The 72,089-nt window shown below is 38.9% G+C and overlaps 1 long non-coding RNA gene across 4 annotated transcripts; it reads left to right on the forward strand.

Annotated features, from left to right (window-relative positions):
• The first annotated feature begins 6,089 nt into the window (after window positions 1-6,089).
• On the forward strand, window positions 6,090-51,968 carry LOC107402612 (uncharacterized). 4 transcript variants are annotated; one of them, XR_013044569.1, is made up of 6 exons: window positions 6,090-6,186; window positions 29,372-29,479; window positions 43,698-43,773; window positions 48,987-49,035; window positions 50,694-50,766; window positions 51,775-51,968. It is a non-coding gene; the product is annotated as an uncharacterized LOC107402612 (long non-coding RNA). The 4 variants fall into 4 exon arrangements; XR_013044570.1 differs by lacking the exon at window positions 43,698-43,773; XR_006063700.2 differs by lacking the exons at window positions 43,698-43,773; window positions 48,987-49,035 and adding an exon at window positions 14,322-14,429 and having other exon boundaries at window positions 6,111-6,186.
• The last annotated feature ends 20,121 nt before the right edge of the window (window positions 51,969-72,089 follow it).

The raw sequence follows: 72,089 nt of genomic DNA on the forward strand, positions 1-72,089 counted from the left end.
TGACCTAGAATCTGTCCTATTGGTGAAATTATTATGGCCACTCCACGTAGTTAAAAGGAAGATTTATTTAGTGGGTAACTTACAAAAAAGGGAAAGGTAGGTTGCAGGGCCTGGGGAAGGTGTATTGCAGTCCAGTGGTGTTCTCTGGAGCTCTGCTAGGTCCACCTCCACTGTTCAGGGTCCTGGAACAGAGAGAGTGCTTGCCCATCCAGGTCTCGGGTCTCTAGGTGCCTCCCCTGGCCCCACCTCGTAGGCGTGGCAGTTGCCAGAGTCTCAATGGGGGTTGGAACTTCCAGATCCAAGCTGGAATGGCTACCCACTACACTTTCCTGTCTGCAAGATGTGCTGGAACACTGTGGGGCAGAACTTGTGGGAGTGAGCAACCAATTTGTGATATATCTTGAGACCCACTCTATGAGAGGGAGCCCATACCCTACACTGCCTGGATGTTCAGGAATCAGAGACTGGAAGACCTAGGGTAAGACATGACTGGCCAAAAAAAAAAAAAAAAAAAAAAAAAAAAAAGACAAAGAAAAGAAAAAGAAAAAAATCAATGAAATGATTCCTAATGATATTCTGCTATACTGATAGATCAGTTAGTGCCTTGTCTAGTTGTCATCAGAGAAGCTTCCTCAAGCAGCAGATGGGAATGTAGCTAGAGTTTTCCTGCCTTGCCCACAGTCAGGACAAATCTCTGTCACCCGCCAGTCCCACAGCCGCTCAGACCCAACCAAGTACACACAGAGACTTATTTTGCTTACAAACTGTATGGCCGTGGCAGGCTTCTTGCTAACTGTTCTTATAGCTTAAATTATTCCATTTCCATAAATCTATACCTTGCCACGTGGCTGGTAGCTTACCGGTGTCTTCACATGCTGCTGGTCATGGTGGCAGCTGGCAGTGTCTCTCTGCCTCAGCCTTCTGCTTCCCAGAATTCTCCTCTCTCCTTGTCCCACCTACTTCCTGCCTGGCCACTGGCCAATCAGTGTTTTATTTTTGACCAATCAGAGCAATTTGACATACAGACCATCCCACAGCATGGGAACAGATATAAAGACCCGTGGCCAGCCATTAGGTGGAAAGAGGATCTCAATTGGAGCTATCCATTGGGTTCCTCCCCTCAGAGCTTGAGGAACCCTTCAGGAGAAGGGGAGGAAAGATTGTAGGAGTCATAGGGGATGGAGAACACTAGGAGAATATGGTCCACTGAATCAAATAAGCTGGGCACATATGGGCTCACAGAGACTGAAGCAGAAAGCATGGGTCCTCCAAGTGTCTGCACTAGGTCCTCTGTTGGCTTGATGTTTTGTGGAACTCTAACAGTGGGAGCAGTTGTGTCTCTGACTCTTTTGCCTGCTCTTAAGACTCTTCCTCTTATTGGATTGCTTTGTCTAGCCTCTGTATGAGGTATTTTGCCTTGTCTTATTGTATCTTGTTTTGTCTTGTTGTTTATTGTCTCTTGGAGGCCTATTCTTTTCTGAAGAGAGATGGAGGGTGAGTGAATATGGGGGAGAGGGGAAGTGGTGGGAGCTGGGAGGAGTGGAGGGAGGGGAAACTGTGGTTGGGTTGTATTGTATGAGAGAAGAATCTACTTTCAATAAAAATGACAAATAAATATAAAGATATAGTGGGTTTCTGTATGTGTTGTTTGTGTGCATGTGTGGTATCTCTATCTCTATCTATCTATCTATCTATCTATCATCTATCTATCTATCTATCTATCTTCTTTCTATCATCTATCTATCTATCTATCTATCTATCTATCTATCTATCTATCTATCTATCATCTATCTATCTATCATCTATCTATCTATCATCTATCTATCATCTATCTATCTATCTATCTATCTATCTATCTATCTATCTATCTATCTATCTATCATCATTGTGTGCATGTGTGATATCTCTATATCTATCTATCTATCTATCTATCTATCTATCTATCTATCTATCTATCTATCTATCTATCTATCATCTATCTATCTATCATCTATCTATCTATCTATCATCTATCTATCTGTCTATCATCTATCTATCTATCTATCTATCTATCTATCTATCTATCTATCTATCGTGTGTGTGTGTGTGTGTGTGTGTGTACATGTGCAGGTTCAGATGCATATGTTTGATGTCAGCTGTCTTCCTTCATTGCTTTCTACCTTATGTTTTAGACAATGTCTCTCACTGAACCTGGAGATCATTGATTTAGCTAGGCTGGCTGGCCATTGACTTTCAGTGACTCACCTATCTCTGCATCTCCACTGCTACAGTTACAGAAATTTATCACCATCCTAGGATTTTACTTAAGAGCCAGGGATCCAGACTTAGGATCTTACACTTGTGCAGCAGGCACTTTTCTGATTGAGCCCCTATCCCAGCCCCAATAATGAGTTTCATTGTGGTATTTTCACACATGCATATAATCTACTTTGATCATGTACATTTTCTCATTGATCTCTTTTATTCCCTTTACTCATGTCCCCTTCCTCTTTATAATACAGAGTTTGGGGTATAGTGCTAATAATAAAGAGCAGAAATGAAAAAACAGTTCTCAATTGGTTGGCATATTGATTTCTTCAAAATGAGCAGTAGCATAAGAGTTTTAGTAGGTAAAAGACATAAACTACTTACTGTTCTATAATTATTGTTATAATTATATATCTTAGCAGAGCTAGATCTGATCTTTTTTTCTATAAGACTCCCCCTGCAATTTTTTATGATTTATTTACATTAAATATGTTGGGGAAAGATGACATATAAAACAAGAGATGAACTAACTTTGTACGAACATAACTAGATGAATACTGTTGAGTCTGTTTGGTTGAGAAAATTGAAATAGTGAACACATGCCTTCTGAGTTATGCAATGATTTTCTGGAGGGTCTTCAGTTATGGAAGAAGTAAAACAGATAGTATGGTGCAGGAAGAAAGACATAACCCATTTGCTTCTTTGGTAACTGCATAGGAAATAAGAACTTTGCTTTTGATGCTGTCCTTCAGGGATAGAAGTTCACGGATCACGTAGACTCAGTTCATCTGTGCGGGAGCGAGGCTTGATTTAGCTTAGCTAAGTAAATCATGATTTTTTTGTAATACCTTGGATGTGTCCCTGAAGAAGACATCAAAACAAGACACTCTTCATTACAAAGAGTTTCTACCTCATACAAAGCCAAACAAAGGACACAATAACAAGTAGAAGGCAACATGTTATCCACACTATAGCTGATAGGTAAAGTAGAGTTCTGAGGGTAGGATGCTCACTTCCTCTTTGGGGTGGCAAGTAAAGAAGGCTTTGTAGAAGAAATGTCATGTTGGAGGAAAAGAAGGCAAAAACAACAACAACAAAAGTGTAACAGGTAGGTAAGTGATTAAACAAGATAATAGGAAATGTGAATCAGTCCTGAGAAAGCATGCCAGGTGGGGTGGAGCATTAAGTAGTAGGAGAAAAGCCAGGTGTGGTGGTGCCTTCAATCCCAGCGCTCCGGAGGCAAAGGCAAACTCTGTGAGTTTGAGGCTAGCCTGGTCTACAAAGTGAGTTCCAGGACAGCCAGGGCTGTTACAGAGAGAAACCCTGTGTTAAATCCCCCCCCCCCAAAAAAGCCAGGCAGCAGTGGTGCATGCCTTTAATCCCAGTACTCGTGAGGCAGAGCCAGGCAGATCTCTGTGAGTTTGAGGCCAGCCTGGTCTACAGAGCGAGATCCAGGACAGGCACCAAAACTACATGGAAAAACCCTGTCTCGAAAAAACCAACTAACCAACCAACCAAACAAACAAACAAAAACAAAAAAGGAGGAGAAGGAGGAAGAGGAGGGAGGAGGGAGGAGGAAGGGGGGAGGAGGGAGGAGGGAGAAGGAGAAGGAGAAGAGATGCCGTGTTCAATAAGTCTCCTGAAGGCCAGTGAGTGTGTACTTATTTTCCTAAGCAGTGAGAGGCGATTAAAACACATGGAATTAAAGAATGGCAAACAGTTTGGGGTACAAACATGTAGAAAGCACGGCTCAGAGGAAGCAGCAGACTTCAGTAGTTAATACAATTATGTTTCAGTGTGAGTGCATAATATAATGAAAGGTTTCCTGGCATTTAGAAGACAAGTGTCTGGGAGATGAAATCCCTTTTCTTATTGGTATAAACACACCGTCTAAGGTAATGGTAGCTACAGGTATATATGTCTTAAAGCAGAAGATAGGATGGCTGGGGGATTTGGATGATAGTTCACACAAAACAGAAGCTCAGCTTGAGAAAGAGGCTGAAGAAAAATCTACTTGGTAGACAGTGGAAGAAGATTCTGTATATGACTTCAATGATGGGTGACAGAAAATGACCAAAAAGAAAAGACAGGACATTCAAGGAAAATCTTTGGAGTGGGAGAAAGGAAGGACTGCAGAGGGCAGAGAAATCAGTTCCATATTGAACATCTGTTAACTATGTTGGCTGAACATCAGGGTCGACATGTCAAGCATGAGGATGAAGTACTGGTCGGGAGGGTGGGGCAGAAATGAGCTAGAGTTATACACATAAATATGACAATTGAGTCTCAAGGAGTCCATGAGACAGCAAGAAAGCCTGCAGACAGGCGAGCAGAACACAGCGAGTATAAGAAGCAATGCCCATTTCTGCCACATTTTGCTCTTTAGCTGCCAAAGACTTAAGAACAAATCTTGCAAAAGTAGCCTGCATTTTTAGCAATTCGAGTGCGGTACAGCTTGGTTCTTTTCCAGTTCTGCCAACCATCAAATGTAGTCAGAGAGCCAGCTTTTATAAGTAAACATACCATGTTTTCATTATGAGATTAGATAGGAGTGCTGACAAGAGAGACATTCTGACTGAAAGTAGGATCACTTACGACTAGCAGTGTTTGAATGGGGGAGTGGAGACACAGAAACCAATTATAAAGGAGAGTGGGGCAAAACCCAGCTGAGAGCATTCTTACTGGACCCTCTCGTGAATTGCTGGTGGCTCCTGTTTCGTTTGCAGTGCTTTTCTTAATCTGATACTAAAATTAATTTATAGTTTCTAAGTCCATGAAATCAATGATAAGGAAAAACAGACGAACGTTGTATTGGGTGGCAGAAGGCAGTGCAGAGATAAACACATTCGCCCAGTGTGGAGAATGAGGCTTGTTCTCATATCAGTCTTGAGAGTCTCTCCTCCTATTTTAGGGCCCATAGAGGCATTTATTAGTGATACTGATGTCAGATTTATCTTGTTATGACCGCCTCAGCAGTTAAGAGGGTGTGTGTTCCATAGTTACATAGAAATTGATCATTAAAGAAACTTTATCCCTAATTTACGCACTGTTCTTACATTTTATGATTTTTTTTTTACTTTAATATTATAGAGTTTTGGAACTTATTTTCTCGTGATAAATTGCCAGAGCCCAAAGAGTAACAAACATTTTCATCAGGATAACTTTCTACAGAGACTGTTGCATCAAATGTGTCAGTGTGGCAGACATTCTGACTCAGGATGGCATTGGTGCCGAATAAAGCATCTGCAGAAGCAGGAAGAAAAAGGCTCCGTAGCTTTGGTGGTGCATTCTTGTACTTAGAGTTCAAGTTCCTCTCATTGTAGATCTATTTTCTAATAGATATGTTTAGAAACTATACTTATTTTGTGATCTATGGCAAATTCAGCATAGTTTCTGAAAATAAGTAAGTTGAAATTAAGTCCTGAAAAACAGAGCTGGGAATTTGATTTACAGTTAAAAACATAATGAGTCCCTGGCCTGCTCTACCTGAAGAGGACTTAATAAAGCCATAAGAGCATTAGCATTTTATATGCTGATTTAAAAATGAAAACATAAAAATAAGATTGACTAGAATGTGTAAGTGAGCTCATTTTTCCAAGGAAGAAGATATCAAGCACTGGCCATTGAATACCAGCTCTGTCTTCTGAAGCTGAGTAAGGTAGTCACTAGACTTTTCTGAGACAAAAACAATGTCTCTGTGCTGTCACCTGTTTCTGTGGTGAGGTTGAATAAGAACAGATCTATAAAAGCACCCAGCATACTACTCAAGAAATAATGACAGTATCTAAAGTAGCTGAAAGAAAATGTTCCTGGATGTGTGTTACATCAGTGGCTAAAAATAAATCTACAATACAAACGAGCCAGGGCAATTTCTAGCACACAAAGCACAGGAGCTGATCTAAGCTGACAGACATAAAATCATGTACCAAGCATCTCCAGGTTAGTAGAGATTTGTTTGAAATTTAGCATTTCAATCACTTTATCTAAACATGGTATGTCTGTTACTGGCATTCAGTAACACTTGCTGAATGAACTAGACTGACTTAAAAAGAAGTTGTAAGCTATATTTAAATGTTATTAGCATATTACTGATTAAACATTAGCACATTTAGTTAACATTTTACAAATAGAAATCTATAGCTTATAAATGAATATTTAATGTAAATTAATATGTGTAAGAGAATCAAAGAGAAAAAATTGGAACCTTGGAAATATCATTTGAGACATAACAATCATGGGTTGGGTTGTTGTTTTAAATATATAATTTTAGAGATCAAATCTATCTGAAAAAAAACTGTTCTTATTATGATGGGCTGGTTCTTCAGATATTTAAATTTGAACAACCTCTTCTTTATGCATTTCTAATTTTTCTAAATTATTATCCCACATTTTCTGTTTACTGATTGAGAGACATAAAATTATATTACAGAAACAGAAATACATTTAACACATAGCTCTATAAATTATAGAAAAATGTTCATTTGATTTTCTTCTTTAACACAATGATTTTTCACCTAGAGAAACTAAACCAAAAGCCCCCATACCAATGTGCATCTAAACCCATCAGCAAGACTCCTTAATTAAAGATTGCTCCGGAGCTCTCATTGTCAGGAAGCAAAGTGGAGTGTTCATTAATACACTTTACTCAACATTCTGTCATAATACTGAAAAAAAAAAAAAACAACAGTCATAGTGGACAAGAACAGGATTCCTTAAGAATGCAAATTCAGAAGGGGAAATTGATGGTGGCTGAAAGTTATGATGGACTCACCAGCTAAAAGGAAAATATATGTAGTTCCTAGTATAAAAGTTTAATCCAATTTTCATTTACATACATTTTGAAAACAAACATTTGCAGACTTCACTATCTTTGTTTGAAAAATGCTTAGGGACTCCTAGTGCAGAAAGTGTGGAGGCTGGAATACTGTAACTTTAGGAGAAGTCTTCTTCAGCCTTCTCTGAGGATTCACTTGGCTCTGACAGCATGATTTTGGTGATTCTTCCCATACTGAATAAAATGTAAAACAGCCAAATATCTGAATGAAACAACCTACTTCCATAGAACTGTATACCTTATGATGTAGTGAATGCTTGTAAAAATGCCTCAAAAACATGATTTGAAGTTTCCCAAGACCATAGAAGGAATAAATATTATTATTTTCTCTGGCTGGTGACTTGAACATTTTTATCCATAACACTTTTACTTTTAGCAAAAGCTGCATAACTAATCAGGAAAATGAAATTGATGTATATCTACTGTGAACTGAACTGTGCCCTTCCCAAATTCTCATGTTGAAATCCTAACCCTTACACTTCCAAATGTGACTATATTAGGTAAAGGAAGAGGTAGAGAAAGCAAAACAAGGTTGCTATGGCAGGTCTCTAATCTAATCTGACTGCTGTCCTTATAGGACATAGAGACACAGGTGAGGACATGGGAGGGCAGCCACCCGTGAGTGACAGACTGACACCCAGGATAAATCAGAGTGGGCTGCATTTGTTCTTGGACCCCAGCCTTTGGACTATGAGAAAAATACAAGCATGCTGTTTGGTTATGGCAGTCCTAGAAAACTGTGATAACAATATATGCAGGTCTTTAAGAGTACAGATCCATAATTTCATAAAAGTAACTGTGTACATGTTCTGTACAAATGGGGATCTGCTTATTCTCCCCAGTTCCCTCTTAGATTTTATTCCCCATTCACATGCAGGACTCTCAAGCTTCTCTGACCACTTCTTTTATTCTCCTTGGATCTCTAGCTGTACCTCTATCCAACCCTTGGTGTGTCTTGCAGGAAAACATGACAGAATCATTGACTTTAAACTGTTAGCTCTGCTTTGATAAAGAAAATGTGCATAAAACCACATAACATAACATTTTTGACATTTTATCATGTGAACTGTCAGTGTAAACATAACTCACTTGTTTTCTTTGCCCTGCAAAACTGAAATTCTGCTCATTCAACAATGACCCATCTTTTACTCTTTCCCATAAGTTCTTGGCAGACACATAGATAAATCATGCATTAGCAGTGTGCTAGTCACTTTTGTTGTAATCAAACACCCTGACCAAGGCAACTTATAGAAGGAAGAGTTTGTTTGGGGCTTATGGCTTGAAAGTGGTAAAAGTGCATCACAATAGGCAGACATGCTGATTGGAACCGCACAGCAAACTGAGAGTGCTTATCTTAAAGTACAAGCAGGGGTTGGCACTAGGCTTTGAAACCTCAAAGCCCGCCCCCCATTTATGCACTTCCTCCAGCAAGGACACACCTCCTTAGCCTCCCCAACGACTCCACCTTCAAATGTTGGAGACCACAGGGACATCCTCATTCAAACCACCACACACAGAATCTCTTTTTCTATAACTGGCTTATTTCACCTCACATAGTGCCTCAAGGTGGATCTGTGCTGAAATGGGAAAGGATTTTCTTTTTTTTCAGGCTCAGTGATGTTGCATAATACATACGAACCACATTTTATTTAACCTTTCACCTGCTGATGAACTTTTTGCTTTTTCCCCACCTCCTGGCTTGTGAATGACTCTTTCTGTTCAGAATGTGGATGTGCAAATATCTCTACACAATTCTGCTATTTGGGCCAGTGAGATGACTAAGTAGCTGAAGGTGCTTGTTTGCACCTGTTGACCTAAGTTGGATCCCTGGAACCCACGATGGAATGATAAAACAGACTCCTAAAAGTTTTTCTTTGGCTTCCACATATGTTTTGTGGCACAGGCATGCCCATACTCATACTCCCCTCCCTCCCCTCCCCTCCCTTCCCCTCCCCTCTCCTCCTCTCTCCTGTCTCTCTCCCCCCTCTCTCTTTCTCTCTCTCTCTCTCTCTCTCTCTCTCTCTCTCTCTCTCTCTCTCTCTCTCTCTCTCTCACACACACACACACACACACCAATAATAATAAAAATGATGAGTATCCTATTTATAATGCAGCTAAAAGAAAATAAGATTCTGCTTTTAATTACCTTGGATATAGAACTGGAAATGAAATTGCTCCATCTTACAGTAATTCTATTCTTCAGCTCTTGAGGAACCACTGTTGTGATTTTCATAGAGACTGCTCCTTTCTATGTTCTCTCCCATGTTCATGAGGCTTCCAGTTTCTCCGCATCCTCCTAGTTGTTACTCTTTCTCTGTGACAGTCATTTTGATAGGTGGTGGTGATGTCTCACTATTGTGAGTTTCACATCTTTTAAATTGACTGTCATCTTTGGGGAAGCATCTAAGTCTTTTTCCTAATTTCTCTCAGGTCGTTTGTTGTTATATTTTTGTTGGTGTTAATTGTTTTCATATATTCTGAGTTTTAACCCCTTACTGAATGGTGACCTTCACTTCCTTTTGTGTTTATGTCCTTTGATCCATGGACTTGTTCAATACAGTCTCAAATCTCTAAATTTTTACTTCTGTTTCTTATGTATTTGTGTCAGATCCTATAAAATCCAATGTCATGAAGCTTTTTGGCTAGGTTTTGTCCAGAAATTTTATAATTTCAACCCTTGGTGAGGGCTTTTGCTGTGGGATGGTCTGTATGTCAAATTGCTCTGATTGGTCAATAAATAAAACACTGATTGGCCAGTGGCCAGGCAGGAAGTAGGTGGGACAAGGAGAGAGAAGAATTCTGGGAAGAGGAAGGCTGAGGCAGGGAGACACTACCAGCTGCTGCCATGACCAGCAGCATGTGAAGACACCGGTAAGCTACCAGCCACGTGGCAAGGTATAGATTTATGGAAATGGATTAATTTAAGATATAAGAACAGTTAGCAAGAAGCCTGCCACAGCCATACAGTTTGTAAGCAATATAAGTCTCTGTGTTTACTTGGTTGGGTCTGAGCGGCTGTGGGACTGGCGGGTGACAAAGATTTGTCCTGACTGTGGGCAAGGCAGGAGAACTCTAGCTACAGGCTTTAATCCATTTTGTGGTAAGTTTTATATATGGTGCAATGAAATGTAACGTTATTCCATCACACATGTCTTTCCCTTTCCCTGAGACCATTTGTTGAGTAGTCATGCTTTCCACATTTCATGATTTTGGAATCCTTACAGAAGATTATCTGAGCTAGCTCTAGGATTAATTTGTGTGGTCTGTTCAGTTTTTCTGTGCGTACATACTTATGCCAGCACCACACTGTTTAGATTACTGTTCTGAACTATTTGAAATTAGGAAGTGTGAGACATTTGTTTATTCTCAATACCAATTTATGTTATTGGGGTCTTTTGTGGTTCCTTATGAATTTTAGAATTGCTTTTTGCTGTTTCTGTAAGAATAGCTTTGTGATTTTGACAGGTTTTACATTTAATTTGTATATTTCTTCAGAAGTATGTAAATAATAAACTAATACTCGTTCCAACAGGCTTTGTTGCTGTTTCTTCTGTTTCTTCCATGTCTGTGGTTTTCTGAGTGCATATCTGTTACCTCCTTAAGTTCATTCCTAAGTACCTGACAGTAGCACTGCCTTTCTTAATTTCCTGTTTAGTTTGCTTACTCTAGTCAGTCACACAGTTAGAATATTTTGTTTTGTTTTTTCTTTCAATTCTGATAATTTCTTTTGTTAGTTTCCACAGAGTTTTTCTTTTTCATGTGTATAAAATGTTTAGGATTTTCTAAACCTAATTTCATGTAATGTCATTCACACACAGTGCTAATTTTACTTCTTCCTTTATTTGGACCCCCCTCCCCCGCCCCTACCTCTCCCCTTTTTTTCTTGCCTAATATTCTGGCTTGGGATTACATGCTAGTCAAGTAAAAGTAGGGAGACCAGGTTTTCCTGTTCTGTCCTTGCTCTTACATGAAAACACATGAGCCTTTTTCCATTGACTGTGGTCTTGGCTTTGGTTCCCCATTTCCATAAATAGTCTTTATTATGCTGATGTAGTATCCTATCCTATTTTTAGTTTGTTGAGTGTTTTCATTATGACTAGATGTTGAATTTGGTAAAAAAAAAAAAAACTGCATCAATTTAGATTATAATGTGGTTTCCTGGTCCTTCATTTCATTAATATTACACTCATTAATATTTATGTGTTGAACCATATTTGAACTATGGGAATAAATTACATTTTGTCATGATACACCCCTTTTATGTGCTGCTCAGTTAAGTTGGTATTTTGTTGACTATTTCTGCTTTATATTCACCAGGGATAAAGGTTTATAGTTTTGTTTTCTTGCAATGTGTTTGCCAGTCATGTGTATCAGGATAATACTGGTCTCATAAAACAAGTTTGGAAGTTCTTTTAGCTTATTTTGTGTTACGGTAACAGGATACTGGTCAGATGCTGTGTGTTAGAAGAGATTTATTTTTGATAAATAATAGTTTTGGAATCTGAACTCCCAAAGTTAGGTAGTCAAATTTACTGAGTATTCCATGGCTATGATATAACATAGCAGAAGAGATCATACAACAAGGGAGGAAGTCAAGGAGCTAGGAGGGGCCCTTTCATACACCCCCCTCATCTACTCTCTAATACCCAGCTCACTCTGTGAAACCAGCATTAATGCTTTCAAAGTGTGGTCATGACCCAGTCACTTCTCACTTGGCTTTGTTTCTTATAGATCTGGCCACTGCCAAATATCCCCACAAGCTTTTAGTACACAATCCTTTAGGAGGCACTACCAAATCCATTGCAGAAGTGTTCCCTCATTTTCAATTTTTGGAAGACTTAGAAGAATTGGTTTTAATTGTTCTTTAAACATTTTGTAGAATTCTCGGGTGAAGTCATTTGGTTCTAGGCTTTTCTTTGTTGAGACTTTTAATTTTATTTTTATGTTACAATCTTCCCTGTACTTATAGGACTACAGGGCTGCTTAGACTTTCTGTCTGGGTCAACTGTGGTAGGTAGAAATTTAGGCATTTCTTTTAGCTTATCTAACTCAATAAAAAGTATTTTCGAACCATTTTGCTACAGCTCTTTTAATTCTGTGGCATCAGTTACACTGTTCCCTCTCATTTCTGATTTTAATTTATTCTGTGTTACTGTCAATATGAGTACATATCTATTCATTTTGTTAATAGCTAATAGTAGAAAGGACACTCTTGGAGTGTTTGTCCTGTCTGTAAAATGGGCCCAGTGTGTTCTGTGCAGCCTGATGAGCCCCAGACATCATGCTGCTTTATCTTAACAGTCTTGTACTTGGTACTTAATAAATACTGTCAAGGCAGGAAAATTCTCTTATAGATCACTCACTCATTTTTCATCCATTGCCAAAAAAATAAAACTTTTAATCCTCACGTTACTCACATCCACTTCTCAGGAAGTGTGAATCTTGATGCTCTCTGTTATTATTTTTGTGCCATTTCCTTTTGCTTATACAGCTCTTTGTTGTGCTTGTTTAATTATAAAGACAAACTACTTGGGGTTGGAGAGATGGCTCATCCCTTAAAATACTTGCTGCTCTGCCAGAGGATCTAGGGCTTGATTCACAGCACCCACATGGTGCCTCACATCTACAACTCCAGTTTCAGGGGATCTGATGCCCTCTGAAGGCACTAGCACATAAGAGGTGCACAGACATACATTCAGGCAAAACACCCAATACACATAAAAATAAAATACAAAATTAAAAGAAAAAGACAAACTACTTCACAAGCCTTCCATTATTAACTTAATTTTTACAAATTTTAAAGTATTTAAAACATATCCTTTCTTTTATGTGTATGGTGTTTTGCCTGCACATATACAATGTGTAGGCAGTGTCTGCAGAGGCCAGAAGAGGGCACCAGATCCCCTGGAACTAGCGTTACAGTTGTGAGGGGCGCATGAGTGACAGGAACTAAATCCCAGATCTGCAAGGGCAGTGAGTGTGAGTGCTCTTAACTGCCAAGTCCTTTCTCTAGCCCCCAGTAACTCCTGTACTATACTAGGGTTGGTTACTTGGTAGAAGATTTTTTTCTAAACAGAATTTTTAAAAACTGTCCCTTTCTTTTACTAGAATAATTACAATCTTTCCACTTAACCATGAACCTGCTTTTATATAACTGTCTTTATAAATTTAAAAACCTTCAATAAAGTGAGAGTTGATTCATTAACTGTGTACCTGCCTTTGCTAGATGTGGTTTCAAATGTTAAGAGGAAGGGGATACCTTTCTTTTTTTCCTTTGATTTCTTATGTGTGTTGGCTGGGAAGGCTTTCATTTGAATTACAGCTTGATTAGACATAGCTGACTTTTAATTTTGACCCAATTAAGGACTCTGAGAACAATTATAGGCACATATAATGAATTTTTTATATTAAATTATAACCCAAAAGCAGCATTCGGCTTCATGAACAAAGGAAAAATTCGTTGATTCCCTTGATGGAAACTTATATACAGTACATTGTTGGCTATTATTATTCTGATCATTGAAAGCAATCATTGTTGGACAAAGAAGAATGGGATCTGAGTGTGCAGAAGATTAAGCATTATTGCACCTTTTGAAAATTATTCAAGTAAATTGCAAAATGAGCAGAAAATTCAGCATCTTCTATGTTGGATCTTATTATTATGTGAGAGAAATACTAAAGCCACTTGATTTAAAATTGTTCCATCCATCCTTTATTATGCCAACAAAAAAAAAATCTTTGAATCTCAGCAATTGATTCTAGCTTTGTTGGTCTATTTGGGCTCCAGGTACTTCTAATTCATGGGCTTTGGCTGATTAGCACCCACCATGTGGGGCCTACTCTTCTCATGGTGAAGAAAGGTCTTGAGGATCATGAATAAGCCACAGATTCACATCATGTCCCTTTGGTCAAAGCAGGTCTCCAGGCCAAGCCCAAATTAATGGCACAGGGATGTTAACTCTGCTTCTAGGAAAGCCAGGCAAGGATTGGCAGATTTCAGTAATCGTTCACAGTGATTCAGTCTCTAATGAGAAAGTGCCATGGGAGTACTGCCAAGTCTTTCTGTGCAATCCTGTAACATGTACAACACTTCAAACTATAAATGTCAGACTTCTAGTCAAAGAGTCTTATAAACACAAGATAATTTTGAGTCATAGATTCCCTTATTGAAAATGATGCTGTAAGTTAAATCTGGAAAGTAGAAGGATTATGGGATGCTGATCTCTTCTGCTCTTTTTAGTTTCTCTGAACTCTTTCCTGGGCCTTCCTGGAAATCCCTGAGAGGATTCTGCAAAGTGTATCTTGAAAATCACCAGTGTTTTGCTTCTCCGAGCAGGCTCCACAGATGGTGAGAGGTGTTGGGTTACAAAATGTGTAAAATGTTTGGATGGGTTGGGAAATGTTAAGCAGAGCTTCAGGAATTCTCAGAAGCACTAGAGTGTTGGTGTGCCTTCAGAACTTCTGCAAAGGGAATGCAGGACTCAGAATTCCCAAATCTTTTCTGAAGTAACTCAGTGTTTTAGACCATATGTTAGGAACGACTATACTAAACAGTTCTTTCTGGTAAAAGCATATATTTTTGTAAAAATATATATCAGGGCAGGAACTCATGACAGGATTACTGGGGTGTTTTTCCTCATCTGGTGAGTTACATTAAGAGTCTCCCTGGTCATGGGTTGTTGGGCTTCTTCCTATGACCTGGCATACTTGGGCAATGATGTAAATGCTTCTACGGGTACTTTAACCTTTGAGAACAATAAGCCCCATCAATGCCTTTGTTAGGAACCAATGTGAAAGACATTGAGTGACTGTGAGTGACTGGTTTCACAAAATGAATGAGGGACTGTGTGAGCTGACCTGAAGCAACAGTGGTCATCACCCACAGAATTAGCAAGTACTCAGGGATTCCCCTCTGATGTATTTGAAGTTCCATTCATGAAGAAAATAATGGATGTTGAAAACTGTAATTTCCCATAATACACCAAGATACACAAATTACTCATTTTTCCCCCTTTGGTTCACAAGCAAATGACTGTTGTTAATCTGTGTAATTTGTGTCCTAGGTTACTGTTTGCAAAGCTCACTGGACAGGCCAATATACCATTAGAAGGTAGATTTGAGCCCAGTTCTTGCCCAGAGCTTCATAGAGAGAGTACATTTTCAAAAACCAGATGGCATAAGTAATAAAAATTCAAGTTCCTGTTTTAGAAATGTGTGTATGTTAGAAGTACATATGGGTGAAAGTATATGCATGGAGAAACAGACTCTGGAAGCTTCTCTTCCCTCTTTTTCTTTAAGTTGCTAATGTTTTTGTGAAATATTAACTAACTGCTGTCATATGAGGAGAATCACAATTAAGAATCCAGCAGTGGTGTGTCATATTTCATTAAAAAAAACTTTTTAAAAGAGAGCTTTAGTTGTTTATATTAGCCATTGTGCAATAATGCCTCTAGTAATATATCTGTGTAATTATTACATATTGAACATGTACTTATGCAATATGTAAATATATATAATGAAGTTTTAATTTGTACTTAAAATATTAAAAAATAATTGCTAATATTTCTCTATTACTTCTTCTTGGAATACTTTAATGCAATTTCCTCAGAAAGGTCATTTTTTAAATCTTCTAACTTAAGGTTTTTAATACTTTCTCTCTTCCATTATAGTACTTTCAATGATGTGTAAGGAAATACTTAGATTTATTATTTAATGTCAAGTTTACTCAGGAAACTCAAGGCCATAGTCTACAGACTGTGTTTGTGTGAGGTAGGCCAGTTAAAGGCCTAGAGAGGTTAAGGGAGCCTAGAGAGGCAGGGCAACTAACTGCCCTTGGAAAAATGTGTCTGCTGTCCAGGATGGGCCACCTCCACCTCCTCCCTGTGAGTTGGTAATCTAGGGTCAGGCACTTCCTGGTAGAAGGAGAGATAAACAAGGACTACTTAGAAAAGAATTGGGTGCGAGAGGAGTGAAGGTGAATTTGTCCTCATAGACCTGCCAGGGGAAATCCCTATTTACTATCTCAAGTACATTCATGATGGGGATGTGCATATGCTTAAAATTATGAGATGTATTGACAGATGGTTCAAAGTTATATACCAACTGTCTGTCAATCAAGGTAAGAATCCTAGACAGTCATAAGGACCCCTGCTTGGAAACATCATCTAAATAACAGAATAATAATATGTAACCTGAAGCAAACCCACTGGTATTACTACACCTGGAAAGGGAACAAAAGCACATTCTAAGAACAAATCCATGTTCTGGAGGAACAGAGGCTACAAGACTCTTCTTCTGTGGGATAATGCTCTTGTACACTGTAAAGATTTATCACTCGAATTGGTTTAATAAAATGCTGATTTGCCAATAGTCAGGCATGAAGTATAGGCGGGATGAGTAGACTAGAAAAATGCTGGGAAGAGGAAGGATGGAGTAAGGAGTCACCAGCCAGACACAGAGGAAACAAGATGGAAATGCTGAACTGAGAAAAGGCACCAAGCCACGTGGCTAAATATAAATAAAAATTATGGGTTAATTTAAGTGTAAGAGCTAGTCAGTAATAACCTTGAACTAATGGCCAAGCAGTTATAATTAATATAAGCTTCTGTGTGTTAATTTGGGAAGCAGCCGCTGGGTATTTGAGAGTTGCTAATGGAATAGAAACTCCATCTACACTCTTACCTGTTTACTTGTTTGTTTTTTTTTAAACAAGCTCTCAAAAATTCTCCTCATATAGTTTCATTCATAGACCATCATCTTCTTTGAAAACTAGAAATCAAGGAAGGTGAAACTTGTAGTAGGCAGAGTTTTCTCGTCTTGGGAGCTGCTTTCAAATTACCACACAGAGACTTATATTAATTTTAAATGCTTGGCCAGTAGCTCAAGATTATTACTAGCTAGCTCTTACATTTTAAGTTAACATATATTCCTTATTTACACCCTGCTACATGGCTGTACCTTCATGAGCATGGCACATTCATCTCCCACTCCCTTTCCCTCTGTGTCTGGCTGGCGACTCCTGTACTCTGCCCTTCTTCCAGGGCAGGAAGTTTGGCTTTCCCACCTAACTTCCTGTCTGGCTACTGGCCTGTCAGCTTTTTACTAGCCAATGAGAGTAATACATATTCACAGTGTACAGAAGGATTATTCCACAGCAGTCTATTCCATTCTAATGTACTCTCAAGCCCCAGATCCACGAACACATACAGCTCTGGATCAGAGGCTGTGTGCTGAGTACTGGCGCCTCTATGGATGGACTTCTCTAGCTCACACTTCCCTGTAACCTCTGTCCAAGTTAGTTTTTTATTGCTGCAATAAAGATCATGATACACTTTCAGGTGACAGTTCATCACTGGGGGAGGCCAAGGCAGGAACTTGGAGGTAGGAACTGAAGCAGAAGCTATGAAGAAATGCTGCTTTCTGGCTTTCTACCTATGGCTTGCTCCTTTTGCTTTTATATATACCCCAGAACTACTTGCCTAGGGTCCACAGTGAGCTGTGCCAAACCACATCAAGCATTAATCAAAAAGAAAAAAAAATACCCTACAGACTTGCTTACAGGCAATCTGATAGAGGCATTTTCTCAACTGAGGTTTTCCTTTCCAGATAACTCTAGCTTGTGTCAAGTTGAAAACAAAAACAAACCAGCATAACTTCTCAGCCTGAACTTCCACCTTGTCACCATTGGTCTTGTTAGGAATGTGCTTGACTTGTGTGATTGCTTCCCAAATGGTGGTAATCTCATTCCTAGGTGTGGTTGCTTACAAGTTTATGTGCCACACTTCCCTGGGCTGCTGTACTAATCAAGATGTCTGTATTTGCATTTGGGTCTCCTCCTCCTCTAAGCAATTCTAGCTCTGCTGTGGTGCTGTTATGTCTACCTTTGGGCAGCATAGAAGTAAACGGGTGATTTTCAGGGACACAGCAGGGTTAGGCTTAAGGTTACTGCACCCCATTTATAATCTTTCCTAATAGGAAATAACACCATACCTGTCTATACTTAAATACATAGAGCTGATGGCTTTGATGCAAAGGATTAATCTTCCCAGTGGAGAGCTCTTCTTTTTCCTCTTCTGATTGATTCTAGTTTGTCTGTCTGTCAGATATTAGGGCAGCAACAACTGCTTGTTTCCTAGCTCCATTTGCCTAGAATGCTTTTTCCATCCTTTAACTCTCAGGTGCTGCCTGTCCCTGAAGGTAAGATGAGCTGTCCTTGTAGACAACAGAAAGATGCATTTTGTTTCTTAATCTTTTCAACTAACCTGTATTTTTTCACTGGGTCACTGAGGTCATTAATATTTAAAGTTATTATGAGAGGTGTGTGTTGATTGGTTTGTGTTCTTAGTCCTATGTTGTGTTTCAGCGACTGCATCTTCATTTGTTTTCTTTCTGTACCTTCTTGGATATGCTCATTCAGAATGCAAGAAACTCAAAAAGTCCCAAGGCAAAATGGAGATGAAGAGGAAAGAGGTTAATTTAAGTTATAAGAGCTTTCGGGACAAGCATAAGATAAGGCTGAACATTCATAACTAATAATAAGTCTCTGTGTTTTGATGTGGGAGCTGGCTGGTGACCCAAGAGAAAGCCTGCTACAGATATAGCTTTAAGGTTATGTTTTTGGCAGTATGGATTGGAGCATCTTTTACTTGAAATGCTTGAAAAATCACCACTTTGAGTATTGATTCATTCATAAAGTTAACACAGCACATGCCCATCAGTGACGTTCCCTTTCATCACATCTTGCAGACCTTGAAAGACCTGCTTTGTGTGCTAAAGAAAGCTCACCATCATAGCTCTGAATGCCCATCTCCAAGTTCAGAGTTGGCCAGTCCATGATTATGGTCTTGCCTCTTGGGCATCTCAAAACTTGTTTCAGCTGTTGAAACCCAGGATTCCTAGTCTGTTTCCTCTCCTGCCTTCTAGGTAAGCCCCAATATACTGTAAGAATCCTTTTTCTCCTCCTCCTCCTCCTCCTCCTCCTCCTCCTCCTCCTCCTCCTCCTCCTCCTCCTCCTCCTCTTCTTCTTCTTCTTCTCCTTCTCCTTTTTTTTTTTTGGTTTTTCGATACAGGGTTTCTCTGTGTAGCTTTGCACCTTTCCTGGATCTCGCTCTGTTGACCAGGCTGGCCTCGAACTTACAAAAATCTGCTTGGCTCTGCCTCCCAAGTGCTGGGATTAAAGGCATGTGCCACCACTGCCCAGCCTTTCTCCTCACTTCTTATCCCTCTTTCAGAATTGAATTACTGCAATCTTTAAAAATTTTTATTATTTTATGAACATGCGTGAGTCTGGCTGTGTGAGTGCCATTCCCTCCTGTCAGCTTATGGGAATCAAGGCTTGAACTAAGGTCTCCATACAGGTGCCTCTATCCACCTAGCCATCTGGCCAGCCTTGAGTTACCATGTTTATCTTTATGAACAAAGTTTACAGTGATCCCGAGATTCTGCACTTCTAACACACTCGAAGATACTTCTGATGCTGTTGAACCATGAACCAAAGCTGAGTAGTAAGGCTTTAGAATAACCTAACTGTTTTTCATAGAAAATACATATTTGGAGTCCTAGAGAGATGGCTCAGTGATTAATAGCACTTGCTGCTCTTGTAGCGGACCCAGGTTTGGTTCCCAATACCCATCTATAACTCCAGTTCCAGGGGGAACTGATGCCCTCTTCTGATCTCTGTGGGCTGGACACCAGGCATACACATGGTGCAATATGTACATGCAAATAAAACACCCATATGCATTCAGTAGAATAAATAAATCTAAAAAGAAAAAATACATGATTTACAAGGATATTTTACATAAAAACAAAGGATGAAAGAAAATAACTTCTACTTCACCCTGAGTGCTAGGATGCAGATGAGCAAAGCTACATGTTGTGGAGAAGCAGCCTTTTCTGTGCATGCCAGGCAAGCCGTGGAGCAACATTCCTAGGTCACAACCAGCCAGTTAAGTGTGTACTTTCCAGGATTCAATTAAAATGACAAGCATTCAAAACAAAGCAATTAGCTCCAAAGCTCCAGAGAATATGATTTTGAATTTGTGTGGAGAGAAGCTGTCACAGCATACACTCTATTAATAGTGGTTGTGACTTCAGCAGAGGAGTATTTGAGTAGTTCATGTTGTTGAGGGCTCATAAAGCCCTTCAAGGAAGGGACCCCTCAGCCAGGGCCTTCTCTCAATGCCAGTGTTTGCCTTCTACACATTTTCCAGTTGAGCTCTGCAGACCTTGAGTTTGTTATCTTTGTAGGTGTACAGTGATCCTGTTCATGAGTCCCAGGTTTTATTCAGATTTTTTTTAATATTCAATGATAATATGTATGTATTTAGAGAGTTACATATTTTGATATGTATTTAATAAATTACATCTGTTCATTACTTCAAAATGAGTTTCCATATATATTGTCATTCTATCTTCAAAATGATTCTGTGCACTTAGCTTACTTTTAATTTTATTAATGAAGAAATGAAGGCTTGAAAATGCTGGGAAACTCATCCAGTGTCAGATAGATAATAAACAGCAACATTAGCACCTAAAGCTAGATCTTTGATTGAAAAAACAAAAATATAAAAACTTTTTAGTTTTTTTCTACTAGGTCATATTTCTCTTAAAAACTTTAAAAAATATGTTTATATTTATTTTTAAATTTGTGTGTGTATATATGTATATGTGTGTTTGTGTCAGTATATACACACATGTATCTAGGAGAGGGGTTTGGCTTGTCCTCTAGTATTCTCACCTTATTCTTTTAAGGGAGAAGGGTTTCTCCTTGTGTTTGGGGCTCTTGTTTCATGTGATAGGCTGAAAACTATCAGACTCCAGATCTTCCTGTCTCTGTCCCCTAGGAGCTGGGTTATAGACTTGGGCAGGTTGGTTGGCTTGTTATGTAGGTACTCATATCTGAACTCAGGTCTTCATGACTAATTACACAGTAAGTATTCTAACTAATGAACCATTTACCCAGACCCTTACAAGTTTTTATTATATGGGGTATGTATGAAGTTGATGCTATTGCAAGCCCAGAGGATTATTTCTAACATAGCTAACAGGAAGATACAGAAAGAGAACAATGGCCATCTCCCTGCATATTGTGACCAAATGAAATCTAGAATCTAGGTGTATGGTGAAAAATGATATGTTAGCTTTGATTAAACCACAGGCTTTGGCATGAAACAAATGACAGGTATCTGTAAACATCTCAGCGCTTCTAAGTGCACACACAGGAAATAAATGATAGCGCTTGTGGAATACCAGTAATCCAGGATTTTCTTCAAAGTTCATACTTTTCTAAGAATTGAAGAATAAAAAAGAAGAAGCAGTTTTGTCATACAGTTATTTAGAATGAGCTATGTTGGCTGAACCATGTGGCTGTTATTATCTGTGATGGACTTTACATCATTTTAAAAACTGAAGCTTGTGTGTGTGTGTGTGTGTGTGTGTGTGTGTGTGTGTGTTTCACAGTTTAATACATATTTATGATATAACTTAGAAATGCTATAAATTTCTATAATCAGATTTTCTTGAATTTTCTGCTATTGAGGAAGTCTTGGGAATTGTTTGTCTTCACTTTCTTGTGAACATTCCTGTCCCTTTGTGGATTACTTGACATCACTTAGGTGGGCACATTAGGTCATGATTAAATACTAGTATATAGTATTTAAATGCTATGGAAGTACGATTGGAGTTGTGTTGGAGATCTGAATTAATGCGTTGAATTGTGCTAAGTTCAATTGAGGAGTCAGTCAAAATTTAGAAGGAATCAATTCTGTCCCTTGAGGTCTTTCACAAGCACTTCTACAGTTGGTGTGTTTGTTGTGTGATGGGCTGTTGCTTTGCAGACAAGACTGATGTTGAACTTGTTATTCTGTTGTAGCTCCTCAAGTGCTGGAATTACAGTTGGTGCTGCTCTACCCAGTTGAGTCTTTTGTTTGTTTGGTTTTTCGAGACAAGGTTTCTCTGTATAGCCCTGACTGTCTTGAGACTCCATTTGTGGAGCAGGTTGGCCTTCAACTCACAAAGACCTGCCTGCCTCTGCCTCCTGAGTGCTGGGATTAAAGTCATACGCCACCATGCCCAGTTGAGATTCTGCACTCTTAATGGCTGTTTTGATTGGGTCTATCTTGATGAGTATAAAGATGCTCCAAAATTAAGGGAAAGGAAAAAAAAAAAACGCTAGGAGTAAATATCTTGAACAGAATCATTGATCATTGGGTGTGGCCACTATGAGGTCAGTGACTTTCTGAAAAGCCAGCTGGGACTCTTGTCTTGGGGAGTCAGCTCCTGAGTCATATTTTAATTGTTAGAGGTGTAATGAATTAGAAGCCAAGCCCTTTCTATCACCAACTTAATAATTATTAGTTAAAATATTGATTTGTATGTTCTGTTTCATCTTCACTACTATAGCACAAGTAATTTTGAAGTTTTTGTCTGTTCATAATTTGAGATTGTTGTAAAAGTGCTGAGAATAATCCTTCTAGCAGCAGTATGCATGGTATCAGCATATTGTATATATGAATGATAGGTCCAATTTTGGATATCTTAGTTTTAGGAAAATTAAACAATTTCAAAGTGAATTACAAAAGAAAATTCTGCAAAGAAGATGATTGAGATTGTTTTGATTGAAGAAGAAGAGTTAAAACAGACTGGGGGCTGGGGTAACAACTCAGTGGGTACAGTGATTGATGTACAAGCATGGCCACCTGACTTCAGACCCTCAGCATGCACATTCAGACACATGCCTGGCTGTAATCCCAGCAACGTGGAGCAAGGACAGAAGGATCCTGGGGGTCCTACTGGCCAGTCAGTCTAGTTGAAACAGCAAGCTCCAGAGTCATAGAAATCCTGTATCATAGTTTTGTTTCTTGTTAAGGTAATAAAATTCTGTGATAAAGTAACTGGGGTAGATGGGGTTTATTTGCCTCACAGTTTTATTTCACCACTGTAGGGAAGTAGCAACAACAGAAGCTTGAGGGGGCTAGTGATATTACATCCAAATTCAGGATAAGAGAGAAAGAATGCATGTGTGCTTACATTCACCTCCCCTTATTCACTATCATGCAGTCCAGACTCCTGCCTAGGTGGTCACTGTAGGTGTGCCACCCACTGTGGATGGGTCTTACCATCTTAGTTAACATAATCAAGGTCTTCTCCAAAGACATGCCCATGGGCCAACCTGATCTAGACAATCTCTCATTGAGATTCTCTCCTTGGGGAATTCCACAATATTTCCTAAATTCATTTTCTTAAAATCCAATTATATTGTTTGGAGCATGTATTCACAGGTGGATATGTGTCTTCACAATATTTTCAAAGTATAACTGTAGTTAAGAATAAACTTAGGGAGTTTGAATTTTTTTATAGCCACTCTACCAGCAAACTGATTACAAGTAAAATAAGTACAAAACTTTGTGTAGGGTCTAGATTTAACACTAAGTCACAGTTTTACTATTTTGAGCTTTCTTTTCTTTCTTTTTCTTTTTAATTTTGATTTTGCCTTTGTCTACTTTGGTATTGTTTGTTTGTGGTCCAAAAACCAAAAATTATTAAAGTGGGATCTTGTCCTTTTCCAAAATCTTGTGCAAACTCAATGCCATAAAATAATAGAAGATGAAGTCATCATGCTACTTAGGTGGGAATTGCTGGCTGTTTCATTTAGCCTGTTCCCTACCGGGAAGTTAAAGAGCTTCTCTTGTGTGTCTGAAACTGAACACAACCTCCAAGAGCTGAGTGAGCTTATGGACTTGTCCAGTTCTTCCTTCACGACCTCAGATAAAAACAAAGCATGTAAAACAACACAACAGCTAAGAAACCACCCCACAGCAAAAGCACGGGCCAGCTGCTGGTGCAGCTCATAAATACTTCCATTTACATGCAGTTTCCAAATGAGAGTCTTGCATTTAAACTCTGAGCATCTATATACCTGGGGCTTCAGAGGCTTTTCTTACACATAGTTGACAAGTGTGGAGATGGTAGCCTCAGTTTATTATAATTATAATATGATGTTCTTTTGGAATTGTGCTACAGTGTAGCAGGCTGTGTTCAATTGCACAGACCCCCTTTTCAATGGAGTGAGAAGGCCTCTGCATTCTTCTATGGACAAATATTTGGGGGAAAGGGAACTGCAGGCAATGGGTATAGCAAGAAAAAAATGAATGAGTTCTTCAAAACTAAAGGTCAATATGATTTCACCTGCAAAACATTGAAAGTTCAAAATGCTTATTTTTTGAAAAGTGTAAAAATCTTGGTACTAAAGAAGTAAAAACAGACAATGTAAGATTCTATTAATTAATTTGTGTGTGTGTGTGTGTGTGTGTGTGTGTGTGTGTGTGTGTGTGTGCACATATGACATTTTGTGTGTGTTTTGGAGGTTGTCAGAAGAAACTTTCAGGGATTGGCTGGCTCCTTCCACCATGTGGGTTCAGGAGACTGAACTCAGTGTGAGACCAAAATGAGCCATCTTAGAAATAAGACCAAAATGCTTTCACCCTAAAACTAAGGCTTAAGATTTCTCCTTTTAGGAATAGGCCTTTAGTTACTGAAACCAGTCAGTCCAGATTCCAGAAACTAGGAAGTGTAAACGTACAGAGTCACAAGGTAGTCACGAGGTAATGACTGCCAGACTATGGAATGTCCTCTCCCTGGTTTCCAGGGTAACTGACCACAGAAATGTCCTCACCTGAGGGCAGCCAATGAGAAATGGTGGCGGGCAACCACCCCCTTAGAAGTAAAATTAAGCCATGATTTCTAGAAAGCCTCTAGAAGCGAGCCAATCAGAATTGTACCCATACTAGCACCCCTAAATGATGTAACCTTGTGGTTTTTTGCCTTTAAAAACTGAGCTTGCAAGAGGTGGGCACTTCCTCCAGCCTCCACTGCGTTGGATCTGTTGGATGAAGTCCCTGCTTAGGCTTGTATATCCTGAATTAAACCTTGCTTTTGCATTCTGGCATGCTCGTCTTTGGCGGTCTCTCTGGGGGTCGCGATCTGGGCACAGCACTCAGGACATTAGGCTTGCTGGCAAGCACCTTTAACCATGGAACCATCTCACCAACCCCTGACTTCCTAAGATTCTTATGGCAGTTATTTCCTTATTGTTTCATGCTTTAAACATCTCTATGTACTTTTTGCCCTTCTTTGTAGATCAACTTGATTTTTATTGTTATTTACTTTTAAAAAATGTTCACAGTATGTTAACGTGGAATGTAATTGCCTTCTTGCATTGTATTTAGATGCTTATTTAATTTAATCCTCAAAGTAGCTCTGTTAGAGAATCATTGGTGTTTTAGTATCATAACCAAGAAAGTAGAGGGTCAGAGATGTTGAGCATTGTCACTGCTGTCACACAGCTTAGAAACAGGGGAGCTTGGTCCACACTCTGGACTGGGGGAAGAATTACTGTAAACTGGATCCCTGGGAGTAGGCCTGAGGGAAATAAACACAAAGGAGACATTGGGAAAAATCACTTTATAGGATTTCTTTTGTGCTTGTAAGTAAATGATCAAAGTAAATTGAAAGCAGATACTGATGTTCAGAGGCTGCCCTTCTAATTATGTGTTCTGTTGGTCCCGATCAAACCTAAATTTGGAAACAAAATGAGGACTATACATTTATGTAAATGTTAATGATCCTTTCTGGAGAAGGCAGCAGTCATTTCAAGTAGTATTTCTATCCACTTCAGTCCTGTTCTGATGACTCTACCATTCATTCTCTCCTCTGGAAAGATGATTGCCATTTCCTTTCCACTAGAAGTTCACTTCAAATTAAGAGCTCTTTAAGATGGAAAGTTCAGAGAGTGTAAGAAGTTAATAATCAGAGAATATTCTTTTGCACTTCACCAAGGTTCTGTATTTAAAAAGATTAACGTTTAAGCTACCTGACTTTATTGTTTATTTCCCATCCTGTTCCACAGAACTGCTCTTATTCAGGGAGGAGAATATGCCCGCTTAGCAGTTGCCAGGCACTTACTGTCTCCTGAAGCGTGTCCAGTAATAGCAAGTACTTTACGTGTGTTTGAAGCCAAAGCAGAAGCTGGTCAAGCCAGCATGGATTAAGTTTCCTGGCAGCCCCATTCCAAGGAGCCAGAGAATGGACATATCTCCAGGATGTAGCTTAGGTGGATTCCTGCTGCCTGGAACATGGCACCTGATAAGATAAACTAGTTTGTTAAGTGTTTCCATTTTATTTTTGCAAACAAATGTCAGCCAGCTAAAGAAGGCTTGTAGTGCAAACACAGAAAATCCAGCTAATAATGAGTGTAAGATTCACTGTCCAGGAAGTGAGTGACTGCAGTTTGATGTCTAGGAGTTACCCAGAATGCTCATTCCTCAGCAGTAGTAAATGCTTGAGAATCTTAGATCAGATTGTATTTGATATGTTTGGTGTGGACTGGACATGTTTATCAAGAAATGGGACAGGTCCACGTTGCCTCTGAGTGCCCTTAAACCTCAAATAAACAGCTGTGATAAGTGGATAATTTGCTTGTTGAGCTTTGTAGTTAATAAAGAATAATGAAGCAACTCAATCTCTTTCATTTAGAAATTGTTAGTATTCTGCCTATTCCACTGTGGTAATCATCTGGAGTCTATTTCTCATCTTTGATGATTCCCATTTTTTTTTTTAGTTACCAATGAATAAACACTTAAGGTCAAGTTCTTTAAAAATTAAAATGAATTATTTTTAAATTGATAAAATTAGTTTAACATTAATATCAGATCTCAAACATATCTGCTTTGCTGTGTATTTACTGTTGGTAAGGAAATTCTCCAAATTAAATTATTAAACAAAAAAGAAATTATTATACAAATGAACTAACAATTTATTTGAAAAGGCTAACTTCCCACCTACCTTCATACCCACTTACATCAGGCCCTTTCTGTTTGAAATGCACATGGTTTGGCTGATTGTTTCTGGCATAGGCAATCACAAAAATTAAATGGTTGCCAATGAGTACAGCCAAATCTCTCCTAGCCTGTCATCCTTTTTTCAAGGACCTGCTTGGCTTTCTCAGGAATAAGGAGTCAAATCACACTTATAGAAGGTTCCCTCTTTGATCTTCCTGCCTCTTAACCCAGCTCAGGGAGGCTGGTATTTTACTGCAACTGCTAAAAAGTCTTTAGAAATAAATAATTATAATATTTATAGTTTATAAATAATAATAATGTATAATAAATAAATAATGGGTGGCTAATGAGTTTGGCTTTAGTATTTAGTGTGATATATTTAGTTGAGAAAAAGATCAAATACACTTTTTGAGAAAAAGAGGTAATATATTTGGGTATGCAAAATACACAGCTTTGCTCAAAATAGCTAAATGTTATTTAAGGCAGAGAACATCAGCTCCCTTGGGCTCCTACTCTACTATGCACATCTATATGCTCCATCATTGTCTAGTGAGAGCTTTTCATGACTTCTCATCAAAGCTATTGTCCCCAGATGTGAATCACAGAGTGCTTATGAGTAATTCTAATAAGGGTTTCATTAGGGAGGTTTGGGGCTTGTGAGTCCTGAAGGCTGTAATAGAGTGCAGTAGTTTCCAAATCCATTTGAACACAGAACTCTTCTACTGAGGTGAATCTACTGAAGCTATGGTCCCATGGGGTCACTTTGGAAAGCTCTGCAGTGTCAGTAAAATTTTTCATCTTTAGAAATTTTCTTTTGGTTATTGGGTAATAATAAGACCAAATAATAAGGCCCTCCTAAGTAACACAGGCTCAAACATTCTCAGCTTCTTTCTCTTTGCAAGTCGCTGTTTTGGTTCTTTGTAGTGAACCATATCTCACAAAGTTATGACTTGGAGACATGCACTCAAGGTCTCTCTGAGGAGATCTGTAGAGTGTGCCCTTACCTGCCACGAGTACTCTTCTAGAATGATCCCTCTGGTGTCATTCTTATGACCAAATGGTACAGGGGATTCACAGTGGGAACATGATCTTATGCTTTAGTACACTCTGATTCTACTTGACATATGTGCTATGCTCACCTTTAGCTACTTACATTCTTATCTTAGGATGGTTTCAAAGAAAAGAGGAAAAACCCTGGAAAGGATGACTGGTTTGGTTCACACAACATTCTCCTAAACTATTCTAGAGAAAAACAACAAAGCTCCAGGACTTGGAAGAACATATGTGTGGAAGTGCTGAGGTGTAGAATTTTAGTAAACACAGATGTACTAGTTTGCTAAGGCTTGCATAGCATAGTACCACACAGTTGTTTTTAACTCAGAAATCCCCCTGTCTCCATTATGGAAGCTAGAAGTAGGAAATCAAAGTATTTTCCAGGTCCATTTTTTTTTCTGAGAGTTTTCTTAGTTTTTTGATAATTGTCTTGTTACTGTGTCTTTTCATGATTATTCTTTCTGTGTGTATGTGTCCTAATCATCATGACAGAATCATATACGACTATGCCCCATTCAAATGATCTCATTTAATTTAATCACCTCTTTAAACTCTGTTTCCAAGTGCATCCTTATCTGAGGTGCTAAGGTTAGGACTTATCACCTAAATTTAAGATAACTGCTGTTCAGGTGTCTATATTTTTTTTGAGTCAAAAACGTGCTAGAGACATTTCAGAAACTAGGGACTATTGCAAAATTTCACACTCAGAGAGTATATTCAATGGCGTTTAATCCTTGCTTTACTTTTCCATAAATATATCTAGATTTTAACAAACTTGATGATCTGTACAAAGGTAAACTTTTGATTGTGTTATATTTAATACACAATCAATGAAAGAGAGTGTCTATATCCATTTCTTACAGTTCCTTTACTGTTTCCAATTCAGAGCATGTACAGGAGTTGATAATCTGTCCCTTCACACCAAGGCCAGGGCTAATGGTTGCATGGCTACTCTTAGTTTTGTCGAGGTGTGCGGAAATCAATGTCCCAACATTCCCACAACCTTTTCTTTGCCAACACTGACACTCTTGGTTACAGCACATGAATATAAGGCTAAAGATTTACTTGGCACCGAGGAACATTAGGGAATCAGACCTAGGTCACAGAGTCTTTACTTGAAAGGACCTTTGGTATAACAATATTTCAGTCATTTACCAACCTTGTAATGTGTGTGTGTGTGTGTGTGTGTGTGTGTGTGTGTGTGTTTTATCTTAACATTAAAATTCATTCTTAGTGTTGTTAATTATCTAGTGTATCTCTTTATACAGATCTACTTAAAAACTAGGTGTTAGTATGTATCCATACAAAATGATTTTGAGTTAGAATATGTTGGAAACATCTCTTGACTTCTAAAATCATATATATTATTTGACATCTGTTCTCTCCCATCACTCATCAGTGTGATATAGAGGCTCTGAAGGCCCTGGGGATGATGGAGTCAACAGAAGAAATCCAGATCTCTGAGTGACTCAAATGAATGTGACACATACAGGAAATAAACCTTGTGGTAAGCCACTGAGGCATTTATATTGTAAAAACTTATTTTCTTTATTTAGCCTCTAATAGTTTTTTCTTAAGTTAGTGCTTTCTATAAAGCCACTAGAATTATATTTTTAGCAGTCTACCCTATAAGTACTCAGTCTCTGAATTCTTTTACATTTAAAATAAATACCTTATGTAAACATTTACTGCTGTCTTTAGAAGTATATTACTTAGATGAAACAAAGGCAAGAGTAGTTACATGGGGTAGGCAATTGCAAGCTGCAATTACCCTTGCCTACTCTCTGTTTAGAAACCCTAGGTTCCTACTTTTGGGTGAATTCTTATCTCTAGTAACTCAGAATAAGTTCTTAGTGCATGATGCTCCATCAGAATGAAAAAGTAAAACTCGGTTGTATGATATATATCTGCGTAATGTAGAGGATCAGTGAACTTAAAAAAACAAAGTCCTTTCTCTTTTCCATTATTAGGATTTTAAAATAGCTTTAAATTTTTGTATTTTTTGCCTGGTTGTTGGAGAGGGCTTTTCTGAGGAGGGAAGGGATGTGATGAGGTGGGTGTGTTTGTTTCCAGCACCATTTGGAGGTGACTGACTAATATAGACATCCTGGGAATGGGGAAGCAATAATAAGTGTAAACCAATGTAGACAATTTGAGTTCAAGCAAATATGGTAGTGGAATATTCAGACTTAAATGCAATCAGTTTATTCAGTGATACTGTAAATCAAAATTGTAAACAGAAGTGCTCCTGGGACTCACAGATTATGTGTGTTGTCTTCCTGATCATAGCAGAATACCCTGTGCTTGGTAAGCAAGTGTGCTCTCTCAGGACAGCACACCCCCACCACCCACACTCTCTCCTGCTACCATCCCCAACTTTCCCTACCCACAACTACTTCAGGATGCTTGCATCAGGGATCCCTCTCTGTTTCTGAGCTCTATGTTCCTTGTTGCTTTGGGCTTCAGTGCTCAATGACTTGCTAAGAGACAAAATAATTTTATCAGCCTGATTGCCACAACTGGCTAATCCTGAAAACTGTTATATGTCCTTTGAGTAAAGGCCACATACAAATTTGGCCAGGCTATCAAACCTCAGAGCCATCCTCAGTGACATACTTTCTCCCAGAGCAAGGCTCTGCCTCCTAAAGGTTCCATATTCTCCATAAACAGTACCACTAGCTGGGGAGAAAGTGTTCAAACACATGGTCCTAAGGGGGACATAAACCACAATAAAAACTTGGGTATGCCATATATATGCAGTGTATAAATTACATCAATTTTGTTCCTGAAATGAATTAAATAATTTTCTTTATAATACCACACACACACACACACACACACACACACACACACACACACACACACACACGTGCGCGCGCATTGAGATTGTTTCCTTAGGCAATGTCAACAAATTTCATAATTTAAAAGGAAGAGGACTTGGTTGGTATTTGAAGAGTTACAGAATTCCTGAGGCTGGAGAGATAGCTTTGTGGGTCAAGTGCCTGCCTCACCAGCATGAGAACCTGAGTTCAGATCCCAGCACTATGTAGAAAGCCAAGCATGACAGTGTTCAGCTATGATCCCAGCACTAGGCAGGCAGAGACAAGGAAGGTCTCAAGGATTTGTTGGCTGGCCATTCTAGCGAAGCTGTGAGCTCCAGATTCAGTGAGAAACACTCCATCTCAAAAAGTAAAGCTCAGAGCAACAGAAAAAGACATCTGACACTGACCTCTACTTATTGCATGCATGTACACGTGTGCATTTTTGTACTGGCACATACATATGTACACATACACGGATATACAGACAAACACACAGTAACACATACATACAGATATGCACAAAGAATTCCTATTAAATATTTCATAACCTAAGTATTCTAACTTGGAATTTTTCAATTGAACAAAATTTCTTCCATCATATCAAGTACTCAGTACCATTCAAGATAATGTTTGGAGTGAAAAATGCAAGAAGTCACTTGGATTTAGTATCCTGCATCTTCATGTATACTATGTCTCAATTTTCATATTTCAGCTAGAGAATTAAGGTGGAGGCATGTAATGTTTGTGTGACTTTTGATAAATATTGTTGACTGTGTTTCACGAGGACTGGACTACACCAGATTCTTCTCTGACCACATGATATAAACTATGTCTTCAGGTTCTCACTAGTATTGAAAGGCAGCTATGGTCAGCTCTATACCACCAACACTGTAACATCTCACTAGTACTGAGAATTACCTGATTTTGTTGTTGATAATCCGAGAGGTTAAAATGCTCTCATATCAATCTGTTTCTTGATAACAAGTGGCATCTTGAAATAACTTTAAAAACAGTTAGCTGTTTGCGCAATGCATTTCTATTGCTAAAATATAATGTGTCTCTGTCATTTAGTTTCACTCCCAGTCCTGGTCTATGGTGCTCACCAGTGTGCTCACTTGTCATGTTCTATTGTCACAATGATGGACATAATTACAAACTTCCCAAGGGCTCTATTTGGAAACATAGGACTCCTGTTATATTCAAGGAACAGAAAGTCCAACTTCGTAAAAAAGAAAGCAATAAACAGGAGAATCTCTTTCTTCTGTATTACTTTTTATTTCCATGTTTATTATCATTGTTAAGAGGTTTTTCCTATTCTCACTTTGTGAAAAGGACAACTGTTCTAGAAGCTTTATATAAGTACATAATCTTTGGAATTTGTGATTAGTTACAGCCCCAGAGCACAAATAATATAAAATATACTTCTTCCTGAAACAAATGTTAATTTGCCTTCTTGAAACATGCTGTTTGCTGGTTACTGCTCAACTATCAACAGAAAATATATTTTGTTTATGAAGCCCTTTGGCCACTTAAAAGAAACAGATTTAGAAAATATAATTTAACGTCAAGCTTCTCTTAAGGTTGGGAGCAGCCATGGCTGCAAAAGAGCTCATTAGAAACTGATTGTTCCCCAGGACAGAGGGCAGGGAGCTGATCACACCCAGGATGGCAGGGAGGGCTGCTGCTCGGGGTTGCAGCACAGTTCAGGGTTGTGCTACCTAAGAGGAAAACTACCGCAGTGCCGCCTTCTACTCTACTTGGACATGTATACAGGCACTAAAGTTTCTAAAACTGAAAGGCATCACCTGTTATGTGTTTTTCTTTAATTAATCCCTTTGGGGGTAGTTACAGAATGAACTAAAAAACTTCTTGTAAATTTGGGTCTTTCATTTCAAATATTTTCTGCAGACGTGAGGATTTGGGGGCTTTTATTTCTTTTAGTAAGGTTCAGGCCACACATGGCATGGTAATTAGGTGGTGCAAATATCCTTTGTTCTTCCATGCTTGTCAGGGCTGGTCAGAACTCTGAGGAGGCATGATGAAGCCCACCAGCCAGAGCACACTTCCTTCAGCCTGTCTCATGCTCTTCTCGCCTGGTTTTCTTTCCTCTTAAATGTACTGCTTTATCTAGGCTAACAAGTTTAACAGTGCTCTGATAAGGCAAAAACTGGTTCCGTGAAGGAGAATGCTAAGGAGGCCTTCTCTCCTCCTCCCTCAGTGCTCCTCAAAGATTCTCTTTTCTAAACAACTACAGTGTTTCAGGCTGTAAGCAAAGCATTTTTCATAGTAGCATACGCTTTAAAAGTGAAATGTTTTTTGTGATTTTTGTTTGCATGTTTCTGTTCTGTGGCAGATAGTCGAGATTGCTTTTGGTTTATATTTTGTTTAGAAAAACTGTAGAAGGCCTACAGTCCGGTGTTTTAGAAAATTATCTTTGCCATTTACTCTTTGATAACATGTGTGTTTATTTTCTTAGATTTTTTTCATAAGCTGCTTTGTAGATGGAAGAAGTATCACTCACCCTAAACACCTGATAGAATTTTTGTTGGGATCAAATAACATATCAGAGTAAAAGTATTCCACAGTCTGTAATATTAGGCAGCTCTATACTGAAATTAATTAACAAAAATATAATTTTAGAAGTCTTTTTCCCTGTTACTATGACTACTTAAAATTGAAAACAGTGGCAAGGTAACTTTTACAGATTTCTCTAAAAGGTGTGTGCTGAGTTGCTCAGTTGGTGAAGTGTTTGCTGCTCAAGCATGAGTACCAGGTTTAGATCCCTAACACACATGCAAAAAGACGAGCATAGTGGTACATGCCTGCAAAGCCAGCGATGGGGAGACAGGGACAGGGAGATCTCTCTCTGGGGCTTCCTGGCCAGGGAGGCTTGCCAAAGCGTCATGCTCCGAGTTCAGTGAGAGGCCTAATAGAAAAAGGTGGATGAGCATACATATCAACATGCACACACATAGACACAAATACACATACATGCACACAAATACACATACACACAGGAAAGAGATGTTAAAGACATAGAAAAGAGAGATAAGCAGAAATTCTGTTAAAGGTTACTCCCAGGAGCTTGGAACATAGCTTAGCTGGTAGAGTGCTGATTGCCTACTATACAAAGAGCCCTGGTACTCAGCACCACATACACTTGGGATGTTGGTGCACACCTGTAGTCCCAGCACTAGGAGGTGGGAGCAGGAGGAACAGGACCTGATTATCCTTCTCTGTGACATGGAGATCTTGAGACAAGCCTGATGTATATGATACCCTGTCTCAAAATAACAATAATTGTTGAATAAAAATGATAATTTTGAGGGTAGGGTTATGAAATCAATATTTTCCATGGTGCTGCCAATGTAGTCAAGACAGGATTTTTTGTTTGTTTGTTTCATGTTATTTTTAGATCTTCTCTTTTGAGAAGAGTGAAAGTTGTTCACAATATTTTATTTTGAACATGGCCAAAGCTAGCTCATAAGTCCTTGTGTTTAATGCCATCAGTCTGCCCTGTGGGAAGGTGCAAGGCTGTCTGTCTTACAAAAGAGAAATCCCATTTATCATGATAACTGCATCTCACCATCCAGCTGGTTCTTTGCCAGCTCTCCACCACTTAATGGAGGCTGAATTAGGCTAATAGTTTTGTGCACTGAACACTGAGACTTTGAGTTCCTCACAATGATTCATGTGTTACAGCTGTGGCCCATACTCGTTAATAACATCTGACTTTCCACAGAGCCACACAGCTTCCTTCCCCCTCAGCTTATCTTTTGAGAAAATGTCAACTTTCCAGTTTTCTGGATAAGCATGTGAAAGTGAGTGAATCTTAAGTCTTTAATAAAAACCATTATTCAGAGTAGATGGAGTTAGTGGGAAAAAATTATAATTTTCTAAGTTTTCAGAGAAATTATTCATGCTTTCATTTTTTTGGGGGGGCGGTCAGAATTACAATTTCTTAATTACGGCCTGAATAATCCAGAGTGGACTTCAATAATCTTATAAGTAATTATGAATACTGTTTTTTGCATTTGCCCAAACATCTTTATGCCATAGAGTGTGTTATAGAGAAAATGACAATTGGTTCAAATCAAGAGGCAAGGAAGCAAAGGTACAGACTCTTATCTGTGTCTGGGATGTTCAGATTAAAATGGCAAAGCTACATTGATTCATGTTATGGAGTTTCATGTATCCTTGAACAAATGTTTAATATATTTTTGGTGTAAACATATCATCTGAATAGTCTCAAATTTTATAACAAAAGAAATTTGGTTGAATACAGAAATGGAAGGGATAGAAGCATTGAATTGGTCTTAAAGAAATAAAATGTGTGCTTGTGTAAATGATTACAAAGGCCACGTTCATAACTTTTGACAGATGATTAAACTTAAAAGCAAGTTTGAAAATGTCTTTCCATTGGTTCTGGTGGCTTTGGATGCAGTTGTTACACATTGTCTTCTGCTTAACAGACAAGTGAACCTGACCTGTTTTTCAGCACTCACTGTGGGGTGGGGAGAGTACACTGTCTGTGAATGCAGTTAGACTTCTGCTTTTGTGTGTTATTATCACTGTTAGCTTTGGTGGGGGATACTGTGTGCCGGGTCTCGCAAACATCCATTTTATCTCTTTTTCCTGTGGCTTTCAGTGCTTCAGTGCCCAGAGGTTGAGCCATAAAATAAAACATTTCCCAGATGTTCTTGTTGCTAAGTTTCCAGGTATGATTTGAATTCCTCTAAACTAATAGCCTTCTGAAGGACTTGGATTCCAAACTAAGTCAAAGGAATAAAAATCTGAATTCTGTCTTTCTGGTGGTGATACAGGCAGCATGGATTTAAGTTCAGCAACAATGCATTTGAATAAAGTACAACTCTATCACCCTGTCTTCTTTTTATGATATTTAGGCACCAATCCCTTTGTAAAACCTTCTCTGTCTTCTCCATGATTGATTCTGAAACCCTTAAACACACACACACACACACACACACATGCACACACACTTTTTTTCTCACTGTGGTGGTTTGAATGAGAATGAACTCTATAGGTTCCTATATTTGAATACTTGGTCCTCAGTTAGTGGAACTGTTTGGAAAGGATTAGAAGGTGTGGCCTCATTGTAGGAAGTGTGTCACTGGGGGTGAGCTTTGATGTTTCAAAAGACTAGGGCCATTCCCAGTTAGCTCTCTTTCTGCCTTTTGGATCAGATGTAAACTCTTAGCTGCTGCAGCTACTGCTCAAGCACCATGCCTGCTGCTATGCTAGCCACCATGAAGATCATAGACTTTGATCCTCTGGGACCATAAGCCCCAAATTAAAAGCTTCATTTTATAAGTTGCCTTGATCATGGTGTCTTGTCACAGCAATTAAAGTAACTAAAACACTTACTTTTGATAGAGATAGGTGGTGCACATGTAATCAGTATTGCTGTGGTACATTTTATCAAATGTTGGTATGTTAGCATTTTATCATTGTGACTTAATGCAGGGCCAGTGAGAGGACTCAGAGGGTCAGGGTGCTTGTTGCTGAAACTTATGACCCATATCATTTTATTTCAGTTGAGGTAGGACAAAGCTCCTTCTCTTGCATTAAGGCTGGGAAAGGCAACCCAGTATGGGGAATAAGTTCCCAAAAACCAGCTAGAGTGTTAGGGACAGCCCCTGCTCCTATTGTTAGGAGTCCCACAAACAGACCAAGCTACTCAACTGTCACACATATGTAGAGGGCCTAGGTTGGTCCCATGCAGACTCCCTAGCTGTCGTTTCAGACTCTGTGAGCTCCTATGAGCCCAGTTAGTTGTTTCTGTGGGTACCCTTGTGATGACCTTGACCCCCCTTGCTCGTACAATCCTCCCTTCCTCTCTTCAGCAGGATTCCTTGAGCTTGGCCCAGTGCTTGGCTGTGGGTCTCTGCATCTGTTTCCATCAGTTACTGGTTGAAGACTCTCTAACTCAGGATGATTTTTTTTCTAGTTCCACCTATTTGCCTTCAACTTTTCTGATGTCATTATTTTTAACAGCTGACTAATACTACATTGTGTAAATGTACCATGTTTTCTTTATCCATTCTTTATTTGAGGGAAATCTAGGTTGTTTCCAGGTTCTAGCTATTATGAATAATGCTGTATAAACATAGTTTGAAGTGTCCTTGTGATATGATTGAGTATCCTTTGGGCATATGCCCAAGAGTGGTATAGCTGAGTCTTGAGGTAGCTTGATTCCCAATTTTCTGAGAAATCACCATATTGATTTCTAAAGCAGCTTCTAAAGTTTGCATTACCACCATCAGTGGAGGAGTGTTCCCCTTGCTTCACATTCTCTCCAGCATAAGCTGTAATTAGTGTTTTTGATCTTAGACATTCTGACAGGTGTAAGATAGAATCTCAGAGTCATTTTGACTTGCATTTCCCTAATGGCTAAGGATGCTGAACATTTCTTTAAGTGTATCTTGGCCATTTGAGATTATTCTGTTGATAATTCTCTGATTAGAGCTATACTCCATTTTTAAAGTAGATAATTTGGTTTTTTGATGTCTAGCTTCTTGTGTTCTTTATATATTTCAAAGATCAGCCCTCTGTCAGATGTGAGATTGGTGAAGATCTTTTCCCATTCTTTTTTTCCCCATTCTTTAGGCTGTCATTTTGTCCTATTGACAGTGTCCTTTGCCATATAGAAGCTTTTTAGTTTCATGAGGTCCCATTTATTAATCGTCAATCTCAGTGTCTGTGCTATTGATGTTATATTTAGGAAGTGATCTCCTGTGCCACTGTGTTCAAGGCTATTTCCTACTTTCTTGTCTGTCAGGTTTGATGTAACTGGATTTATGTTGAGGTCTTTGATCCACTTGGACTTGAGTTTTGTGCAAGGTGATAGATATGGATCTATTTGCATTTTTCTACATGTCAACATCAAGTTATGCCAGCACCATTTGCTGAAGATGCTCTTTTTTCCCCCATTGTATAACTTTGGCTTCTTTGTAAAAAAAAAAAAATCAGGTGTTCATAGGTGTGTGGATTTATTCCTGGGACCCCCATCTTTAAGCAACAACTACTATTTCCAGTTAACTTTCTCTCTGTCTCACGTTCGTTGCCTCAAGAAGTGAGCTCTCAGCTACTATTCCAGTGCTATGCCTTCCTGCTGCCATGCCCCCAACCCTGATGGTCATGGACTTACCTTCTGAAACTATAAGCCCTCATTAAGTGCTTTCTTCCATAAATTGCCTTGGTCGTGACAATAGAAAAGTAATTAAGACATATACGGGTCCCTAATTCAACATATCTATACATCATTATATTAATACTTTGGTTAAATGCATGCCATTGATTGTTTTCGATCTATCTTCCATTCTTGATCATGAGGTTGATACAAGAGGTAAGAAATGTATTTTATTAATCTATGACTTAATATTTAAAATATTATATATATATATATATATCAAAAATATTGTGAAACTGAATAAATGAAAAGAGAAAGGAGAATATGAAGATAGCAGAATGGTAAAATAAAGGGAGTATTGAATAGGGATCTGGAAACCCCTTGTCATGGTGAACTGTGACTATGAACTCCTCACCCAAAACAACAACCAACAATTTCCCATGATTCTGTGAAGGGGAGGCAAGTTTTCTGTACACTGTACTGGTTGGCTGGATGACTGAAGGTGGCTTCACATACATACAAACATATTTAGTAGTTAGCGCTGAGTTTATCTAGGTAAGAGATATTGGTAAACACATTTCCTCAAGGGTTAGCTTTGGAATTTTGAGAACCTCAAATTTTATCTCACCTTATTGGTCAAACATATTCTCTATACAGTTTAGATACAAAGAGAAGGAAAACAGATTCCATTTTTTGAGGGTCTGTTAACAAAGTCATGTTTTTTTGAAAGTGGGGTGGGAGGTGCTGTTCAATCTTTTCTAACATTATGTATCACACTCTAACTTATCCTTACTCTTGTTAGATGTAAAACAGTATTTTCAGGGCTGAATTTTCTCAATTCCTAATTGAACCAGTTTTGATCATTCCCTTTTTTTCACTTGGAATTTCATCACCATTTTCTATCCCAGGTTCCCATGAGTATCAAGTTACTTTTTGACTACTAGTCCCCAAAGAAAATGAGGTTGTCAAATCGCCAGTATCAGTATACCCAAGAACGTTTAATAAAAATAGTGCATTAAATACTTCTCTGGTCACTATGACCAAGTATGTAACAGAAGCATCTTAAGGGAGGGATATTTGTTTTGGCTCATGGTTTCAAAGGCCTTGGTTCATAGCATTCATGGTAACAAGAACATGTGATGCCACTTTAACTAGTGGTTAGACCAAAAAGCAAGGACTTTAGTCAGAAGCAGAAATGGGTACAACCATGATGTTCTAAACATCCATGACCTTCAAACCTCTACTATCATTTGGGGACCAGGTATTCAAGTACATGAGGGGGAGCATTTAAATTTTAATCTATACCATCCTGCTCCTGGTCTCCATAGGCTCATGGCCATCTCATAATTCAAAATGTATGTAGTCCAACTTCAAGATTCTTCTTAGTTTTAATAGTCTCAACACTGTTCTAAAGTCCAAAGTCTCTTCAAAGACCCTAGGCAAACTCTTAACAGTGAGCCCCTGTAAAATGGAAAAGAAAATTATTTCCTTCTACTATACATTGGAATAAACATTCTCATTCCAAAATGGAGGAATTTGAGCATAGGTAGGAAAAATCAGACCAAAACACCAAATCCTGCTGCCACTTGAAGTTATAGATAGGTTCCTTGGACTCTGGCTACAGTACTCTCCTACTATGCTGCCCTGCTGAACCAGGGAAAATATTTCCTTTGGTCTCTTTGTTTAAGAAAGATACCCCAGAGGTTTTCCCTATTTGTACAATGTTTCTCAGGTACATTCCTTTGAAAATCTTTCAAATAACTGCATTTTTACACTTGAGGGACTTCATGGGAGGAGTCCTACTTTTAAGCTACCTTTTCTATTATCCTAGTGCATAGTGCATTAGAGTCACTTTGCTCATACCTCCCCTGAAAGAGGGACAGAGCTTCTTGTGTTTACAGATAAGAACTAGGGGGGAAAGGAATGTTAAATATGAAGGTTTGTCTCTTCAGAGGGAGAGATGTATAATCTCTTTACCACCCAGATGGCCGGGGACAGAGTTAATAACCTAGTGGCCTCTGTACTATTTGTAAGATGGAGATCACAGCAGATCCTCTCCCAGACTCTGAAGATGTCACATGTAGTCAATCTATAGAATCTATCTTTATGGAAGATGTCACATATACTTTACAAAGAGTTTCAATATAGTCATGCCTTAACCTTTATTGTGTACATGGGATTGAGTTAATTATCACCAGGAAACTTTTTTTCCAAATTGTACTGTGCTTAAATATGCCCAGTGCCTGGAATTCTTGGAGTTTGAGTCAACGCTGGCTACTAAATCATGTTGAATTGGACTTGCTTCTTGCTTGTCATGGATCAACACTCAGCTGGCTCTGTCAGTCACAGAGACCCTTACCCTCTCTTTCTGTAACTTTTTATGCATACACTTATTTTCTTTGCTGAAGTATGTGTTTTCCACATCTTTCTATTTACTTACCACTCTTAAATCTCACTGAAAACCTGGCTGAAATCAGCCAGCAACAACCATGCTGCAGCCTGAATACTATACTATCTTGACATCTTTCTGTGCCAAATTAGTTCATTACTTTTTAATTCAGCCTCATTTAAATTTTCAAGACTTTGTCAAAGCACAGCCAGATTACTTGCTATCATACAACAGGAGTGGTTTTTAGCCCAACCCCCAGATAGAGTTCTTTCCATCTGAAACTTTATGTCTTTACTTTCTGCATTTCTATTGGAATTTTGGTCTTCTGAGCTTCCACAAGAATAGCCTGCTAAGTTGTAGTCGTAGTATTCTGAAATTTCTCTAGCTCTTGCATTTTCTCCATTTCCTCTTGGAAGGCCTGTAGTAAAGCACCATGGTCAGGTTCATAACAATAGGCTCCATTTTTTTACCATCTTTTTTTATTAGTTATTTCTTCTGTCTTAGTTACAAAATACCCCACAGAAGCACCTTAAGGGAGGAGGGATTGCTTTGGCTCACAGTTTCAGAAGGTATTCATGATTGTGGGGAGGAACTGCAGTACCTACTGCATCAGAAGAATGTGGCAGAGACTTCTTATGTGGAGGTCAGAACAAGAAGAGGGAAGCTTGGACAGTAACCAGAAATATGTTTTTCTTCAAAGCATTTTTTTTGTTTTATTTTTTTAACATTTATTTTTATTTTATGTGTGTGATTGTTTTGCCTGCATGTGTAGCTATGTACCACATATATACCCTGATGCTTAGGAGATACAGACAGTTGTAAGTCATCCTGTGCGTGATGGGAACCTGATGCTAGTCCTTTACAAGAGGAGCAAGTGCTCTTAACTGCTAAGCCATCTGTCTAGCTCCCTGTTTTTTGTATTAAAAATGGAGATTTTTTTCTTGCTTCTGGTCCACATTTAGCATTTTATATTATTTCACGTCACAGGGGTCACAGGGGTCACAGGGGTTTCTGAAAGGATCATATTTGGTAATTGTGGGAACAGGGGAGGGAGGACCTAGAAGAGGAAGAGCTGGGGAGGTGTGTGTGTGTGTGTGTGTGTGTGTGTGTGTGTGTGTGTGTGTGTGGTGTGTATCTAGCTTTTTCTCACAATTTCCTTAATTGGAGCCTTGCTTTCCATACTGGGCCACTGGGAGGGGTCAGAGTTGACCATCTGAAGGTCTTAAGGAAATAGATACAGTCCCTCAAAATGCCTGCAATATTTTAAGGCCTTGGTTTCAATATCCAGCGTTCTCATTGTGGGGGTTGGGATCAAACAAAAACACACTGGTTTCTTTCATTGAAACTGCTTGAAGTTTTGGTGGATTTGGAAACCACAAAATGATGAAAGAGATGAAGAAACTGGAAACTATTTGGGGCCAGCCTTTCCCCACAACACACAAAGCATGCCCCAGAGCCTGCTGGGAAATCAATGGGCACTTCAGTAGTTGATTTTCTCCTGGTAGATAGGAGTCTGGATCCTTGAATCCTCACCTGAGCCCTCTTCAGCCCCAGTGGGGCTCCTTTAGGCTCTGGGCCCTCCACACAGTAATTTGGGTAATGAATCTGTTGCCCCAGACCCAAGACCCTGCTCCTCATCGTGCTGGTACACGGCTTCTGTCCAACTGTCAGGACATGAAAGAATCGTTCTATTTGTCAGTGCAGTTTGGTGTCATGTATATGTTGTGAGGCCTCTTGAGCTGTTGTGCCTGCCTGGCTGACTAATGTGTTGGTGCCCATCTAAAGGCTGATGGTACAGTGGTACATGGGTGGCAGGACAGGCTTGGAGCCCTTCTGCCGCCCATGTCACACTGGCAGATGTTCGTAGTGGTGTGACCCAAGCTCTGCTGCTGCTTTTCTGCAGCCCTTTGTCTTTGCCTTTCCCCCACTTCACGAAGAGACCCTTGGACCTGAGTCATTGTCCTTGAATAGACCCATGTTATTTATATATTAGTTGACCACAGCCTTGGTGAAGTTGGAAAGTTTTGTTCGTTTTTTTTTTTTTTTTTTTTTTTTTAAAGCTGGAGCCAGTTCTTCATAAACTGGTTGATCTTGAGTGTAGGGCCTAGCTGCACCTTGCTCATGAGTGTGCCTAGGTTAACCGCATTTTCAGTCTTCTGGAAGTCAGAGCCAGTAGAGAGGTCCTCAGTCCGGTTTCAGAGCTTGGCTTCCTTCTGAGTGTTACGTTTGGACAGAAGCTGGATCTTGATCGCAGTTCAGAGTATCTATGGTGCACCCTTGTTGAACTGTATGGAATTCATGGCAGGGACACCAGTGTAGGAGTGGACAGGGAAGAGAAGGACCCAGAGCCAGGCAGGTTCAGATGTGGGGCTAAACTTTTAAAACACTGTCCCTACTTTCTTCTTCAGGTTGGCCCCATGCCGTAAGGGTTCTATATCTTTCTAAAACAGTGATACCAACTGGAAGGGAGGAGAGTACATTTCATAGGTGAATGGTAAACAAATACAAACTAATGGGACTTTTCCTAGAACTACCAATAGGCATTTATGGAGGTGGCATCCAGAAGTCTGGGTTTTAACTGTTCCTCTAGGAAATTCTGGTGCATGGTAAAGTTTGAGAAACCCTAATATTCAGAACATTGTCAGAGTAAGTAAAATGTAAGCAGCATTAGAAAGAAAATAACACAACCCTACCAATCAGTTAAAACACAGAGGTGGTATGATGATCAAATATAAATTCTCATCTCAGACCATCACATAAGGGAAACCTAATGTCACAGAACATTGTTGTGGAATATTGCTTTACACTGTGTAAAGATGTGTCACTGTGATTGATTTAATAAGATGCTGAATGGCCATTAGCTCGGCAGGAAAAGGTTAGGTGGGACTTCTGGATAGAGAGAGGTCTGGGAGGAGTTGAATGCAGAGGGAACAAGACATGCAGGAAGAGAGGTAAAAGCCACGAGTCACGTGTCAACACATAGATGAATAGAAATGCGTTAATTTAAGTTATAAGAGCTAGTGGGACAAGCCTAAACTATAGGCCAAGCTTTTATAATTAATAAGTCTCTGTGTCAATTTTTGTGAGCTGGCAGCCCAAAGAAAAATTCAGCTACAGAACACTAGACAACTAACATTTATTTTTAGATGACTTTTTTCTAAATGATCAACCTATGTGATCATACAAATCACTGTAAGAAAGAAGAAAGATCCATGATGGGGGTGTCTGGGAATGAGGAAGAAGCATAGGGTCACTGTGGTAGCTTGAGAGTGGGTGGAGATAGGATCAAGACATCAAATGGTTAAAGAGATGAACAAAGTAGATAACATGAAAACCACTCCTTTCTTGTTTTTCTGTGTGCCAGCCATCACTCTGTTACCATGACAGCACTTTGCAAAGTTTCTCATGAATAACAGAAAGGATGAAACAAAAAGAAGGAGGTAAGGGTGAGAGAATATGGAGATGAGTGTTGGGCGGTGTACACCAGCTAAGACAGGAGCACTAAGAAGCAAAGTACCCTTCCAGAAAGCAGCACTGCAATCTCTAGGACTCTTTACCAGATCCTAAAAATACCATACAAAGAGAAAGGGATTAGTTACATGTGTCTTTCATTGCCGATTGCAAGAGAGGCTGGGGCATGTCTTGGTAGACGTATGCCCACAAGAGAAAAAATGAATTATTAATAATGCACAGATATTTCTGTCACACAGATGCAAATAATATTGTCTAAAAAGTGATTTGTCTTACCTGTCCTCTATTAGCAAAGATAACAAATTTAATGAAGTTAAAGAATAGTTGTAACTGTCATTTATGAAAGACTGATATTCATGTTAAGATACACACACTGAATTTCTTAGAAGCTTATTTTCACTGGTAGTATGATTTACTTTTCCAGGTAAAATATTATATCCCCTTGACTCATTTGAGAAAAATTACTCTTTAACTGTGTGCATGTGTGTATCTGAGTACAGGTAAGTAGACTGGAGTGCTTCAGAATCAAGAAGGGAACTTGAATCCCTGGAAGGTAGATTTTAGGAGTTGTTAGCTGTTCCATGTGACTGCTAGGAACAAAACTTGCGTTCTCTGCAAGAGCAGTATATTTTTTTAACTGCTGAACCATCCCTACAGCCTCCTCCTCTTGACTCTTGAAGGAGCACATAATGTAGGCCCGAGGATAACAGCCCACTCACTTCTTTTTCCTTAACAGTCTTACATCAAATTATGTTCATACGTGATAGCCAGCTAGGAATCTTACTAAATATTGATGGGGGTAAAAATCATATAACAAATGTAATTAGACTGAAATTTGAATACCATTGAGGTTTCAAAACATGATCATAAACATGAAGGAAGATAAGACAGCTCTGATGTGGAGGTTTTGAGCACATCACTGAATGAAGAGAAAGATGCTATCTTGAACATTACAACTGTCACCTTGAGTAGGTCACTCTGCATATTTATCTGAAATATGCAAGGTGGAAAATTAGGATGAACTAATCTGAGAAGTGCATTTACCTTTCAAATGGTTTAGAACACCCATCAAACACAAAAAGGGCTTTCTGTGTCTTGAACAACTTCAGTTGTGGTAGATACCACTCCTGTTTTTAATTGGACTAAACTGAGACTATTTCAATCTCTGTAGTATATGTAGAATGTGAGGGAAAGGAAATAGAGTCATTGGAAGCAAAATGAGATAATTAATATTCATATCTGCAAAGCTTTTAGCATAGAGCTCAATAAGTTAGTTAATTTGAACCTTTAGAGAATCATTTTAGAGTGTGTCATAGCTCTCAAAATTCAAAATGTTTCTTCTCATTATGACAATATCTAAAAATTTGTCAACATGTTATGGCTCAAATATACCCCCCACATTCATGTGTTGAAACCTTAATTCCAATGAACAGTAATGGAAATAGGTAATTTTCCTGATAATCATCTTGCTCACTCTCCTGGGACTGGCTCAGTTGCCATGGCAACAAGTTGATAGTGGTAAAGCAGGAAGATGAAGTCACTTTATCTTCCTTCACCTTGAGTCAAAGGTCTCCTGTGAGTGCCTCTTATTGTTTAAACCTACTTAAGCCTGGATTCCCAGGCTCCAGGGATTAAGTCTGCAGGAGACTAGGTATGGCAGACAGCATTAAAACAGCCCATGTGCCTTATGGGACTCAATCCCTGATCCTGCCAGCAGCACTGATGGGAATTTGTTCTGTATGCTGTGAATGTGTGTTGCTCTGAGTTAGTTGATAAATAAAATGCTGATTGGCCAGTAGCCAGGCAGAAAGTATAGTATAGGTGGGATAAGCAGAGAGGAGAATTCTGGGAACAGGAAGGCTAAGTCAGGAGTCGCCAGCCAGACATAGAGGAAGCAAGATGTGAAGGCAGAATTGAGAAAAGCCAAGCTATGTGGCTAAACATAAATAAGAATCATGGGTTAATTTAAGTGTAAGAGCTAGTCCATAGTTAGCCTGATCTAATGGCCAAGCAGTTTTAATTAATATAAGTCTCTGTGTGTTTACTTGGGTCCAAGTGGCCACAAGGCTGTGAGAGCTGGGCAGGACCAGGAAAACTTCAGCTACACAGCACCCTGCAGGATTCCATCACTACCTATAACCTCCTTTTAATTCACTAAGCCTCAGCCTCATTTGGAACTTCCCTTTTATGGAAAGAGCTATGCTTGGTCTTGTCTCAGTGCCTTCACACATACCTTGTCCTTTGTGTGATGAGTTCATGAACAGATCTTCGTCTCCTTGAATCTTAATAATCCTTAACATTAGCTTAAAAGACATTTTCTTGAGGCAAAAGAGATGGCTCAGTAGTTAAGAGCACTTGCTGCTCCTTCAGAGGGTAGATTTCGGTCCCAGCACTCAAGCTCAGTAGCTCAAAATCTCCTGTAATTCCAACTCCAGGGTGTCTGATGCCATCTTCTGGCCTCCTATACACAGGTACCCATACATGTGTGCACACACATGCTTGTACACACACACACACACACACACACACACACACACACACACACATACACACACGCACAATCTTTAAAGGAAAGACACTCTTGAAGGAAGTGTAACTAGACTTCCTGGATGGATTAGATCCCTGTGGAATGATCCCCAGTATAACACATGTTGCTGTAATTAAATATTTACTTTTTTCTTTTTCTATTGCTGAGGTTCAGACCCAGGGCATTATACTTGCTAAGCAAGCACTCTACCATTGAATTAAATCCCCATCCCTTTGCTTATTTCTTCATAGAATATTGTATTCTTGGCTCTGAACATGGAAATTTTGTCTACTTTATCCACCATGGATATCCTCTTTCTGTACATATAAACACAAAAACCCAATAGGCATTAGTGGACCAAAGAATGAACAAATGCATAAATAAGAATTTTTTGTGGTTTATCCAAGCATGCAAAACTATTGTATATGGCTATACAACACAGATAGCAACATGGAAAAGAGCAATCTTTAATTGCTTTTCTTCCCTTGTATATGTTTCTGCAGTGCTTTATGTATATAGGGAGAGGGAAGAGGAAAAAGGAAGAGAAGTGGGGTTGAGGGGGAGCAGCAGCACGGGAACATGAACCAGGAGCTAGAAACAAATACAGTCTTCAAATGCCAGCTTGGTGTAGTTGCTTATGTTTGTCATCTCAACATGTGGAGGCTAAGGCAAGAAGATTGCTGTGAGTTCAAGGCCAGCCTGGGCTCTGTAATGAGATCCAGGGATATCTGGGATACAGTATGTGATCCTGTTTCTAAAAAGACAAAAACCTAAGCAGAGCAACTCCTCACCTCCTCCAGTGCTATCAGAACAAAGGTGCACACTGGTGATGGAGCTCTTCATAGTCATACCTCCTATGGTTTCTAGCACAGTGTGTGACCTTTGGGGACACCAGACTCAAACTATAGCATATATTTACCTGACCATTCAACTACTCAATAAGCCTTTATTGACCATTGGCCATGTGCCAGGCGTTGGCTATAGAGATACAACTCCCTCTAAAAAGGAATATAGTCAAGTGAATACTCTCTCCATCTATCTCCCTCCAAGTATAGGGATAAATGGTATCTTACCTTAAACATAAGACACATTTGTGTTTACAACTGTCTGACAAATGACTAGGACAGAATTTTTATAAGAAAACTATGTAGGCCACTTATAGTTTCCTAACCAATTTATTATTATTAGTTGAGGAAAAGACTATTTCAAGAGGTTTTCTTTTTGGGGGTTGGAGAGACAGTGAGAAGCTCATACTTATAAAGAATTTCTTTTTGGTCAGAACCCTTACACGTCAACATTTCATTTAAATTTCACATACTGTATTCACAACTAGTCTGTTAACTTTTCAAATAATTTTAGAAATCACAGTGACACATAATAAATAGGCATTTTACAGATTTTTTTTCTCCTAGGTATTCTTTGGTATAGGTGCTATCAAATAATGAAAATATTGACTGAAACACAAGATAAGAAGCAATGAATTCCTTCCCTGAGACATGGTTTGAAGAAATTCCTCCTTTAGTACAAAGACAGGCTTACAAATAGCATATAGAATTAACTGTACACACAAGTGGGCATGGACAAGATGTTCCAGGATGTTTATAGAAAGAGCTATTTGACTTATATTGTTTAAGAACTTAATTATCTTTCCTGAAGACTGTTCCTAAAAATACTGAAATTTTCCTTCTATAATCATTTGCCTTTCACACCACGGGCTAAATTTTACATCATTTAAACTTGGATCAGCAGCATGGGGCTGAATATGCCCCATATATTTTTTCCTAAGAGTCTTTTACTAAATGAATGTTTTAAGATTCTTCTGTTAGCCAGAACCATGATTTCAATAAAGTCCAATGAAAATCTAATTATGCTTTCTAGTTCGAAGTTGCTTATAATTTTCAATGTTTAGTTTGTAGTTTCAAGTTTACTCTCATAACCCAAAGAGCTGGAAGGGGCCTTGTGGGGTGCTCAGCTAGTCTACTGCCTTAGACTTGTGCAGTGATTATATTGTGTACCCTAATAAATCTGTCTGGGCATTGCAGGCAGAGCCAGCCACTAGATTAGACACAGAGGCCAGTGATGGCACACACCCTTAATCCTATCACTCAGGAGACAGAAATCTATCTGGATCTCTGTGAGTTCAAGGCCACACTGGGAACAGAACCAGGCATGGTGGCACACATTTTTAATCCCAACACTTGAGATCTGATGCCTTTGCTTGGGAGGCACACACACCTTTAATCACAGGAAGTAAGATGGCAGGGCAGAGAAAGGTATATAAGGCATGAGGAAACAGGAACTCACTGTCTTGAGACTGAGGATTTCGTAGAGGTAAGAACGTGGCTGGATTGTTCTGTTTTTCTGATCTTTCACACAATATCTGGCTCCAGGTTTATTTATTTACTTTTATTAATAAGACCTTTTAAAATTCATGCTACAGACTTGCATAATCCTGACTTAATAAATTGGCCCTCTTGTTTGGACCTTGCAGTCACAGGGTCACAGTCTTGGTGAGCAATGCTTAGTTTTCCTTACAGTGGATATGTTGTTCTTGGGAGTTTAACCCACTGTGTTTCCCTTCTTGTTCCTTAAACCCAGTAATACCTTTTCAGTTTTTTACCTGAATTTACTTTATTGGTTACTATTCTTTACCAGCTTGAAAACAATCAGATCTGTCATTCTTCCATGCAGGAATAGAAAAGAGGTAAGCAATAAAAATCCCCAACTTCTTTAGTCTTCTCTTGTAGAACTTATTTTCTTACTTCCAGTATTCTTTTCATCTCTCCCTGATTTCACTGCTAAAGAGACTCTGAAGATGGTCAAAGCCAAGACAAACAGATTTCTTTATATTTATTTGGAAAATCTCTATTGAACATGCATTTCATTTTTAGTCTGTGTTCTGAAATAAAGAGACAACACTGAATGGGAGAAAGTCTTTGCTCTAAAGGAGCTGACTGACATGGTTGGGATGCAGAATTGAAAGCATACAATACCTAGAGGAGCAAGTATGAGATTACATAGATAGGAAGCCTATCTACCCATCTACCCATCCCTGGGAATGAGCCTGTCTTTGTTTCATTTCTACTACTGTGATGAAATATTCTAACAAAAGCAACTTGGGAAAGAGGCAGTTTGTTTTAGCTCATAGTTCCAGGTTATAGCCATCACTGTGGGAGAGTCAGAACAGCAGGAGTTTGAAACAGCTGGTTACACTGCATCTATAACCATATGGCAGAGAACAAATTAATGTATGTGTGCTTGTGTTCAGTTCACTTTTACTATGCTTATAGAGTTCAGGACCCACTGCCTAAGTAATGGTGGCACCCACAGTGGATGGGTCTTCCACCTCCATTAAACTAGTCAAGACAATCCTCCAAAGACCTGTCCAGGCCAACCAGATCTAGACAATCCCTATAGCCATACTCTTCACAGATGATTCTAGATTGTGTCAAGCTGGCAACTAAAATTAACTATCACCAGACCCTTTCAGGCAGCAAAGCTCCACATGGAGAAGGGCTGCAGAGCTGCAAATGACCACTGTCGTAGCACACACAAAGTGGGCTCATTGCTCTTCCGGACCCGCCTTATCTACCACTGTCATAGCACACACAAAGTGGGCTCATTACTCTTCCGGACCCGCCTTATCTACCACTGTCATAGCACACACAAAGCTGGCTCATTACTCTTCCAGGCCCACCTTATCTAGAAGTATCCTTGGGACTTTTCAACCAAGTACCTCAGCCAGACACACAGAAGATAGTCTCTTAGTTTCGTTTCATGATGTCAGATGTCTTTGGAAGTATTTCCTCATGGCACAACACTTGCGACCCTCTCTACTACCCCACAAGGGACCTTAAAAGAGCAAGCTCTGATCTCACTGGGTGAGCTATAGCCTTTTACTTCAGACTCTGTTGCGCTGTCTCCAATAAATCCATTCCTTGAATATTCCTCCTTCCCCCCTTTACAGTTGACTGAAGACTCCATTGCAATTAATTAGAGAGTAGGGGATGGTGTCCATCTTGAAAATTTTATTCTTATTCATTTGTTTCCTGATGCTCATGACACAACCACAGACTGGTAAGTTATGAAGTAATTTATTTTGGCTCACAGTTCAAGTTAAAGGCACGGAACAATATGTGGGACTGTTCTTGCTGGCAGAGTTCAAAGATGTGCATGGCACCTTGTAGTGCAAAGTCTAATTGGTCTTAATAAAAACCCAGAGTCTGATATTGGGGTAAATGCTGAAAAATCAGAGAAATAAAGGAGCCAGCCACTAGAGAAACACCTTACCTCTAGGAATTCTCAGACTGAAAAGGGGTGAACTCCTGTCTCCTCTCACCTTATTTTTCTCTCTCCACCCAGACATATCACTTCCTGTCTCCAACTCCTAAGTACTGAGATCAAAGGCATGAGATCCCAAGTGCTGGGATTAAAGGTATGTACTACCACTTTCTGGCCTCTGTGGTTAACTAGTGGCTAACCCCACACTCTGATCTCCAGGCAAGCTTTATTTGTTAGAGCACAAACAAAATATCACCACAAAATCTCATAGCAAGAATCAAGGATGTGCATGTATATGTGTCTGGCTTTCCTTTCTTGACTAATAAAGCTACTAGGGCTCAGTCATTAGGCTTCGCTCTAATAACTGTTTCTAGTCTCAAAGGCCTCATTTGAATACCAGTCAGATTAAAGTTCCTGTAGTTTAATACCTCACTATGGGATTAAATTTCAACATTTGAAGCTTTGGGGACATAGAAGCTATATCCAAACCATGGTAAAGGCATAGGAAACAGTCTCTGTAAGAGTAGTGTGTGTTTGGAGAAGATGTACTTTCTTCATTTTCTGAGCTTAGGACTTGGTAGGACCCATTGGGCCAGCTTTCTTCATTTTTGTTCCAAGTTTCTGTATACATATACATTCCTACTTTCTTAATTGACTGTTTACAGAGAGTTTTTTAAAATAATAATAATAATAATAATAATAATAATAATAATGGTGAATTTGTGGATTTTTCTTGTACTTCTGCCAATTTTACTACATATATATGAAAATTGTTATATTTTCTTTTCAAATTCCAAGTTTAATTTTATCATAACACTTGCTTAATTTCTTTTGCCTGCATGTTTTCCTGGAGTTTTAATAGAGCAACTCCACTTCTTTGCTCAGTACTTGTCAGGAATGTTTTTTCATACTTTAGGCTTCCAGGTCTTTTGTTTTCTAATAAAAATAATATGGATATCTTAGAAGAAAAATTCAACCAGACTTAAACTATGTATGACATGACAGTATTAGTTTGTTGAGGGATTGATTTGTGTCTACAGTGCTCAGAAACATCTTTTGATTAGTTCATCATTTTTATGTGCTCTCTACTCATTTTTTGTTTCTATTTAACTCTTTTCTTGATATTGTTTTTAACTTTAATATTTTTTTTCTTGCCCATCAGATGTTTTAAAGCTTGAGCTGGCAAGATGAACCAGTAAGACAACCCAAGACTGACTCTCAGAGCCCACTGTAGAAGAGAACAAACTCCACAATGTTGACCTCTCACCTCCACATGTGTACTGTGGGATACACAGCCCCTACCCCCAGATAAGAAATAAAAACAAACTAATAAATAAAAAACAATTTTTAAAGCTTTTTGGTTATGTTTACTTTTTATGGAAATGTAATTCAAGTTTTGAAATCATAGTTGCTATCCTTCATTGTCATCATTGTGCATTTCAAAACTTCCGGAAAAGTTTTAGGTTTTATCTCTTATGTATTTACTTCACATCAGTTTCCATTCTAGTTGCTCATGTGCTGTCCTAATCTCTCTATTTTTCACAGGGTTCTTTTTATAAAATAGATTCAGAATAATTCTTTGGATTTATCCTTCATTTAGTAATTTTCTCCATACATTTTTATTTTTTTCTTCCAGTTACCTTGGCATGTCAATTACTCTGTCAGTTATCTACTAGAGGCTTTCCAGGAAACACATCAGGAAATTCAGATAAAATGGTAAGAATAAATCCACAGGAGATTGATGCTGTGGTTATGAATTCTCAGGAGAGACTGTGGTCTCACTGCAAATCTGGACCCTAGCCATCATCATGTGTGGCCACGCTGAATGCAGGCAAGTCTCATTGTGGGTCTCTGGTTCTACTACTGCTTTACTTTTCTATGGCTAGTAAAGAACTCTATGAAGTTTTATACTTTGAACAATCACTGAGCATTTATCACCCGTCTGTCTCTGCCTGTTGTGCAGTTCATTAGAGGAAGCTCAGGTGTCCTGGACTGGGCAGAGGCAATATGTTAGAGTAGGAAAAAAAAAAAAAAAACTCTCTGGTCAAGAGAATAGGATCTCTGGCCTGGGTGGGGACCTAACATCCAGCTGGACAATGTCAACTTCCTGGCCAAGAGACCACCCCTCAGAAGGCAGCTTTACCTTAAGCATGCTAAAGAGATTTTAGGATTCCTTTCTCTTTCTCTAGGGCTTTCCTCCCTGCATGTGGCTACTTCTCTGCTATATGTCTACCTCCTTGCCATCTTAAATGGTAGCTCTTTTTCAGTCTCTCCTCCATTCTCCCCTGGGAAGCTGCCAGGTTTTACAGCTTGCCTGCCCTAGGAGGGTTTCTGTTAAATTCTAGTGAAATTACCCTTGAGCTTTTGTTTGAGTTCATTCTTAAATACTTTAAATAATGAAAATAGGAGCCCCAAGAGATAATCCCTATCTCTCCTGTGCCAAATACACCTTCAGCACTTGGCCTACTTACCGTATTCTGGTAGAGCCAAGCACAGGTTCCACATATCCAGTTCTTGCTTCACTTGTTTTTAACACTCAGCAATGCCTTAAAAAGTAGAGTCACACATGATTTGTTTTTCATCCTAGTGTTTGACTGCAGGACAATTCTGGCTATCTGGTGCTGTTAGAAAAGTTTGGAACTGATGTCCCAGTCTTAATAGTCTACTTCCTGTGTAAGTCATTACTCTTTACTGATTTGTGTTCCCTTGGTGGGTGGCTCTGTTGCAAACTGATGTCATCACACCCTCCCTGCAGTGAGTCAGCTAGTCAGAGGTTAAAGAGAGAATTATCTTCCTTCTGCTTGCAACTTAGCTTTTAAAAGAAATAATTTCATCTCTTGACTAAAACAACAAAAAAATCTATTTATATATTTTACAAGCAGAGCTGTTAGCTGTGGTAGGATTCTATTTCTTTTTTTTTTTTAAACAAGCTGTTTAAAATTTTATTTATGCTTATGTTTATACCATGGTATTATGTCAATTTCAATATTTGATTTCTATTTCTGTTTATAGTTTTTATTTTTAGAACATTGTAAACATTTGTCTGGGGAGTTTATCAGCTCTCCCTTTTCTTACAAGCTGATTCTCAAGATTCTAGCTTGTCACTCAGGCCACCAAGTCAGCACAAGTATTTAACAAGGGGTGGCAACTTATAATGCTTCACAGTGTCACAGCTTTGCCTCCAACAGATTTTCTGTTTATTAGGTTAATTATTATCCTCTGTTTTAGTGCTGACTTTTGTCAAATTTGATTGAGTTAACTTCTCTTAGGCAAAAATTAGCAACTCGGTTTGCCTGGAGTATGGGTCACACTTAAGAGGTTTTGTTTGGATGGTAACAAAAGTGGAGTTGCTCTATTAAAACTCCAGAAAGACATGCAGGCAAAAGAAATTAAGCAAATGTTCCTACAAAATTAAACTTGGAATTTGAAAAGAAGAAGATACCTACTACCAGGTGTGTATCCATGGAACAGAACTTCAGAGAGCAGATGATGGCCCTGCAGGGCCCCTTGCTCCTGACGGTAGATATCAGATTACAGGAAAGGATCCTGAGTCTCCTTTGAAGTAAACAACAATAGGGAGTTGCTGTTTGTGTCCTAGTCAAAGGAAAAGATTCTGCAGCTCCAGAAAAGCCTCACACTTCTGAATAAATTACTAGTGTTTATTATGGTTGATCTGGGGTTTCTGACATTGCCACAGGCTTTTTGGAAGCAAGATACAAAGCTGGGTACTGTAGTCTGCCTTCTACTTCTCACCACTAGAAACTTCCAGTTCCCACTACACAGAACTTGACATTTGTCAAACAGCCAGCCTGACTATGCCAGAGCCTTGATTTTATATTTGTGTGCATTATTATTTGTTTCCCTGTGTAAAACAATTGCCTTTGAGATTGAAACATTCCATCTTATAGGGAAGCTCCATAAGCAGGAAAATAAACAACTCAAATAGCTTCAGGAAGTTCCTGAAACTGACCAGATTCATTAGGCCCCTCTCTGCCAGAGTAAACAATAAAAGCTGAGTGTCTCTCTCAGTGAAGTGATGCTGAGCTGCAAAGAAAACTCAGACAACTCAAGCTTCAAAGTTAATTTTGAGATAAGACCAACTGCTTAGAAGCAGCAAAAACCAGCAGAACATCCTAGAAGAGGTTGAGATCAAAGTAACTTGGAAAGGACTCTGCAACCTATTGAGCTCCCTTTAGGCTGTGCAGCATGCTCCAGATTTCCCAGTGTTTGTGAACTGTTACACATGCAGGGAATAGCTTTGATGATGCAGCTTTTTCTGAATCATTTCCAATCCTCCCATATTGCTCTGAAGTAACCCCAGTAAAACTTATTGGTTCACCAAGTTATACTTGGGTGGTATTTGTACTTTGGTCTATTGTGGGCTCCCTATCTGGAGTGAGTAGATATGTGTGTTGTGTCTTTCCAGGAAGTTTTGTCACACATTACCTAGCTATCATGAATTGTCTAGGGCTGGGCACTGGAAGATAGCTTTGCTGCTGCCATAGGAAAATCCTGCTATGGCACAGCATGCCATTAGCCTGCAAAATCTCACAGCTAACCTGACTTCTTTTCTAGTCAGAAAGAAATTGAACAAAATAAATAGAAACAAACAAGCAACAATAAACCAGAACCACGAAAGGGCATGCTAGCCTCCCTCCTGTCTTCAGTTGTAGCTCCTTTAGCTATATCTTTCTTGGTGTTTATTCTCTCCTTTGATCTGTAGGCACTATTTTCAGATTAGCCCATGTTCATATTGTCACACATTAAGTTTGTTTTGTAAAACAACAAGCCCACAGGTAACTTGCCGTTCCTTAGGGATTAAATATGGTTTATTTTATAACCAGCATAGCCACTGTGTGCGCTTCATCCATAAGTCACCATATTATTAATTTTTGTGCGTAGGCACTCTCTTCAACTGTCACATATTTGTTCTCTCAAATATCACTGTGCTTTGTACCAACTATGTAAAGTAAACCTTTGTTCTGAAAAAAGCCACCCATTGAGTAGGAGTGTGAATTCAATGTTAAGGGCACCGTGGCATCCTACAATTATTCAGCTCAGTAAGCTCTGTGTGACATCACACTTTTGTTAAGTATATTGAGGAAGGGGGGTAGGCAACACTTGCTTCTAAGTACTGAATGAACCTTTGTTTCCTTCTGTCTAAATTCTCCCTTTCCCCCAACGAAGGCAAAAGAGCATTTCCCAGCATGCTGAACTTATGTTACATAAAAGTGAGTCTGTTGAGCTCATTTTTGGTTTTTCCAAAAAGCTTCTTTCTTGGAGGTTTTCCTCTGCTTCATTTGCTTTTTCTAGACTGTACCCCTGTCAATAACATTGTGTCTCTCTCCTCAAAATTTATGACCTTCTCACTGGAAAAATGCATCTTTCTGTCTCAGTCCCCAGAGTCTCACCTTTCAGCATGAGTGCCAGAGTCAGAAGTTCATCTCAACGTCTAAATCAGACAGGGGTGAGGTTTGAGGTATATTTTATCTTGACCCAAAAGTGACTCTGTGGTTCTGAATGTGTGAAACCAGAAGTTATATGCTTCCAGAACATAGCAGAAGGACAAGCATAGATAGATAAAAAGAAAAGAGAAGAATTGGTCACAAGCAAGTCTGAAATGTTACATGAAATCCTATGGTCATAGAATATTTCTCCTTGGTTAGGTTCCTGATTTATGGACTGACCAAAGCAGCATCCACTGGATGAAACAGGAGTTCCTTTTCACTGGATAGGACAGGGCTATGACAGATCAGGAGCTAGTCACATGTGACCATTCCCTGACTGGATTGCCTGCCTGGCTGAGCAGAGCAACAACACACAAAGCATGTGGCCTCCTTGCCAGCTTGGCCTGTGATGTGACTAAAAAAAAAAATGACCGTCCTAGTAAAGACAACCCTGGTCTCCATCCAGTTTCTGCCATAAACAGGTGGGCAGGGCAGCATAGAAATATTCCTCCCAGAAGCTCCTCCACTCTCCAGAAGTGAGTTCTTTCTCACTTCCCTTAATTAATCTGTTATTCTGCTTTCCTCCTGGTCCGTTTCCATTTTCTTCTTGAATATGAGACACTGAATTCAAAAGCCATTGTTTTGGGGTAACACCCGAGCTCCTAAAGTTAACTCATTAAGGGTTGAGGAAGGCTCTTCTCAAAGGACCCTCATCACAGGAAATGAACTGTACCCTGTACCTCTCCTGGGTAGGGAGGCCAGTTATTGGTAACCCCAACCTCATGGATCTGTAGGGTAGGTGCATCTCATCTCAAAGATCTGTCTAGAGGCTGCTTACTCTGTGAAACCTGTCTGGTGGCCCTGGTGATCTCTGAATCAATTGAGGTTTGTTACCCTTACCTTTTTTTTGAAGTCACGCTTTTCAGCCAAATGGTTTCATTTAACCTGACTGTTAATCAAAGTCATTAGACAGTTTTATTTTGCTTAATGTTTCTGCTTCTTTTAGGTTAAACTTGGTATTGTAACCTCATGACCATTCCTGGTCTCCTTGGCTGTTAAAATCCACTGGTCTTGTTCTTAATGCTTTTGTGAAATGTTTAGCAACATTCTAAATGTCCTTTTCTGAATAAAGTTTCTCACCATTTTCAGTATTAGATAATCTGAGAAGTAATCAATTCATCATATTCTGGCCCCTCGGACTTAAGAATTCCTCTAATCCCCTTTTTAATTGGTCAGATTTTATTATAAGTAGTCAGAAGGAGCTGTCTGTGTCAGCTAAATATCCTATTTCATTCCTAAAACCTGCCATTGCCTTTGTGATAGGATGGCCTTTCCTCCCATTTTGAATAATGTGTTTGCCATTTTATCCTGTAATTTAACCAGAAGCACCCTTAATATCCATTTCTAGTATGTACCTTAGGACTGTCCTGCTTTCTATTATTAAGGTCTAAAGCCTCTCTTCCATGTTGAAGAAATTATAACTATAGCATTTCACTCCTGGTACCAAGATCCACATTATTCAGGGCTCTTGTGAGAAACCGAACCAACACAATTTCTACTTATCTGTATCATCAACTTGTCTTAGATACAACGAGGTTTATTATAAGGAATTGGCTTATGTGATCTTGGAGGCTGAGAATTCCCACTACCTGCAGTCTAAACCAAGGCATGCCACTGTGTGTTTTCAGTTAAAGTTTAGAGCAGTGACCAAGAGAGCTTGTGTAAATCCCAGTCCAAGATCCAGTACCTTATTTTGTGTTTCTCTTGAGTCCAAAGGTTGGAAAAGACTACCATCCAAGCTCAAACAGTCTGGAAGAAGTTCCCTTGAACTCTGCCTTTGTACTGTTGGTATGTTGAATTGATTGCAGCACACCTACTTAAGCAGGACAGTCTGTAGTACTTAGCCTCAGCATCAAATGTTAATTCTATTTAGAAATGGTGACCACCACACCCAAAATAACTTGCCCATGGCTTTATAACTATACCCATAAAATCAGTCATTACAGTACTTTTGTCAAAAGTACTGAACTCTTATGTGAGGATTGTCTCTGGACTCCATCCTGAGATACTAAGTTATATGTCTTTTATCTTCCCTTTAATTCAGTCTAAATTTCATTGACCACCTGTGTATTATTTCTGCAAAAACAGCAGAAGCAACAACAACAGAAGTGGGGAGGGGGACATTTACTTGGGAACTTAAAAAAATATTAGATAAATATTCAGAAAATTTCTGGTGTTTTGCTCAATTTCAAAGGGAATTTCTTGCTAACAGCAAAGTACATTATTTTTGGAAATACCAATTACAAGACAGTAAGTTTTGCTTTATTTTATTAAATGCATCCTTAGATTTGATTTATCAAAACTTTATCGCTAATGATGCTATAGTATAGTTCTCAATTTTATCTAATTTTCTTGCTGATCTTGTTTCTGTATATTACTGAGAACACATTATAGCTTTAAAAATTAGATCTGTCTACATTTTAAGATTTTTCTTTAGATACTGTTTTCATAGCTTAAATTCCAGTTTACCTATAGCTTACAAATAGTGTTGTTTTCTCCAACCATCTAGAATAGAATTGTGTACACTCAAAATAGACACAGACCAATCAGTTGCAAGGTAGCTGGGTATGAGGTGACAATGAACTCTTGGTCTTCTAGCTCTGTGGCATCTGTTAATGTGTAATTACAGAAATATACAACTAGAAAAAGAAGAACAATTATGGGGGTGAAGGAAGGTGTTATAAAAGGGGCATTTCTAAAACAACTCCTGATTGTAAGAAATATAAATTCACAATGTGCAAGCTAGGTTTCCTATGTAGATCTTATAAAAAGAAAATCTTTAGATGCCATAAATCAATATTCCAGTAGAACCACTAATTTGCCTTTTCATTACAAAAGTACAAAGTCTTTTAAAAATACTTTTGTGCTTATAGCTATACCTGAATTTATATAGCCAATGCATGATAAAGTAAACACACTTTAACATATTTGGTTAGGTTTTGTGTAACACGAATTTCTACAAGGTCTTTTAATATAATACCTGGAACCAGATATTAGGGTAAATGCTGAAAGATCAGAGAGAAAAAGTAACAAGTCACTGCCATGTCTTACCTCGCCAACTCCACGAATCCTCTGACTGAATGTCTCTGAGTCCTTATCCAAAAGCTCTCCAGCCAATAAGCCTCTTGTCCCCTTTTCCTCACACCTTATAACCTTTCTCCACCCAGCTATTACTTCCTGGGATTAAAGGTGTGGGTGCTTCCGAAGCAAAGTCATGAGATCTCAAGTGCTGGGACTAAAGGTGTGTGACACCACTACCTGGCTCTTTTTTCCCCCATAAACTGAGTAAATCTCATTTCAGAGTGGCTTTGAACTCATAGAGATCCAGATGGATCTCTGCCTCCCGAGTGGTAGGATTAAAGGTGTGTGCCACCACTGCCTGGCATCTATGTTTAATCTAGTAACTTGTTCTGTTTTCTGATCTTCAGGAAAATTTTATTAGGGTACACAATATATCACCACAATTTTGTGTCTATCTTCATATTTATCCATTGGGTTGAATTCCTCTGGCTGGGTGCTGCTGGGGATGCTGTGAATGTGTTGCTCTGATTGATTGATAAATAAAATGCTGATTGGCTAGTAGCCAGGCAGGAAGTATAGTGTAGGCAGGATAAGGAGAGAGGAGAATTCTGGGAGGTAGAAGGCTGAGATAGAGAGACACTGCCAGCTGCCACAAGGAGAAGCATGATGTAAGATACCAATAAACCACAAGCCATGTGGGAAGTTATAGATTTATAGAAATGGGTTAATTTAAGATATAAGAACAGATAGCAAGCAGCCTGCCACATGCACACAGTTTATAAGTAATATAAGTATCTGTGTGTTTACTTGGGGGACGTGAGTGGGAGAGATTTGTCCTGACTGCCAGCAGGCCGGGACACAGGAAAACTTCAGCTATAGGGTGCAGCAGAAACACAGATTGGAATCCTTTCTTCTCGCCCTATTTAGTATGTGTAGTACATAGACAAGTCACCTAGGTTTTCTGAGCCACCTCTCTTTGCTTACTTTGCAACCTTGGAACAAATGATTTTATAAAAGCATTTATCAAATAATGAGAAAGAAAAATGAGAAGCTCTTATTATCTATGAAAAACCTCAAAAATCTATTTGTGTGATGCAGTAGAACAGTATCATCTGGCAGATACAAAGTTGACCATATGCCCTAGTTTTACAGTAATTTGGTTCCTCTGAAAAGTTCACTTTCTTTATATTTTTGCTTATAGTAAATTAGATTTTCTCAAAAGTGGCTTTAATTATTTTCAGGCAAATACAATTTTCCTAGAATTCTGATCTATTGTTAAGCATCCTCCTTGAATACAAAGTGAAGTTTATTTTAATAGTTTCATGGACTTCAAAGTATTTATTCAAATAGGAAAATCTGAGGGTCATTAGGGTCTGGCCGTGTTGCATAACTGCAGAAGTTTGCACACAACCATGAGGATTGCTATTGCACTGGTAATACGATGTAGTGGCTGTTTGTAGCTCAGTCAGACTTTGAGTTCAAGAGAACCTTGGGGCATTTGCTTGATGACCTGAGTTTAATCCCTGGGGCCCAATGTGTAGCAGGTAGGTGGAGTTTTTTTTTGTCAGGACTGCTGGTCAGCTCTGTTCCACCAGCTGACCCAAATAACCACACAGAGACTTAATATTAATAATAAATGCTCACCTGATAACTTAGACTTGTTACTAACTAGCTCTTACAACTTTAACCCATATTTCTATGCTCTATCACGTGGCTTGGTACCTTATCTCGGTACCGCATGTTCATCTCCTCTTTCCTCTGTGTCTTGCTTGCTACTTCTTGAGACACTACCCTTCTTCTTCCTAGTGTTTTCCTAATCTTGCACTCCTGTCCTGTGTTGGTATTGTGTTTCCCAAAATATTGTGCACCCTAATAAACTTATCTGGGGTCAGAGAACAGAATAGCCACTCAATACAGAGGCTAGAAAATGGTGGCACTTATGCCTTTAATCCTAGCACTCCAGAGACAGAAATCCATCTGGATTTCAGGCCACACTGGAAACAGCCAGGCATAGTGACACACGCCTTTAATCCTAGAAAGTGATGGCAGAAAGCAGAAAGGTATATAAGGCATGAAAACCAGGAACTAGGCTGGTTAAGCATTCAGGCTTTTGAGCAGCAGTTCATCTGAGATCCATTTGGATGAGGACTCAGAGGCTTCCAGTTTGAGGAAACAGAATCAGCTGAGAAACTGGCAAGGTGAGGTAGCTGTGGCTTGTTCTGCTTCTCTGATCATCCAGCATTCACCCCAATACCTGGCCTCAGGTTTGATTTTATTAATAAGTACCTTTAAGATTCATGCTACACTGTCCAATCTCTTCCTGCCCAGCTATAGGCCATTCAGCTCTTTATTAACAATGAGAGGAACACATCTTCACAGTAAACAGAAGGATCATTCCACAGCATGCATGATGGCAAGTTGCTCCCTGATCTCTAGTCAAATTTGGAAAGTCAGGGGTAGGGTGCCAGCCTTGGCTCAGTTCCTATCAGTATAGCTCATGTGGAGAACATGTCTCCTAACTACCAAACTATTCTATATTAAGCCAGGCATAGAGAAGACAAGGAGTGAGGTTTTGAGGGCAGTTCTCTTAGTGACCTAGGGACTCCTACCAGATGTCACCACCCAGAGGTTCCTTCTATCTCCTAGTCATGCTACATGGGGACACTGACAGTGGGCTTGGGGACACATTACCCAGACTCGAATCATATCAGTGACTTTAGCAAGGGTGGTAGGAGTCTAGAATGATACAATAAAGTCTTAATAACATCTCAGGAAATTCTGTATAGTGATCTAAACCATGGGAATGCAGGTGTTGGATGACAGCCAGTGAGATGGCTCACAGGGCAAAGCAAGAAAAGGTATTTGCTACTGGGACTGATGACCTGAGTTCAGTTTCTGGAATCCACATTGTAGTAGGAGAGAACTGACTCCTGAAAGTTGTCCTGTGATGACTACACATGTGCTGCTGTGGCATGTACACACACACATAAGTCAAAGCATAAAATATAAAGACAATAAATATAAAACAAAAGAAAAAGAAAGCCTGTAGTTCTCACAAATTTCATCACTTGTTTCCTGCTGGTGGCAGAACCAGGTCAGGAGATTTATTTTCATTAAGACATGCCTCACAAGCAGTGCTTCTGTTTTTTTTTTTTTTTTAAATGTAGTTTCATGAATAAGTCTAAGGGAACAGAAGAGATACATTTGAATATGTAGATGTTTTTCAATGAAGAGGGAGATTCTTCTTCTTCTATAATATCTTTTTTTATTAAGAAAAGTTCCATGTAGATGTTTGTGATTCTGATTTATAGTAATTTAGGAATATTGGGGATGGGCTGCTTGAATGTATATAAGTCTTTTATTTGTGTCTATTTTACAGCAATGACTTTCAGAGTAGAAATATAGAATGCGTATCCATACTTAAAATAGAATAAAGCATTTCCCCCTCACTGTACCTTCAGACTACAGTGATTCAGAGTCTTCTAAGAAAGTTGTAAGACTGAAAAGTGAAGTAACCAAGGGCTCAGGCTTTTCCATAGATGGCAATAGGTTCATTTGACTCCAGTGAAGTGGTTGTTAACATTCCTAATGCTTCAGTCCTATTATACAATTCCTCATGTTGTGGATCCTCAACCATAAAGTTATTTTCATTGTTACTTCATAACTGTAATTTTGCTACTGTTATGAATCATAATGTAAATATCTGATATTCAGGATATCTGATATGTGAACCCCGTGAAAGGGTTGTTCAACTCTGGGGTCATGACCCACAAGTTGAGAACCACTGAGTCTAGCATGAGGGATTTAAAAGAGGGAAAATCAGTCAAGTCTCCTTTTCTAATTGTTGCTCCTTTGGGAAATCCTTGCTTCTTACACTTTTTTTTCATCTGTAAAAAACAAAACAAAAACGATGGGACAATAAATTGTTAATTCATTTGGACAAGGGCACATACTAGGGCTTGCTTCTCTGGTCACAGATTCCTGTTGATCAGGGTTCACCTTCTTGCCCCGTTCCCATTAGGAAACAATAGCTCCCATTTGTGGTGTGACCTGCCCTAAAGGGGTAAACTTTGCAACTACAGAAAAAAATGAAGCCATTGGCCTAAACATGGACTGAACTCTGACCCTGACTTCATTAGTATTTTCACTAATGTGGGAAACTACCAGAAGCTTGCACTTAGAATTGCCCTGAATCACACCACGTGGCCAACACCATATGTCATCAATCACACCATGTATCATTGCCATTATGACCAAAAATGCTCTCTGTGAGAGAAAAATAGGAAAACAGTATACTTTTAATTCTGTATTGGTATATCAATGCCTTTGAGAATTGAGAGATTATTCAGTTAACCATTCTAATAATGATAATTAAATATTAGTAATACCAGCAAATAACGACAGCTTGCATTATTTTTGTAGGTCAGTTTTATAGCACAAGTTGTGTCTCCTTCCCCAATTCATGCATTTTAGTCTTAACAGCTCACTACCTGGAATATGGCTTCATTTGGAGTCTTCAAAAAGGAAGAATTAAAGATGTTGTTAAGGTAGGCTGCAACTAACCATGGCTGTTGTCCTGGGAAAAAAAGATGGGATATAGACATGCAGGTGCAGTGGGATGGCAGTATGAAGACTTGGGGAAAATGGCCATCTACTAGTGAGTCTCCAGAAAGAGCTAACCATGCTTATCCTTTGATCTTGGACTTTTAGATTCCAGAAATGTGTTTTTAAACCATCCAGCCTGTGCTGTGATCTTATGGCAGCCTGAACAAACCAAACCAAACCAGGCACCATGCTTAGTGCTTTTTGTTCATCACCTTCTTTGCTTTCTACAATAAACTATGGAACAAACACCTCTATTATTCCTTTGCCAGCCAGGGATATTAGGTTTAGACTTGAGTTAAGAGCTAATAAGTGGGAACTGCTGTAGGCAGTTACCAGCATCCAAAGGCAACTGTGCCTTGCCCCTTTTCTGTCTTCTCACTTGAGATACAGTGGTAACCCTATTTTTTTGAGAAAACAGTGCTGTGCTAATTGTTTTATTCTCATTGCACAGGTACAGAATCTTGAGACTCTAGAATGTATTGTCTAATATTGTTCCCTCCAATGGCAGAGGTGAAACCCTAGCCAAGTATGTGTGCCCCCTAGCCAGTAGTCAGGACCTGTTTACATCAGTCCTTCCTTTACCTTTTGTCTGGAAGAAATAAATAAATCTTATTTATTTTGATTTTTTTAGATGCTGGAATACTGCTTGAGTAGAATTGAAACTTCTTTCTGCTTCCTATAATAAAACATTTTAAAATTAAAAAGTATTCATTATTGTTTAAAACTATGAAGGAAGAAAAATTATAAAAAGGAAATCATGAAGAGATTAGCCACTTCATTCTGATAAAGTTAATAATTTGTAGCATTGACCAGTTAGTCATATTTTTGTAATACAAAAGCATAAACTGCTATATGGTATAACATAGTGAATGGATTTCCATGAGCTGTCTGCTTAACTTATTTACTGTCTGGTTGGGCTCTTTTTCCTTTATGTTTACTAAAAGGTAATAACATTGTCTTTTAACTTAATAAATAGAAGTTTCATGAAAGTTGCTGAATAAAATAGGAATAGGAAAGCAATCAGAAGGTAATTTTTAGTTTAACCAATGAAGCATGAAATGAAAAAAATATTCAGATAAACTAAAAACAATTCTACTGGATCATTAGGTAGTGTATTTAAACATAGCACATTTATATATCATATTCTTCTCAGTATCATCTTTTAAACCATTAAGTCATATTTAAGTCTGGTTTAATAGACAGTAACAGATTTATAAAAATTTCAAGATGATGAAGAAAAATTTAAATATGGTAAAACTATTTTAGCTATTAAATTTTACTTTTCTGGTGAAATCTGTTCTTTACAACCTGCCAGAAAACTAAGAAGTTTGCAAATACAAACCATATGCTTCAACAAGTGACTTATTAGATTCTACCCGTTTCCATTTCTGTACTCAACAAACAGGATACTAGGTCTGTCTTAGTTACTTTTCTATTGCTGTGATAAAATACCACAAGCAAGGCAACTTATAAAAGAAAATATTTAATTTGACTTATGGCAATGATTCTCAACCTGTGGGCTGTACCTCTTTGGGGAAGTTGAATGATCCTTTCACAGGGGTTGCCTAAGACCATCTACATATCAGATATTTACATTATGATCTGTAACAGTAGCAAAATTACAGTTATGAAGTAGTAATGAAAACAATTTATGATTGGGGGTCACCACAACCTGAGAAATTGTATCAAGGAGTCACAGCATTAGGGAGGTTGAGAACCACTGACTTATGGTTTCAGAGGGTTAGAGTCTATCATCATGGAGGGAAAGAATAGAGGTAATCTTGATAGACGACCATTAAAAAAGAGAGAGAACTGGGAATCACAGGAGTCTATTGGAATCTCAAGGCCTGTCCTGAGTAATACACCTTTTCCCACAAGGCCAAACTCCTAACCTTTCCCAAACAGTTCCAGCAACCGGGCATTAAGTATTCAAGTATATGAGCCAGTAGGGGCCATTCTCGTTCAAACCACCACACAGTCCTTGGCTAGGGCACATTTCCTTTTAACACACAGAAGAAAATTGCTTACTTTCTGTTCCTAGCTCATCCCTTGTTAGAAGCAGTGCATTTCCAGGGAAGGCTTGGACTATGTCTATAGTTAGCACCTTGTTAGCAATAAACAAGACTTCAACCTAGGAAGGTATGGAAAGAAGTCAATTAAAAAACATTGTTTAATGTGAAACACCAGGTAAGTGGAAATATGTAATGAGTGTGGCTTCTGCAGACAAATCCTATGTACAGAATTTTCATCACTGTTTATTAGTGATATCACCCAGGAAAAGTTGCCTGGCATCTCAATGTCCATTTTATCTTTTAGAAGATGAAAAAAAAATAAGGTAACTGGTCAGTTTGTTTAGGAATTGAATGATAACTGTGCAAAACATTGGACCATTTTTCTTTTTCATGTGTGTGTGTGTGTGTGTGTGTGTGTGTGTGTGTGTGTGTGTGTGTTGTATATACTTGTTAGTGTGGGTGTGTACAAGTATGAAGGTTAACATGCCCATGTGCACATGGAGGCCAGAGGTTGATGTTGTTGTCTTTTCTTGATTGCTCTCTCCTTTTATTTTTGAGGTAAGGTCTCTCAGTGAACCTGCAGTTCATAAATTTGGCCAGATTGACTGGCCAATTAGCTTTGTCGACTTTTTTGGGTCATACCCTCTACCCTCAGTTACAAGCACATGCCATTGTGCCTGACTTTTCACATGGTTTGGGAACCCTACCACAGGTCCTTATGTTTGCTTAGCAGATAATTTACCAACTGAGCTATCTCCCCAGCCCCCTTGGCCCATTTTTTAAAACATATCATTCTCAGGCTCCCAATTTTCCATGTATATAATGGCTTTCACAACTCATTGGATTATTATATAGTTCATTCTTACAATTGTGACAGATTCTGGGTCCCTGTAAGGAGTTGAAGCTGTATCCAACACATTCAGTAAGGCAGGCCAAACAATTCTTATTTAAATCTCCCAGAAATTAGCTACACAGTCCTCTCATATCTTTTTGGAGGGCCTTGTTCAACCATAAAGATTTATGATGTTACACCCTAAGGTAAGATGAGTAGATGGATGACTGAAAATACTTGAAAAATAGCCCAGTTTCTAAACTCAAAAGAGGCAGATATAGATGTATAAACTTTGCTGGCCGTATATTTATTTATAAAAAGAAGAATCAGGTTAGACTTAAACATTGTACACCTACCCTCATTTCTGAGAGCATACTTCTGTGTATTTGCCATCTTTTTGCTTAAAGTGGTGACTACCTATTACTTGGGATTGCTTTCTGATGAATACCAGAGCTGAGAAGCTGATTAGAAAGTCAATTCTGAACACAGATCAGGTTAGATGGGACTGGACAATTCAGGGGCAAGTTCATATGTATTTTGACAAAGCCCAGTGTACTAGTCTTAGTCCACAGCATAAAACAATTAGAGAGATCCTAGATTCATCTTACTTCCTTTGCAGATCATGGTGAATATTGAGACTTTATATTCTGATTTATTTCATGTGCTTTCATCTGCTTCCTCCTTTTAGACAAGTTTCTGTTGTCTACTAATATCTTTGATGTGATTTCAATTCAAGTTCTAATGCTTTGCCTCTGTGTTTTCGCTTGTTGCTCTGTGTTGAGCAAGGTATACTTTATACACCTGTATGCATTGAATATTAAGTCCTAGCCACTTTGATTTTAGAGTTGGGAAGTGACTTACACTCTAGGAAACAGAAATAATAAATTTTATGTCACATGTTCAATCTGTTCACTAGGTTATGGGCCCCACCAGAATCCATTGATTGATTCTTGGTTCTGACTTAGGTTCTGAACTTAGTGGGAAAGAAGGCTAAGTATTAGTGATAAGGCCATGGTGTTAGGAAGTGGTAATGACTGTAACATGGTCCATATGTTGCCATGCCATGTGCAAAGCAATCATGGGGACACATTAATCACATATACAGATCACATCTCCAGATAATGGTGGCATTCAGGTTATAATGTATCTGCTTTAATGAAGTGATTAACACTATGCTCAAAACTACCATTCTAGGAAGAGGGAATGCAGCAGAATTACAGTGCCCTAAGGGCCATATCAGAAACCTTTAGTGTTTTTCTGAATATTTTTATGTTTATGACTATGATTGATAAGATACAAAATACACTAATTAAAGGAATTTCTGTAGAAAAATAAAGATATTTAACTTACCACATTTAGTCATATGCTTGTTGAAAAATATAGAAAGAATGTTCTTTCTTTGATAATTACAGAGGCAGAATCAGAGCCAACAAGGAACTCGGTGCTTACAAGGTCAATACTAGTTGATATGTTTCCAAAAAAACTGCATAAGGAAAGAAGTTTCAATATTTCATTGAGCAAAAATATACAAACTGCTCTCTTGGGGTCTGAAAGTCCTTGACCATGGAGACTGATTCCATGGTAAAAGAATCTACACTTAGCTTTCCTGCCAACATCACATCTTGAGATTCAGGATACCACAGAAGACTGCTAGGGGGAATGCTGTATTTGAGGACCACCAGCTGCAGCAGATTATGGAAGGCGAGCCTTGTCAATCTGGGCTGGAAATGTCATGGGGTAGGTAGTCCGGTATTTGCCTCAAACTGTGCTAAATATATCATGATAGGGGAGTTGCCAGGAAAGCCACTATGTGGTGAGAGCTAAAACTGCCAACATTAGCTCAAATGTTTCCAAAAACATCCACACTTATCAGTCTACAGGAAAAAGGCTTCTATATTCCATTGAACAAAATAATACTTATCTATTTAGTGATCCATCAGACTAGTGGGGAAGGGAGAGTTGTGGAGAGGAATTATTTACTCTAAGAGTCTCTGGTTTCTACTAACTCAAGAGCAGACTTGATGTGAGGTTGAGCAGATACAGGGACATATTCATCATTGGCTGAATGCCCCACCTTCAGGCATTTCAAGTCCATCACCCTTTATGCTCTGTGATCCTATAAACCAATGGTAAAAGTAAACCATAGGATTCTCTTGCAATTACTTATTTGCATGGATATACATCTGAAAATCATGTATTCAGTAGTTAGCTTTTGAGAATTGGTCTGCTTGGGTTTCTGATGAAACTGAGGAGAAGCAACCAAAAGGTTTAATATACACAATAAAAATCTCCTGCCCTGTTATCTTTCCCCTTCACTTTGATGGTAGCACCTGCGTCCTGTGTCCTTTGGTCTGGAGTTATCTGTGGTATAGAAAACGTCATTGCCATCTATTGTACTTTGACATTTAGATCTGTGAAATCTATTTTTGGGAATTTTATTTTTCAACTAACATTTCTCCAGCATCCACTTCATGTCAAACCTTAACTAGAAGGTATAAATTAAAAGATAGAGAAAAAATGTAGGAGGATGGCAGTTTGTGGGGCTGGGGAGAGGAAAGCATAGCTATATAAGAGAACAACTATAATAAACAGTTTTCTCCAGCTAGGTGGTAAAATGTGGCCTCTTAAAGATGGTGGCAAATTTGATAGACAGAAAAGGCTAGATCAGTGGTTCCCAACCTGTGGGTCACGACCCCTTTCGGGATTGAACAACTCTTTCACAGGGATCACCTAAGACCATTGGAAAACACAGATATTTACATTACAATTCATAATAGTAGCAAAATTACAGTTCTGAAGTAGCATCAGAAATAATTTTATGGTTGGGGGTCATGTAGCATGAATCTTAAAAGTTCTTATTAATAAAAATCAAACTTGAGCCAGGTATTGGGGTAAAATGCTGGAAGGTCAGAGAGACAGAACAAGCCACAGCTAACCTCACCTGGCCAACTTCTCAGCTGGTCTTGTTTCCTCAGACTGGAAACTTCTGGGTCCTCATCCCAATGGCTCTCAGCTGAACTGCTGCTAGAAGCCTGAAGCTTAACCAGCCAAATGCTTAACCAGGCCAAATGCCTCTTGTTTCTGGTCTTCACGCCATATATATCTTTCCTTTCTACTATCACTCCCTGGGATTAAAGGCATGTGTCACCATGCCTGGCTGTTTCCAATGTGGCCTTGAACTCACAGATATCCAGAGGGATTTCTGCCTCTAGAATTCTAGGATTAAAGTTGTGAGTGCCACCATTTTCTGGCCTCTGTATCTAGTGGCTGTTCTGTCTCTGACCCCAGATAAGTTTATTAGGGTACACAATATTTTGGGGAACACAATACCAACCACAGGGTCACCACAACATGGAAGGGTCACAGCATTAGGAAGGTTGAAAACTGCTGGGATAGAAGAACACTGAACACTCCAGCATTCACACAGGTTCAAATTTCACCAAGGAACTAAACCACTCTGTAAAGAGCAGGTGGGGAGCCACCCTGTCAACCCAAGTTCACACACTGGAAACAAGACCAATTGTTCCAGAGTGGAGTGGAGGAGAGCAAGAGCCAAAGAGATTTGGACTCTGTTAGGAAAGCTCTGATTTCCATGGTTAAGACAGGATTTTATTCTGTTGATGGCAAAGAGGTTATTGCAGTTATAAAGCTGAGACATGCCATGATTAGCCCTGTTCTTCTGACTTACATGAGTATAGAATGGAATTTAGGAGGAATCCTGGCACTGGATAGGGGCCAGAATCCATTGGTATACTTCTGAGAAGTGACTGATAAGAACTTATAATCAGCAGGACCTGGTGACTAAGGAAGAACATTCATTCTTTCTTTCAGCAGTTTGTAGAGCTCCTTCCTGTACAGTACCTGGAAGTGTTTTACGTCTTGAAGACATAAAAGTTAAAAGATGAAGTTCCTTCTTCCATGAAGCTTCCATTCTAGTGAGAGAATACATTTTAAGTCAAGAATAACCACTGATATACCAAAGGCCAAAAGGTCAGGAGTTGAGGTCAGCCTGAGCTACATAGTAAGTTTTAGGGTAGCCTAGACTCTCTGAGAGTCTGTTTCAAAATAACAACATGCAGCTATACTTGTTAATATTTTGTTTTGATTGATATTTATATAAAGAGGGGTAAGAGAAATAAGAACAAGGAGACACCAGAAATGAATTGGGTAGGACTGATGTCACAGGAGGAGGAATGGAAACAGTGCCGATGTCCAGAGAGAGGACACACTTTGCCTTTGGTAGTTTGTGTGTTTGTTTGAAACTTACTGTGTAATTTACTGTGGAATAACATTCTGGTGATTCTTTGAAAAGGCTGAAGTACTATAAAAAGCCTTTGTTTTCAGGAATTACTTTAATCCTTCAGTTACTATCCTTTTTTTTTGTGAACATTTTTTCCCTTTAGGTTCCTAGGGCTCAATAGATAGCCTTGAGCATGGTCGGTAAGTCATTTACAATAAAACTATATTCCGAGTCCTCATTTTTCTTTCTTTTCTTCCTTCCTTCCTTCCTTCCTTCCTTCCTTCCTTCCTTCCTTCCTTCCTTCCTTCTTTCTTTCTTTCTTTCTTTCTTTCTTTCTTTCTTTCTTTCTTTCTTTCTTTCTTTCTTTCTTTCTTTCTTTTTTGTTTTTGTGGAGTCTCTTGGTCTATTACTTAATCCAGCGGCATGGGTTTCCTGGCATATTATCCTACTAAAAATGCAAAGGAATTAGCTCCAGGTGCACAGTGGTGTATGTGGCTGCTCTGTTCACCTGGATCCCTGCAGTGACCAGAGAGTCTACGTCTTAAGCTGCAAGCTCACTGTACTCTACAATTTAAAGTATGATTAGCAAGAAGTCAGCATTCATTTTAGGACCCTGACTCTGTGTCCTGCTTCCCCACTGCCCTACTGTTGTTAGGCCTGGCCTTTCCTGTGGACTCCGAAGTAAAGGAAGGTGAAATGGCAGGCACATCATGTTCTTCAAGTTGATATCTGTCAAGAAATTGATGGCTTGTGAGATATGCATACACTATATGGCCTGGGTAATTTTATGAATGTCTCTGAAATGAATATGAAGATCAGAATTTCTTAACCTGAATGCTCTTTCTAGAGTTTTCTAGATGAAAAAACAAGCAGTCCATTTTCAAAGAGTACCTCAGACTGTTAATAAGCTAAGAAGAAAAGACCTGGGTCTTTAGCTCAGTGGAAAAGCACTTACCAGCATGCCTGAGGGTCTAGGATTCAAAAAAAAAAAAAAAAAAAAAAAAAAAGGAAGAGCCTGTCATTCATTTTGAAAAGTGAAAAGAAACTCTTGTTTTTAATAGCTACTATGTAAAATAGTGATAAATGAATAAATAAGTGAAGTCTTATTTAAATTAAATAAATAAATTCTTGATTAAAGTGTTAAAGTCCCCCTCTAGATATTTTAATCCAGGACATTAATTATAATCATAATACAACTGTGATTATTTGCTTTATATAACAATGATAATGTTTTATATTTTAGCAATAGAAGTTGAAGAA

This window comes from Peromyscus maniculatus, chromosome 14 (assembly GCF_049852395.1).
Source record: "Peromyscus maniculatus bairdii isolate BWxNUB_F1_BW_parent chromosome 14, HU_Pman_BW_mat_3.1, whole genome shotgun sequence".
Taxonomy (NCBI): Eukaryota; Metazoa; Chordata; class Mammalia; order Rodentia; family Cricetidae; genus Peromyscus; species Peromyscus maniculatus.